This window comes from Mus caroli, unplaced genomic scaffold, assembly GCF_978045245.1.
Source record: "Mus caroli unplaced genomic scaffold, Mus_caroli_1 scaffold_11, whole genome shotgun sequence".
Lineage (NCBI taxonomy): Eukaryota > Metazoa > Chordata > Mammalia > Rodentia > Muridae > Mus > Mus caroli.
This window is the reverse complement of record NW_028227266.1, coordinates 37,101,603-37,173,691: the sequence shown is the minus strand read 5'-3', so window position 1 is coordinate 37,173,691 and position 72,089 is coordinate 37,101,603. Positions and strand designations below refer to the sequence as shown.

Sequence of the window (72,089 nt, the reverse complement as noted above, 5' to 3'; positions counted from 1 at the left end):
CCCTATCAGATTTAGGATTGCTAAAGATCTTTTCCCAATCTGTTGGTTGCCGTTTTGGCTTATTGACAGTGTCCTTTGCCTTGCAGAAGCTTTGCAGCTTTATGAGGTTCCATTTGTCAATTTTTGATTTTATAGCACCAGCCATTGTTGTTCTGTTAAGGAATCTTTCCCCTGTGCCCATATCTTCAAGGCTCTTCCCCATTATAAGTTTCCCTCTATAAGTTTCAGTGTCTCTGGTTTTATGTGGAGTTACTTTATCTACTCAGACCTGAGCTTTGTACAAGGAGATAAGAATGGATCAATTTGCATTCTTCTACATGCTAAGTGCCAGTTGAGCCAGCACTATTTGTTGAAGATGCTGTCTTCTTTCCACTGGATGGTTTTAGCTCCTTTGTCAAAGATCAAGTAACCATAGGTGTTTGGGTTCATTTCTGGGTCTTCAATTCTATCCCATTGATCTGCCATTGTAACAGTACCAAGAAGTTTTTATCACAATTTCTCCATAATACAGGTTGAGATAAGGGATGGTGATTCCACCAGTGGTTCTTTTATTGTTGAGAATAGTTTTTGCTATTGTAGGTTTTTTGTTATTCCAGTTAAATTTGTAAATTGCCCTTTATAACTTTGTGAAGAATATAGTTGAAATTATGATGGGTATTGCATTGAATCTGTAGATTGCTTTTTGGCAATATTAATTCTGCCAATCCATGAGCATGGGAGGTCTTTCTATCTTCTGAGCTCTTCCTTGATTTCTTTCTTCAGAAACTTGAAGTTCTTATCATACAGATCTTTCACTTCCTTAGTTAGAGTCACACCAAGGTATTTTATATTATTTATGACTATTATGAAGGGTGTTATTTCCCTAATTTTTTTCTCAGCCTGTTTATCCTTTGTGCAGAGAAAGGCCACTGATTTGTTTGAGTTAATTTTATATCCAGCTACTTCACTGAATTTGTTTGTCAAGTTTAGGAGATCTCTGGAGTAATTTTTTGGGTCACTTATGTATACTATCATATCATCTGAAAATAGTGATATTTTGACTTTTTCCTTTCCAATTTGTATCACTTTGATTTCCTTTTGTTGCCTAATTGATCTGGCTAGGACTTCAAGTACTATATATTGAATAGGTGGGTAGAGAGTGGGCAGCCTTCTCTAGTCCCTAAATTTAGTGGGATTGCTTCAAGTTTCTCCCCATTTAGTTTGATGTTGGCTACTGATTTACGGTATATTGCTTTCATTATGTTTAGGTATGGTCTTCTAATTCCTGATCTTTCCAAGGCTTTTATCATGAATGGGTGTTGGGTTTTGTCAAATGCTTTCTCAGCATCTAATGAGAAGATCATGTGGTTTTGTCTTTGGTTTGTTTATATGGTGGATTACGTTGATGGATTTCTGTAAATCTAACAAGTTCTGCATCCCTGGAATGAAGCCTACTTGATCAGGATGGATGATTCTTTTGATGTGTTCTTGGAATTGAATTGCAAGAATTTTATTGAGTATTTTTGCATTGATATTCGTAAAGGAAATTGTTCCAAATTTCTCTTTCGTTGTTGGGTCTTTGTGTGGTCTAGGTAACAGTGTAATTGTGGCTTCATAGAACGAATTGGGTAGAGTACCTTCTGTTTCTATTTTGTGAAATAGTTTGAGGAGTATTGGAGTTAGGTCTTCTTTGAAGGTCTGATAGAACTCTGCACTAAACCTATCTTGTCCTGGGCTTTTTTGTTTTGTTTTGTTCTTTTTTGTCAGAAGACTATTAATGACTGGATAATCGTAATTCTTATTACAAGATTACTTATAATTTTACAACCTTTCTTTTACTCATCCTGTGTATAATTTTGTGTTTTTTAATTATAAAATATCCTCTTATAAATAAATATAAAATAGCTCCCTTTGTTTGCCCTATTTCAGAATTTAATTTTTTATAACATAATCTTTTATTTTTTTATGAAATAGGGTTTCACTGTATAACCTTTACAGCCTGAAACTTATTAGACCAGTCTGATCTTGAAATCTGCCTTGTTCAGCCTTTTGGAGTGCTATGATTAAAAATTTGTGCGACCAAACCAACCTTTATCCCATATTCTTGTCTTCATGGCAATATGGTAATTTGATGACATTTAACATGAATCTATTCTTGTCACAACACATAACAGAATATTACTTTAGCTTATGTGTCCATACTAGATATGGTTCTTATATTTTATTTTAAGATCCCATATCATAAACTAACTAACTCAAAAAACAACAAAGCATTTGTCTCCAAGGAGCCAGAGCTTTATCATGTCTTCTGATAAAATGTCATTTTAAGAAATTTACATTTAGTTAATGCTCTTTCTTCATAATTAAATTATCTTAGTATCACTCTGCTTAGTTTTGAGAAAACACAGGTAACTATAGAAGGTGATAGTATTTTCAAGGAAAATATATACTGTATCTATTTTCTAATTCTAGCATTGTTTAATCACTTGAACCTTGCAGGAAACTTGTTCAGATCTCTACAGTGAACTTCTTAAATACATGAAAAACTCAGCACTCTCACAGGGACAGCTGCTTTCTGCCTGGAGTCATTTTAGTAATCAGCGATGATGTAATGGAAAGTGAGCTAAGCCCAGGAATGACTGGGATCTCCTACTGTCTATCTTTAGGAACACCATAACTGTCTAGAGTTCCAGTGCCCTTCTTTTTTAAATGAGGTTAATATTATCCACATTACACATTTCTTGAAAATTAATTTAACAATGTAAAAGTGTATTAAGAACCTCCAGAAATGGCATTCGACAGGTGATATCACTTATGAGTGAGGATTTGAACATTATAATTAAGAATAAATTTAATGCTTTATTTTATAGCTCCAAGAGACTATAAATACCATTCCAGGTATGGAACAAAACTATATGGTTAACTCACTTTCATCACCTTGGGTAATTTGCTTAAGTTTCTTGAAAATAATGTTCTACTATAAAAGTAAGAGAGATTAAGTCTGGAGAGATGACTGAACAGATTAAAAACTCTCTTCTCTTCCAGAGGATTTGTGCTCAATTCTGAGCACGCACATGGGAGCTCTCAGCCATATGTAACACCAGTTTGCAGGGGATATGATATCCTCTTCAGACCTTCTCAGGTATTGAATGTGTATAGTGCACAGACATACACAAAGGCAAAACACCCATACATGCAAAATAAAATGGAAAAATGAGTGAAAATATTTGAATGATACCTTTATGGTAAACTTTGAATCATAATATGAGTGCCCAACATACAGATCCAATACTAAGGTATGCTGATAGAGCTAGCTATGATATCGCAGACTACTATCTTAGACTTATCTTCTCAGTAGTGATGGCATACTACTTTAATCCCAGCACTTGGAGGCAGAGGCAGATGGATTTCTGTGTTCAAAGTCTAGTCTATAGAGTTTCAGGACAGCCAGAGCTGTTATAGAGAATCCCTGTCTTAAAAAAAAAAGCAAACAAACCAATCAAACAAGCAAACAAACAAACAAGATTTTCACAACTTCAGTGACAGAAGTTAACACTGTCAGAGGATACTTGAAAATTATATATTCATACCCCAATGGTTATTTTTGTAGTTACAATGATTGTGTTTTTAGTTTTGTTTGTCCTAGAGGCTAAGATTAATTATAATTGTTAATCCAAAGCCTTTTTCTTTTTCTACTGTATTTGGCTGGTGTCATTGAGTAGCTTTACAGTGTAAATAAAATCAAATTATTTCAAAATAAGAAAGAATTTGGTGTGAATTGCCCTCAAATTATAAATGCTTTCAGTAATATATACTTCTGTTTGAATAAGAATATTTGTTAAAGATGAACATCTAGTTATATAGATATGCATGTTTTTTAAAGTGATATGGTAAATGATGTCACAGGCAAAAGTTAAAGGTACAAAAGGTAAGAAAATAAAGATATACCACTGCAGCCTATTTTTCTAGGCATAAACATATTTCCCAGTTCAGATCATCTCTTTGCAATGATGTCATCACTGTTATTTGATGACTGAATGATGAATGAGGTTGGCAAATTAATTATTTCTGTACAGCTATCCCTAGGTACCAAGAGGCCTTAAGAGGCTCTGCCAGGCACTTCCCAGAAAACAATCTATGGAAAATGTTCTGATGCTGGTTATGCAAGCCCCGTGAGATTTTCTGTTTCATAAGCAGGGCAAGGGGAACTTTTTGGTCTGTAGTTCATTTGCCTCTGACAAGAAATATAAATGTCAGGGTCTGCTAATCATGAACTGCATTCCTGGAATGATGATGTGAGTACTCCTGTGCCTGTCCAGATATGCTCTCCAGCTCCCTCTCATGCTTGTTGGGCCTTACATGAGTCCTCCCTTGTCTTTAGGACAGCTCTTTCTTTTAGTGGACCTAAAAAGGTTAGAATATTGACTCAGAATATCCTGGTGTCTGAGCATAAGCAAGTAGAAAGCTTTGAGAGCCTTTGCTAATCAAGAAGAGAAGAGGGCAAGCGCACAGGAACGTGACTTGCTTAGAGAGATTGTTTAGGTGTGGCTAGAATTGTTATCAAGGAGAAATCATCCACTCCCAACCATGTAACTTCACTGCTTCACATCTGATTGTCCTCATTGTATCCAGTGGAGTGTGAGATTAGGGAACACAGGATAGCTCAGCCATTGTTTTTAGAAAGGGTGTTTAGGGGCATTTACCACAGATTTGAATCTGAACCCCCATCCTGAATATCATGACTTGGAAAAGATTCAAAGTCACTAGTCTGAACACCAGTGTCAGATTATAAATCTTTAGATGATGAAAGCTTTGAGTGTGCTTTTAATGTGGGGCAACTTTCTTTCTTACTATAGGCAGGGGTCTGATCTACGAACACAAATCAAATGCTACTGTTGCCTATTTCAGGGTAAGTCTACTTATTCTCAGAAGGAATAATATCTGTAGGAAATTATTATCTTCTTTGCCTAAGGCAAAAGATCTTATTTTAGAGATAATACTAATTTTAGTCTTTAAGGATATAAAAAATATTCTTGTATAGTTTCTTAAACAAGAAGAGATTTTTAAAAAGAACAATTAACCTGGAAGAAGTTAGGCATGGGTACTTTCCCAACAGTCAAGAAAAGTTGCTGTGAGAATCCATTGGCAAGGGGCTTGTCTAGTAGCAGAGGAAGTTCCTTGAGCAGAAAAACAAAAAAACAAAAAAACAAACAAAAAAAAAACCCCAAAACAAACAAACAAAAAAAAAACAAAACCACCACCACCACCACCACCAACAACAAAACAAACAAACAAACAAACAACCCCCCCCAAAAAAACAGAAGAGTGACTTCTCAAAAGATAAAGAGCAGAAAGAAAACAGGTCTGTCATATATTAGCTTTGAAACTGAGATAAGTTCCTCAATGTAAGTAGACTTCAATTGCTAACCTATAGGTCTGATTAGTAATAGTAATTGCCCCTTTCATAGATATGTTGTTAAAAATAATCATGCTTTTAAAAGATGTGTCTATCTTTAAAACAGAGTAAGTATTCATTAGTTTGGATGTAAAGAAAGATAAAAGGAAGGGAGGGAGAAAGGAAGGAAGAAAGGAAAGAAGGAAGGAAAAAAGAAGAAAGGAAGGAAAAAGGAAGGAAGACAAGAAAGAAGGAAGGAAAGAAGGAAGGAAAACGGGCATATTGCTGATATTGTTGTTTAATGTCATTAATTCTAGGAGAATCAAGGAATGAAGCCACTTCATCTCTAGGCATCATCATTCCACTTAGACAAGTTACCTCAGAGATAGTATTTCTTAACTTTATTCTACTTCTATGTGGGTCATTTTTCTGTCACTTTATTGTAGTGACTTGAATCTGATACCATAAATTGCTGTTTCTTTTGGCTAATATTTCTGAGCAGTCTGCCTTCTTAGGATAAAAGGTTCAAACTATACAGGGACACAGCTGTGACAGACCTGGGCATTTGGCAATCTGAGTTAATAAATGTTCATATGCAAATAATTTCAAAACACTAGTATCAAATGAAGGCGCTTCCAAAGTAGGTGTCAGATATGTAAAATAATGAAAGGTTTTCATTAGAATTTACAGTCCTGCTAAGAATACTTCTGAGTATCACATTACTGTATCATAGAGTACAGCTTATGCTTGCTGCTCTTGATTCCGTTAAAATCATCGTGAATTTCATTTTACAGACGTCCATGAGGTATTGTACAAATTATTATAACCAGAAAAACTAATATGAAGTAAAGTCAGATTGATATTAATTGTTATGATTTATAATACAAACCTTTTCCTGTTATTTTGCAGAAGGAAATGCATAGTGGGAGTGTATTAATTAAAGATATCACAGAAGTTCAAAATATAAAAAAAGTGCTCCAAGAAAATGCCATAGGGAAATATTTCTAACATGAAAATGATTTTAATATATCTCTAAACTGTTGTTCCTAGCAAAGAAGGTGATCATTTCCCCACAGATAGTATTCTGAAAACTAAGTGATGTATCCTCAAGGAGGCAATGATAACATTTGATATGAGTACATAGATCAGACCCCTGCCTATCATAAGAAAGAAATTTGCCCCACAGTAATCGCACTCAAAGCTTTCAGAAAAAGTTTTAAAATCTGATGCTGGTGTTCAGACTGGTGAGTTTGAATCCCATTGAAGTCAGATAGTCTCAAAGCTATGAGGAATCGTTCCGTAGTGACTCAGTTTATCCTGCTCGGCATCCCAAACACAGAGGGTCTGGAAACTATGCTCTTTGTCCTGTTTTTGTCTTTCTACATCTTCACTCTGATGGGAAACTTATTAATCTTACTGGCAATTATCTCCTCCAGTCGGCTTCACACCCCCATGTACTTCTTCCTATGTAAATTGTCTATTTTTGACATATTTTTCCCTTCTGTGAGTTCTCCCAAGATGCTGTTCTACCTCTCAGGAAACAGCAGAGCCATCTCCTATGCAGGCTGTGTGAGCCAGCTCTTCTTCTACCACTTCCTTGGTTGTACCGAGTGTTTCCTGTACACAGTGATGGCATATGACCGTTTTGTGGCCATATGCTACCCATTACGCTACTCAATAATTATGAGTCACAGAGTATGTGCGATCCTGGCCACGGGGACATCCTTTTTTGGCTGCATTCAGGCTACTTTTCTGACCACTCTCACCTTCCAGTTGCCCTACTGTGGTCCCAATGAGGTGGACTACTACTTCTGTGATATCCCTGTGATGCTAAAATTGGCTTGTGCAGACACATCAGCCCTGGAGATGGTGGGGTTCATCAGTGTGGGCCTGATGCCGCTCAGTTGTTTCCTCCTCATCCTCACCTCCTACAGCTGCATCGTCTGCTCTATTCTGCAGATCCGCTCTGCTGAGGGCCGTCGTAGAGCCTTCTCCACCTGCAGTGCCCACCTCACTGCCATCTTGCTTTTCTACATGCCTGTTGTCCTCATATACTTAAGACCAACTCCAAGCCCTTGGCTGGATGCAACTGTGCAGGTCTTAAATAATCTGGTCACTCCTATGCTAAACCCATTAATTTACAGTCTCAGGAATAAAGAGGTGAAATCATCACTGTGGAAGGTCTTACGTAAACCTGCCTTTGCTCCTGAGCAGTTGTAATGAATGACCAGTCATGAACACTTCATGTGTACATCAGGGGAGGTATGACACTTTTACTTGGCTTTCATAAATATATTTGAAATTATACTAATTTTACTATGTAAAGGACTTGAGGCAAACGGCTGAAATGAGACTTTGAAAAGAATGACCAAGGATTAAATGGTAGAAGGGAGACTCCAGGTTTTGTGACTCTTGAAACTAGAAACACTCGTGAATATTATAATATACATAAAGGATATTATACAGGTGATGCTCTACCTGGTAAGCAGAGCACCCTATGTATTCTGTTTGACAATATTTTTGATGTTGTTGTTGCTTATTTTTGAGATTATATTTCAATGAAAAAATGTTTCCCTTCCTTTCAACCCTCCTATTTCCCTCTCCCCACCAATGTTCCTTGTTTGACCATCTTAATTTTTCATATATATTTTGACCCTTCATCCTTTTCTTTGCTCTTTTTGTGTAGTGATTTTTCTTTTTGGATGCAGTTAAATTTTCCTCAAATGTCTGATTTAGAGAAGCCATCTTACAATCTGCCTAGTTATTGAAAAGAGTTACATTCTTGTGGCTCCAAATAGCATCTTATTATTTATGAGTCACAAAAAGTTCTATATAGAGAAAAGCTTTTGTTCAGGTCCTGAAGACGGGTTTGGCCAAATCAGAGGTACCAGCATGCTAGCCTACTTAGCAAATGATGCTGATTGGGTTGAGGCTGGATGCTGGTATTGCATATGAACATTTGTCTTATGAATGAGAAGAGAGAAAAGCTAGCGGGACTTTTGGAGATGAGACTAGATTGTTAGAAAACTGGAACCTTCCTTAGCTTGCTCAGTGCAATGAAGGGCAATGATGGATCTATGCTATTGCTGTATTGTCATCGACTTCTCTGTTTACTGAGAGTGTTAAGCTTTGTATTGCTTTCATGTATTACTTGATTTTTTTTCTTAATATGCTTTCCAAGACAAATGTACTATTTCAATCCACCAAGTTTACATTTTTGATTTAATAAGAAGGCTACTTTGCTTGGAGAATATAGTTGCTATTAAGCTTGTAGAATGAATTGTACAGTAATATAATAATAATAATGATGATGATGAAGAAGAAGGAGAAGAAGAAGAAGAAGAAGAAGAAGAAGAAGAAGAAGAAGAAGAAGAAGAAGAAGAAGAAGAAGAATCGGCACAGGGAAGAACACAATAGAAGGGAAGGCAGAAAGCAGCATGGAGATCAGTCTTCCTTACACTTTACTTGATAAATGACTGTATTCAAGGAAATCTTTGGCCTCTCTTTCCTCAGCCACTGGAATGAACTGTAAGGTTGCTGAAAGGTATCAAACCTTTACCCCAGCCAATACTCTTGAGATTCTCTCTGTTATTTTTCCTTTGTCAGTTTAAATAAAAGAAAGAGACCCTAAAGCTGAATCTGGAGGAGTTAGTGAGATGGCTCAGCAGCTAAAGCAAATTGCCCTGGCATAGGACTCGCTCGGGATCCATTCAGTTTCCAATATCTACATCAGGTGGATCCTAACCTCCTGTACTTCCAGCTCCAGGAAGATTCAGTGACTTTGGCCGCTAAGTGAACCAGGCACACATACCCTGGCATAGACACACATTCACACACATGATTTAAAAAAAAATACACGTTTTAAAGAGGAATCCAGAAATATATGTCAAATTATTTCATGTTTTCTACATATCTATCCTCTCTTTCCTCATTTCCTGGTTATAGTTTCTTAGGTGTGACAATCTTACAAGAATTTTAAAAAATTGGATTGAGTCCTGCTCACTTTGTTTCTACTTATTTGGATTTTATTTCACAAGAGATTCTATTAAGACACAGGTATGCAGACATAAAGATTCTAAAACTTTCTGCTGGTAGTGAAAATCTGTAGGTTAAAACAAACAAACAAATAAATAAAACAGACCTGCAACTAATGTGAATCTGAGAGTAATATTGTGACCTGGGTAGAAAATGAAGGCAAAAGAAATGTCCACCCCCTGCACTACCCTCTGGTGGGGAAGGAATAGGAAGTAATTTCACTTAAAGGAAGTTGATTGAACACTTTGTTTACTTGCATGTTGCATCTGAATAATGGCTAAGATATTCTATTCATGAAGAACCAACATGTTCCTTTGGAGTGTCCATGAGAGTTAATTCCTTAAGTTGGTATATCTTAATTGTTTGCTATTTAAAGGGGAATATCTTTTGCAGGAGGATAAAATCCATATGACCTCTGTTTGCTATACCTATATACAATTCAGACTCTTGTTCTTAGATTGGAGGAAAAACTTTTCTAAAATGACTGCCTCCTTAAGCAACCTAATCTCTCTTAAACTTAGCTGCTCTGAAACTTGCTGGGAGCTCTCATGTCTCCATGTCGAATCTGAGCTGTCTCTTCATGTAAACAGGCCACTCTAGAAAGATCATTCAAAACAATATTTATTTTTTAGATACTAAAAAACAGGAGATAATGTCAGTAAATCTCCATTAAGTATAAAGAACTATGATGACATATGTAATCCTTTTCCTACAAAGGGAAAACATAACTAGTGAATTTCCCTCCAGAATTACTATCTCCTATCTTTAATTCTGCCTGAAAATCAACATTCTTACTCTTTCTCTATTTTTATTTAGTTTTTTAGTTTTACCATATGTTTGTTTCCCTAAATACTATATCACGAGACTTTTATGTTATTCTATTGAATTTTTCTTTGATTTACTATTCTTTGATTTAGTGTTCCTTTTGGACTTCTATATGGTTATATATGTCTGGAATTATTTTCTATTATCAAAGTATAGTACCCCAAGATAAAGGTATGTCAACTTGTCTCTGTGTAGTATCCTGCTAAATGTCTATGTCAGTATTTATTCATTTTACTCAAAGAAGTTCCTAAAATCCAAAGAGTCCTTTTTTTTTTAAATTGCCATACTTTGATGAGTTATTTATGCTTTTCCTGCGTGCACATAAAACATGGGGAGACAACCTCCAACCCCTTCATATTCATTTACTTCCACGATGGAAGAAGTAAAGTTGGTCATTTGACTTCATTTTGATTTTCCAATAACCTACACTGACATGGGATTTAGGTATAGGCAATTCATTTGGAAGATTCTCTCAGGAAGCAGAGAAATAGAGTGGTAATGTAAGATATGATAGGATAGTTAAGCAGATGTCTGTGGCTTAACACTGTGGGGAACTGGGTCTAGAGTCCATTGGGAATCTGCTGAGAGATGGTCTAGAAAGATCAGCAAGCTGATATACTAGCCCAAATTTTCTAGTGAGTGTTACTTGGAGTGATAATTATGTGACATTTTAAACTGTTCTTTGCATATATGAACTGAAAAGAACTTCCTTTGTCAGAAACTATTCTCAAGTAAATGGTGTAAATGTCCCTCAGTAGATACAGACACTTTATAATTGAGCTCTGCTTCAGCTATACTATTTTCTAAGTAGGTGCGCACTGATGTATAAATGGCAAGATTACTATGGGCTAATGGTATCAGTTACTTTTGTTGCTGTGGTAAAGTGCCATGACCGAAATTGACTTCTGAAAGTGTTTATATCGACTTATGATTGCAGAAGGGGAGGATTCCTTTATGGCAGAAATGCCCAGCAGCATGTGGCAATCATGGCAGCAGGAACAAGAAGCTGAAAAATCATATTTTCAGCTATACTTAGTAAACAAAGAGAGTGAAATGGAAGTAAAGCAAGAAGCCTGTGCCTAGTGATATATGTCTTCTAGCAAATATGCACATTCTAAAGGGTTCAGAGCTCTCCAGTTAGCACCACTAAGAGAAAATCAATTGTTCAAATATGTGAACCTATGGGGGACACTTCTTGTTCATGTCACTGCATTCCATGCCCTGTCTTTGAAAAGCTCATGATCATAAAAAAAGTCCATCTTTAAAGATTCCCCTAGACTTTCACAATCTCAATGCTATTTCAAAATTCAAAGTTCCTTTTAAGGTACAGGGCAATCTCTTAGCTCTGAGAGCCTCTTTTAAAATAACCACAAATCAAATCATATACTTCCAACACAAATAACACAGACTATACATATCTATTCCCAAAGGGAGAAATAGGGCCATAGTGAGGAAATATTGGAGCAAAATAGAACTGAAACCAACAAGGTAAATGTTAAAGCTCCATGTCTCTTGTCTAAGACTTTGATTTCAAAAGGCTTAGATTGTTTTACCTCCTCAGTTCTGTGGCCTGCAACATACATTTACCATTTAGTTGATCCAACTCCCTGTTTCTAACTCTAGTTGGTGAATGACTCATGGCTTTTGGGGTCTCCTCCACAACCCAGGGTTTGTTCTTAAAGCTTCACATAATTTCATCTCAGGGACTTCTTATTGACATTCCTGCAACATTGTTATGTAGTGTCTGTCTTCAGCATCTGTCTAATTCCAGAGGAAGAAATCAAGACTACCTAACTCTTCCCTCTACTCACTATTGCATTTTCATGCTTTTAATGTAATTACTAGGAAGACAACATGCTAAATTCACCTGTGATCTTAAGATGGACCCCCATCCCTTCAACAACATTAGCAGAAACTTTCATACTTTACAGAAATTTCTTCCTAAGCCCAAATAGCTTCTTAGACTTTCTTATTGTACAAGCTGGTCTTACCTTCTAATGGTTCTATTTAATGGGTACCTTCCAGTCCTTCCTGTGAATAGTGGGGCGGGGGGGTGGGGTGGCGGGGGGCGGTAATGGTACTAATCTCCTTAATGAAAACAGGCAACCTCAGGAGGTAGGAGGTGGGTGAACCCTCTGTAATGCATCAGAGATCTGGGAGGCAGGAGACTCTCGGGACTCAAGGCAGGGACCTTGGATGAAGTGCTCTACAGTAGGGAAGGGGAACTTGTAGAGTCCACCTCCAGTGGAGTGACAGGACCTCAAGGAGAGGGATGGGGTTGTCATCCCACAGTCAAATGCTCTGACCCAGAATTGTTCCTGTCTAAAGGAACTGCAGGGACAAAAATGGAGAGGAGCCTGAGGGAAAGGAAAGGTCCTGTGACAGGCTCAAATTAGGATCCAGCTCAAGGGGAGGCCTGGGGCCCTGACACTGTTACTAATGCTGTGGTGTGTTTATAAACAGGGTCCTAGCATGGCTGCCCTCTGTAAGACCTAACAAATAGCTGAAAGGGTCAGATGCAATGGATGGAAGCTGGGGATCCCTGTGGTTAAATTAGGGAAAGGGTAGAAGCTGAGGAGGAGGGCAACCCCATAGGAAGACCAGCAGTCTCAACTGACCTGGACTCCTGAGATCTCTCAGACAATGAACTACCCATCAGCCAGCATACACCAGCTGATATGAGGCTCCTGACACACATATGGCAGAGGACTGCCCGGTCTGTCCTCCTTGAGAGAGACTTGAGGTCTCAGGGAGTGGGGAAGCCTGCTGGGGTAGGTGTGGGAGGGGTGGGAACATCATCTTGGAGTTGGGGGAGGGGTGAGGAGAAGTGGGATGGGGAGCAATTGGGGGTCAGACCCGGAGGGGGATGAATTCAGAACTGCAAAAAAGGATTAAAGAATAAAAATAAATAAATTTAATGAAAAACAACAAACCAAACCAAACCGATTATAGCTTTTCTTTCAACATTGTCTTGCTTCCAGCATTACATTTTTTAGTGATCTTTTTGTCTCTAATCTTTACAACTTATATTTTATTTTGTTTCCCTTATATTTTTCTCATTGTAGACCTAAATAAAAATTATAAGTAGTAACTATTCCATAGATTCAATCTTATGTTGTCTTCAACTTTCCTCTACAACACACAGAGAGAGAGAGAGAGAGAGAGAGAGAGAGAGAGAGAGAGAGAGAGAGAGAGAGAGAGAGAGAGAGAAAGAGAGAGAGAGAGAGAGAAAGAGAGAGAGAACAAAGAAAAACAAAAAAGAATCAGTTACATTTTCATTTTGCTTTAAGAAAGTTCTTAAGACATGTACAGAAGGTAGCCTGATTCATTGCCAAAATAGCCTACAAATTGTCTTTCTGTCAGTTGCTAATAGCTTGTCCCACCCTTTGCCAGCCTTATGAACTAGCCCTCTATTCTTTCCACTATTCTCAGCATTACTGTCATCCAGGCTCTTACTACAATAGCCTGATACATTCTTTTTGTATTATTCCATCACGTTTCTTGTCCAAAGTTTCATGGTGTTGCACTTTCCTCTAAAAAAGAAGCATGGATAGGTTATTCACAGCAATACCCCATTCATCTGGTACCACCTTCTCTATTAGTTACTTTTTGTTCTCTGATAAAACAGCATGCCTGAAAACAACTTAAAGGAAAAGATATTTATTTTGGCTTGTGGTTCCAGAGTGATTAATCTGTTATGGGAGAGAGGCATGCAAGTAACTAACAGACATGGCAGAAGGAGCAAGAAGTTGAGCAATCACATCTCCAATAATACCCAAAAGACAGAGAGAGTGAACTGGAAATGAGACAAGACTATATATAAACTCTCAAAAACCTATTCCTAGTGATATACTTCCTCAAGTAAGACTCCATAACCCAAAGGTTCTCTAACTTCAAACAAAGCCAACAATATGTAACCATTGTTCATATACATACAAGATGGGGGGCAGTTCTCATTCAAACCACTACAGTAACTGACCTCTCTCTGATTGGATTAGAGGCCTGCTCCAGTGGAAGAAAATTCTTATCTGGACTGTAATACTGGCCAAAAGTCCCTGGCTTGGGAAACAATAGGTTGTTAAACAGAATCTGCTATTGTCTTCTTGAATGGTCACATTGCCAAACTGTCTTCTCAATAATTATGTTTATATCCATTTATGTTGGCTACTCTCCACATGGGTTAGAGATGCTTCTTTTTTGTCAGGGACCAGAAGTCAGAGAAATAAATTGTCAAAGGACTGAGAATAAAAGACTGAGTCTTCCTAATAAGGCAGAATTTTCTAGCCTACCCTATGACCAACAATAATTAGGAAACATCACAAACGATGAGGGAGAAAGAATGTAAGGGCTGGAAGAGCTGGAAGAGTAGTATGAAATTCAGTCTTCTGGATATGACAAGGCTACCACACTCATCACATTACAACTGTGTGTTCACTTGCACAAGATGACAGCCAAAACTTAGCATAAACTGAAGGTTCTTCAGCGCTCACCCGTTACTGAAGAGCTATTGGTAGTTGATAGGTCATGGAGGAGAGGGAGAATCATTTTATTTTAAATATGTGACCACTGATAGATTTTCCATGCTTTGGGGGGGGGGCATATCTCTTTGCATTTGGACATCACTAATTAAGTTCAATGTATCATAAGGGAAAAAACACTAGGAAAAGTAGAGTGGGAGAAAATATTTGCCAGCTATACATCACCATTTAAAATATATAAAGAACTAAAAAAGTATAACTACTAAGAAAGCAAATGCTATAATAAAGTATTGATATCAGCTGTGATGCACAAATTAGACCTGGTTAGAAAGAAAGGACACACAATTTGTTATGCAGAGATAGAGATGTGTGCTGGGAAAAATTGGAAGAGGATGATGAGCAGGATCAAAACAAACATTCTCAAAGAATTACTACTTTTTAAAAAAAGGAAGGCAGCCTCATTCATTAAAGAAACTTTAGTAAATCTCAAAGCACACATTGCACCTCATACAATAATAGTGGGAGACTTCAACACACCACTTTCACCAATGGACAGATCATGGAAACAGAAACTAAACAGGGACACAGTGAAACTAACAGAAGTTATGGATCAAATGGATCTGGCAGATATCTACAGAACATTTTACCCTAAAACAAAAGGATACACCTTCTTCTCAGCACCTCATGGTACCTTCTCCAAAATTGACCACGTAATTGGGCACAAAACAGGACTCAACAGATACAAAAACATTGAAATTGTCCCATGCATCCTATCAGATCACCATGGACTAAGGCTGATCTTCAATAACAAAATAAATAATAGAAAGCCAACCTTCACGTGGAAACTGAACAACACTCTTCTCAATGATACCTTGGTCAAGGAAGGAATAAAGAAAGAAATTAAGGATTTTTAGAGTTCAATGAAAATGAAGCCACAACATACCCAAACTTATGGGACGCAATGAAAGCATTTCTAAGAGGAAAACTCATAGCTCTGAGTGCCTCCAAAAGGAAACTGGAAAGAGCACACATTAGCAGCTTGACAACACACCTAAAAGCACTAGAACAAAAGGAAGCAAATTCACCCAAGAGGAGTAGACGGCAGGAAATAATCAAACTCAGGGGTGAAATCAACCAAGTGGAAACAAGAAAAACTATTCAAAGAATCAACCAATCAAGGAGCTGGTTCTTTGAGAAAATCAACAAGATAGATAAACCCTTAGCCAGACTCACTAGAGGTCACAGGGAAAGCATCCTAATTAACAAAATCAGAAATGAAAAAGGAGACATAACAACAGATCCTGAAGACATCCAAAACACCATCAGATCCTTCTACCAAAGGCTATACTCAACAAAACTGGAGAACCTGGATGAAATGGAGAAGTTCCTAGACAGATACCAGGTACCAAAGTTGAATCAAGATCAGGTTAATGATCTAAACAGCCCTATATCCCCCAAAGAAATAGAAGCAGTCATTAATAGTCTCCCAACCAAAAAAAGCCCAGGACCAGATGGGTTTAGTGCAGAGTTCTATCAGACCTTCAAAGAAGATCTAATCCCAGTTCTTCACAAACTATTCCACAAAATAGAAACAGAAGGTACTCTACCCAACTCATTCTATGAAGCCACAATTACTCTGATACCTAAACCACAAAAAGACCCAACAAAGATAGAAAACTTCAGACCAATATCCCTTATGAATATTGATGCAAAAATCCTCAATAAAATTCTTGCTAACCGAATCCAAGAACACATCAAAACAATCATCCATCCTGACCAAGTAGGTTTCATCCCAGGGATGCAGGGATGGTTCAATATACGGAAATCCATCAACGTAATCCAGTATATAAACAAACTCAAAGACAAAAACCACATGGTCATCTCGTTAGATGCGGAAAAAGCATTTGACAAGATCCAACACCCATTCATGATAAAAGTCTTGGAAAGATCAGGAATTCAAGGCCCATACCTAAACATGATAAAAGCAATCTACAGCAAACCAGTAGCCAACATCAAAGTAAATGGTGAGAAGCTTGAAGCAATCCCTCTAAAATCAGGGACTAGACAAGGCTGTCCACTTTCTCCATACCTATTCAACATTGTACTTGAAGTCCTAGCCAGAGCAATTCGACAACAAAAGGAGATCAAAGGGATACAAATTGGAAAAGATGAAGTCAAAATATCACTTTTTGCAGATGATATGATAGTATATATAAGTGACCCTAAAAATTCCACCAGAGAACTCCTAAACCTGATAAACAGCTTCGGTGAAGTAGCTGGATATAAAATTAACTCAAACAAATCAATGGCCTTTCTCTACACAAAGAATAAACAGGCTGAGAAAGAAATTAGGGAAACAACACCCTTCTCAATAGTCACAAATAATATAAAATATCTTGGCGTGACTCTAACTAAGGAAGTGAAAGATCTGTATAATAAAAACTTCAAGTCTCTGAAGAAAGAAATTATAGAAGATCTCAGAAGATGGAAAGATCTCCCATGCTCATGGATTGGCAGGATCAACATTGTAAAAATGGCTATCTTGCCAAAAGCAATCTACAGATTCAATGCAATCCCCATCAAAATTCCAAATGAATTCTTCAACGAATTAGAAAGTGCAATCTGCAAATTCATCTGGAATAACAAAAAACCTAGGATAGCAAAAACTCTTCTCAAGGATAAAAGAACCTCTGGTGGAATCACCATGCCGGACCTAAAGCTCTACTACAGAGCAATTGTGATAAAAACTGCATGGTACTGGTATAGTGACAGACAAATAGACCAATGGAATAGAATTGAAGACCCAGAAATGAACCCACACACCTACGGTCACTTGATCTTCGACAAGGGAGCTAAAAACATCCAGTGGAAGAAAGACAGCATTTTCAACAAATGGTGCTGGCACAACTGGTTGTTAACATGTAGAAGAATGCGAATCGATCCATTCCTATCTCCTTGTACTAAGGTCAAGTCTAAGTGGATCAAGGAACTTCACATAAAACCAGAGACACTGAAACTTATAGAGGAGAAAGTGGGGAAAAGCCTTGAAGATATGGGCACAGGGGAAAAATTCCTGAATAGAACAGTAATGGCTTGTGCTGTAAGATCGAGAATTGACAAGTGGGACCTCATGAAACTACAAAGCTTCTGCAAGGCTAAAGACACCATCAATAAGACAAAAAAACCACCAACAGATTGGGAAAGGATCTTCACCTATCCTAAATCAGATAAGGGACTAATATCCAACATATATAAAGAACTCAAGAAGGTGGACTCCAGAAAGTCAAATAACCCCATTAAAAAATGGGGCTCAGAACTGAACAAAGAATTCTTGCCTGAGGAATACCGAATGGCAGAGAAACACCTGAAAAAATGTTCAACATCCTTAATCATCAGGGAAATGCAAATCAAAACAACCCTGAGATTCCACCTCACACCAGTCAGAATGGCTAAGATCAAAAATTCAGGTGACAGCAGTTGCTGGCGAGGATGTGGAGAAAGAGGAACACTCCTCCATTGTTGGTGGGATTGCAAGCTTGTACAACCACTCTGGAAATCAGTCTGGCGGTTCCTCAGAAAATTGGACATAGTACTACTGGAGGATCCAGCAATACCTCTCCTGGGCATATATCCAGAAGATGTCCCAACCGGTAAATAGGACACATGTTCCACTATGTTCATAGCAGCCCTATTTATAATAGCCAGAAGCTGGAAAGAACCCAGATGTCCCTCAACAGAGGAATGGATACAGAAATTATGGTACATTTACACAATGGAGTACTACTCAGCTATTAAAAAGAATGAATTTATGAAATTCCTAGCCAAATGGATGGACCTGGAGGGCATCATCTTGAGTGAAGTAACACAATCACAAAAGAACTCACACAATATGTATTCACTGATAAGTGGATATTAGCCCAAAACTTAGGATACCCAAGATTTAAGATACAATTTGCTAAACGCATGAAACTCAAGAAGAATGAAGACCAAAGTGTGGACACTGTGCACCTTCTCAGAATTGGGAACAAAACACCCAGGGAAGGAGTTACAGAGACAAAGTTCGTAGCGGTGATGAAAGGATGGACCATTTAGAGACTGCCGTATCCAGGGATCCATCCCATAATCAACTTCTAAACGCTGACACCATTGCATACACTAGCAAGATTTTGCTGAAAGGACCCAAATATAGCTGTCTCTTGTGAGACGATGCTGGGGCCTAGCAAACACAGGAGTGGATGTTCACAGTCAGCTATTGGATGTATCACAGGGCTCCCAATGGAGAAGCTAGAGTAAGTACCCAAGGAGCTAAAGGGATCTGCAACCCTATTGTTGGAACAACATGATGTACTAACTAGAACCCCGGAGCTCTTGTCTCTAGCTGCATATGTATCGAAAGATGGCCTAGTCAGCCATCAATGGAAAGAGAGGCCCATTGGACTTGCAAACTTTATATGCCCCAATATAGGGGAATGCCAGGGCCAAAAGAATGGGAATGGGTGGATAGGGAAGTGGGGGGGCGCTATGGGGGACTTTTGGGATAGCATTGGAAACGTAATTGAGGAAAATATGTAATAAAAATATTAAAAAAAAAAAAAGAACCAGGGGAATGCCACGACCAAGAAGTGGGAGTGGGTGGGTAGGGGAGTGGGAGGGGGGTCTGGGGGACTTTGGGGATAGCATTTGAAATGTAAATGAAGAAAATACCTAATTAAAAAAAATAAATTGGAAAAAAAAAAAAGGAACCATACGTATAAAAATGATGATGGAATTGAACATGTGGCCAATAAACACTTTAAAACATGTTTAACATTGCTAGCCATTAAAGAAATGCAAACCAAGACTACTTTGTGATTCCGTCTTACAATTATTATGATTTTATAAAATAAATGATAATTAATGCTGGTGAGAATTTGGCCAAAACGAACCCTCATATATAGTTGATTGGAGCATAAATTTATTCACTCACTATGGAAACCAGTGTGGAGGTGCCACAAATGGTGAAAAATATATGTGCCACTTGATCCAGCTCTAGTACTCTTGGGCATATACCCAAAGGAGTTTATACTTTATGTTGAATATACAACATAGCTATAGTCACTTTGTTCCATTTACAATATCTAAGAAATTGAGTCAGTCTGTATGGTCATCAACAAATAAGTGGATAACAAAAATGTGGTAAATTCATATAGTAGAATTATATCAGGCACTAAAGAGAAATCAAAATATGAAAATTTCATATACATTATGGAACTGGAAACAATTATACTGAGTGAAGTAATATAGGTCCAGAAAAAAGTGCTGCATGTTTGTGTCCAAATAAGAAGCACTGCTTCAAATCATAGAACTCTGATTTGATTTATGTTGAGCCTAGGATGTTAGATATGATCAGGAAGATAGCAAGAGAGTTAGAAGATGCTATGAGAGTGGAGGGGCTGAAAGTGTGATGAACTGAAAATAGAAGGAGAACTATTTGGTTGTAACATTTAACAGGGAAAGGGTTAAAGGGATTGAATAGAGGGGGATGTGTTAGCAAGAATCAAGGATGTGAGAATAAAATATTGACACATTACTATAAAATTCACTTAAAAATACATATTTAAAATATGTATTTAAATTTAAAAGAATTTGTATAGAAGATATCTACATCAGCAGATAATATCAATTCTTGAAGTCATGGCTAAGCAAATGAAATCCCACTGCAGATATACAATAACTTCCTATAAGTGAGGTCCTGGAGTGTGTAAGAAAAACACAGGCTCTTGGCATTGTTCTTGGCTACCCAGAAGAACTAAAAGGTAAGACTGTGTTGATGAAGACATTAAATATCTTGGTTATGGACAAAGAAAAATAGACCTGGAATTGGACTGGAAGATTCTTCCTTGTTAGTCAGTATATACTGCTAGAGGGTACCACAAAGGCTGTTAAGGAAGGGAATTCATCAGTGATTTCACCCAAATATAAATGATTTATGCTATAATTGAAGCCTGTCAGGCACAATGTGTCTATTGGTACTTAATGTTGTGACTGTTACAGTGGGAACCAACTATTATTTGTTTAGATTTCAGGCCCACTTCACACAAAGAAAATCATGTCTGCTACTGTAAACCTGAAGGGATAATTGTAAATCACATTTGAGTGTGAGAACAGGAAATATAGATTCCATTTTTAGAATTTCAAAGAATAAAGAATTTTAAGAATATGAAATCCAATTGAGAACAGGAGAGCTATGGGTAACCTTAGCCTATCAGACCCTTAAGATTCTCTTCCACTTAGTCCTTATGCTCTACTTAGGCCTCAGCTAAGTAGAAGGGGGCTCCCCACTTCTTATTATATATTAATATTTATATATATAAATTATTAGAATGAAGCAGAATTGGGTGAGCTTTTTTCATTATATTTCTAGTGATTTTGCTTCATGTAAGGATACTGAAATGCCAAACTCAGGAGCATCTAACCCAATAAAAGTAAAAGAAATTAATTTTGGAATTACATATTTTATGTCACCAGGACATATATTGACCACAGAGCTAAAATTAACATATTATAAGCAGTATATAAAAATTCTTAACCAAAAACCAACCAACCAACCAACAACAAAACAGAATAAAAAACCTTGTCATTTGCCTGAATTTCTCATTAAATATTAGAAAAAGCAGTGTTTTCACTTGTAACTGCTATTAGAGATTAAGAACCTGTCAAAGTGACCTATTATAGAAAAACTGTAAGCACAATATTTAAACTAAGATCAATGGGCTTTTAAAACATGTGAGTAAGCCTTGTTGAAGTAAGCCTATTTAAAATTGTAACTGTATATAAAAGAGAATAAGGTAAAGCCACCATCAAGAAACATTAAAATAACACAAAAATGGTATTTTGTTGTGATTTGGCTAAGAATACAATGAAGTAAGTACTGCAGTGACCCTCTTATATGCATATTTTATTTATTGTAACACTAAGCCTGTGAGAAAAGAGGCTACTATATCCCTGTTTCTCAGTGTTTGACTGACAGGCTGGGCAGCTTACTCAACATTACTCATATGGTCCTGTTCTCAGTGACAATGAATTAGTCCTCCCTGTATAGTGGAGGACATGTGTGCCCTGCAATAATGTTGATTGTCATCATTTGTTGACATCCAGATAATGGGACTTCGTTTTAATTAGGTAAGCAAAGTTCATAGCAGAAAATGCATTTACAGAAATCTTTCTTACCACTTACATCAACTTATAATGTATCTCAAAGGGAATCACAGAAGATAACTTTTTAAAAATAATTAATCTCCAGAGTGTCATACCTGAGATGCATCTAGTGCTCATTATGAGTTTGACTTTTTCCCCACTAGTTTTGATTCTCATGTGTGAGAGAGTCATGAGGCAGGGAAGATTAATCAGTTTGGGGGTTGGCATTAAGTAAGGCAAATGCTTGTTAAAGTGTTTATGCCTTAGTTCCTTTCTGGATTGTGTCTCCAAGGGAAAAAAATTTGAATGTAACATGCTTATCCTAACACACAGCTTCCTCCCCACACATTTTAATTAGTGGAATTTTAATTGGAAATTAGTAGAATTATAATGGGAAATGCTCATTCAATTTTGCTTCAATCTATTATATATAATCACGAATGTAGCTTTATAAATAACGTATTTGATGATTCATTAAATTTAAATGCCTTATTATATACATCATTAAAACAGAGAAGTAGCATTTTGATTATCCTGTAAAGCAGTTGTTTTATATGTGATAAATCAATGGGATAGTGACATGTCAAATAATGTATATAACACAGAAAACATGAGAGAAAAATGAGGAACGTCTGTGTCTCTCAGGAGGCTGGGTATTCAAACAAGTTCATTGATTCCTATTTTTTCTGCATTTCTATAATGAGGCTGGATGTTTCTAAGCTACTACATTAAAAAGGATTACTAATATTTTCCCTTAAACGAACTAATGATAAAAATTTCCCTTGCCACTTACTATACCACTGAATAGTTTTTATCTGCAATTAAAAATATTTAGTGATTACTCAGAATTTTTAGCACACCTCCAACTATTTGAGTAGTCTCTGTGTTAGGCTCCTCTCACCTCTAAGAAGCATCAGCAGCATTTGTCAATCATGTTTCAGTAGACAGAATTGACTTTAGCAAGCACATGTTAGAAAGAAAAATTTAGACTAGGCAGTTTAAATATGCAACAGGACCAGGGTAAGCAATTTGAGACTTGAGAAGGCCCAACTTGAAAACCATGGCAGTATACATGGTTTGAATTAAGTAGCAAGTTGCTGATTATTTATAGTAGTGCATGCTTTTAAAGTATATTATATCACTACCCACTTCTGAAAATACAAGGTTAGGTCTAGTTCATATTCTTAGATGTATTTTATGTACACAAACAACACACACATAAGTTTTCAAAAATACAATCAATGCAAATAAAAATCATATTCCTAAAACCTAATACAAGAGAAAGTACTTTTCTATTTTTCACAGATTCTTATTAAAATATAAGTAAAGGCTCACTAAATTAATGTACTAGATCATTAAGATGAGTAGGAATAGTCTGAGGATTTAGACCCCTAAGTGGAACACACAACTCCTTCACTGGTACATAAGATTATGCAGTCATTTCAAGGTGTAGTGATTCCCCTCATCTTTAGAAAGTGCTTTTAGAATTAGCCATAATGGAGTTTCTGTCTAGTCGAAATTTCTGTTCATGAGTCAAGGATTTAAAAAATGACAATTACAGTGCAATAAGAGAAAGATTTTTAATAACACCTTAAAATCATTCAGAACCCATAATAAACAAAAATCTGTCTTGTGATAGACTGATAAACAGTATGTTCTTTCTGAAGTGGTTAGAGACATTTTAATATTATCTGAAGCAATTGTTTTGTGTGTAATAAATCATCAGGACACTGAAAGATCAAACTATATCTATATCTATCTATAATCTATCTATCTATCTATCTATCTATCTATCTATCTATCTACCTGTTATTTCAGGGATGGTTTGGTTTTAAATTCAGGATTTAAATATAGTACTGTAGATGACTGTAGATTCTATGGCAGATACTGTTTGTTATGGAATAAGATTTTATATTGTCTTGTTGCTTGTCTTATCATTGCATCTGTTGAAATTTCCAATGGACAAGGACTGCATGCCTCTATGCATCTAAGGCTACCAATTTCTTCTTCAGTATTTTCACACCCCGCCCCCCACAGTGGCTCAGTGGCAGAGGGTGAGCACAGCTGAGAATTTTTAGCTATTTGTAATATGGGGCTGGATATCTCTTTGTAAATGATATCCTTGTGTACTTGCCTCACAGCCTATGCTAATTGTACTATTTTAAAGCAACAACTAAGCTCTTGGAACTCAATGGCAATCAGAGCTAAACAGAAACATTTAGACCAGACCCACACAGATGCACTGTCATTGTCTTATTTTTTTAATTCTTGACTCTTAAAAAGGAATTTTAAGTAGATAGGAACTCCATTATGGCTAACAAGTAAACTTATGTACCAGTGAAGGAGTTCTGTGTTCCAGTTAGGGGCCTCAGAACTCAGAATATCCCTACTCATTTTAACGAACTAAGGCATTCATTTAGCCAACCTTAACTTATGATTTAATAAGTGTGTGTGAAGAAAACTACAGAGAATAAATACTATGAATCGAGCAAATTTTCACTGAAACTGTGAAACAAATTGCATACAAGTGATCATAAGACCAATTTATTTAAAATATGAAGTGGATCCAGAGGAGAGAAGTTAATTTGACCTAGAAATGTCAGAAGCTTGAAGAACAAAATGACACATAATCATGTTTATTAGCTGAGAGGATTTGAAGTTTTGGAAAAATTAGACATAGTGAAGATTTGAGCATTAGGGAAAAATGTAGGAGGGGCAAAGGCAGAGGAATAACAAAATGAGAAAAAAATTAAAAAAACAATACTTTGACTTTTCTTCTCCTTTAGATTAAAAACAGAAAACAAACAAAAACTAAAACAAAACAAAGAAAACATAACAAAAACCAAAACCAAAACCAAAACCAAAAAGCATAAAACAGAGCCAGCAAGATGGTTCAGTGTATAAGGGTCCCTGCCACTTAGCCTGACAGCTTGAGTTCAATCCCCAGGATCCCATACAGTGGAAGGAAAGAACGAATTCCTGTAAGTAATCCTCTGAAGTTTATATAGTTTTCATTGGCATACATATCCATGCATAAAAGTAAATAAAATATAAGAAAAAGTAAAAGATCTGTAAAGCAGACTATTAATATGTGTGGCTCATTGTTATTATTATTATTATTATTAAACATTAAATACCACTTATGATCATTCTCAGTCAATGATAGACCGCACATGGGATACTGGCCTTATAAGATAATAATGAGGCACTGGAGAGATGACGACTTAGGGATTAGAAGCACTTGCTGTTCTTGCAGAGGACCCAGGTTCTATTCCCAGCACCAACATGGTGGCTCACAAACATCTATAATTCTACTTGTAGGTGATCTGACATCTTCATATGGCCTCTGCAGGCACCAGGCATATACATGGTACACACACATACTTGAGTATAAACACTCATATACATAAATTATAAATAAATCCTAAAACTAAAACCTAATTTATAAGCTATATTAAAAGATAATAAAACTGGAAAAATTCATAGCACTTAGTAACATTTATATGCAACATCATTTTTTGTTACATTTGTGGTAGGACAGGTGTCCAGAAGCATACTGTACTGCCCCTTCATGTAAATGTACAGCAGAAACAATATTACTTGGTTAAAAAAAATCCTTGGTAGTGATAATGAACAGTTGTGTGCTGGTTTATATATCTACAGCACTGCCCAGTTCATGGATATATGAGAGTGCACTTCTACTTCTGAAATCTCTGGCTTTCTATAAAACAGAATGCCCTATTCTGCTGATGATAACCAGGTTCACCTTGTGTTTATGGGTTCTTTGAATTACATCTAGGTTTGTACAAATTCACCCTGTGATTTTCCATGCTAACATAATTGTCTCATTATGTTTTTTGGGCTATGTTCTCTTTGTTGAGTGACACATGACTATGAGTTTCTTTTGCTTTATGATATTGTTACGGGATAGTATTTCTAGCATTTACCTTAATGACAGCACATAAGAGATTTGTAAGTTTTTGGCATTAGCTGTGCTAGAAACATTTGTAAAGGTCCAAAGAAAGGCTACAGTAGATTTAAAATCGATGTTAATCTGTTTCTGTGTGCCTCCCTTTGTCTCTGCATTTGGTTTCCATGGATACCTTTCTGAGAAGAGCCTGTGAATCAGCAGCAGAGGAAAGCTGGTTCACAGAGTCCTGGGAAAGCAGTGTGAGGGGGTTGATGAGGTCAGAGAAATTGTAGCCAGTGAAAATTGCAATGGCCAGATGATTGTTAAAGTTCATTAAAGCTAATGAAGAACATTATGTGCCAGGCATAATTCTCCTCTTGTATAGCACCCAATCAGGTTCATGGTTCACAGAGGTGTGTGTGAGTGAAGCTGATAGACCTGATATAACTCCCAGGGAGCCATATTTAATGTGTAGCATCCATATCCATCTCTGTGGCTTATGAGGCTAATCTATCTCTGCTGCAGTCTTCACATCTCCCATGGAACATTGTCATCATTGCTTCATTTTGAATTGACAGCTTTTCTTCAAATTAAAAAATATTTACTTCAAAATTTAATTGTCCAGTAAAATCCATTTTTTAAATTTAAAAATAATTTTAAAAATTAAAACATAAGGCTCACAAATACCTTATTAAATCATTCAACCTTGCATTACCTTTATTATCAAGTATAATTTGATTTGTTCAAATTAGTCCTTTTTGTTAGAATCCTGTTTGTTCTATAGTTGTTTCATTTTTTTCATTAGTCCATTTTGTTTTACTGTGGGAGAGATGTTATGAACAAGGCTTACTTATTTGCAGGTTTGTTTGAGAAAAATAACACGTAAGAAAATCCATATTTTTCTCTTTGAAAATTCGGTAGTTACCTTGTTGGTTTATCTTAGGGCTACTATTGCTGCTATGAAACACCGTGGTTAAAAGCAACTTGTGAAGGAGTGGGATTATTTGGTTTACAGACCCTGAACCGCGATTTTATGAGAAAAGTCAAGGCAGGAAATCAAACTAGGCATGAAGCTTGAGGCAGGGGGCTGATGCAGAGATGATGGAGGAGGGCTGCTTCAGCACTGCTCCGGATGGCTTCCTCAGCTTGCTTTCTCACAGCATCTAGAACAATCAGCCTCTTGGTTATACCGCCTGCAATAGCTCAGGAATACAGTGCTTGCTGAGCATGCTGAGGGTTCTGAGACTGCTACTTACACCAAAACAGAGGAACAAGCTCTGGTGGCTAGTGTTATGTGAACTTGATACACTAGAGTCATCTCATATAAGGAAACCTCAGCTGGGAAAATGCTTACATAAGATTGGGCTACAGTCAAGACTGTAGGATGCTTTCTTTGTTTTGTTTTTGTTTTTTGTCTTTTGTTTGTTTGTTTGTTTGTTTGTTTTTTCGAGTCAGGGTTTCTCTGTGTAGCCCTGGCTGTCCTAGAACTCACTCTGTAGACCAGACTGGCCTACAATTCAGAAATCCACCTGCCTCTGCCTCCCAAGTGCTGGGAATGAAGCCACTGCCTGGCTTGTAGGATACTTTCTTAGTGTTGATATGGGAGAGCCCAGCCCATTGTGATTCAGGATTTGTAAACCAACATTAACTTCCTCTATAAGGACCTCCATCACCTTTATATAATTGTTTTTAAAGCGTTTTCCCTCAGCTATGTTGGAATGGTCAGGGCCTGCTGAGGTAGGATAGCTGATCTCTGGGGAAAATGGATTTTCCTGGCTGTTATGTATTGTATTGTTACACCAGCACCTAGGCATTTGAGTTTGGGATGTCTATAGGTCTAGGCACTGCTTCCTAAGTTTGTCTTTGTTGGGTGGGTGTTTGATTACTACTTCCTCTCCAAATTTTAATATACTGTTATGTGTGAGTTGCCTGTTTTGTTGAACTGGTTGGCTGGTGTTTTCACAGGGAATCCTGCTGTGTTGGAGTCTGGGGTACGGTGACACGATAGGGAGGGGTGTTAGGAGGGAATGGTCCTGATCTCTGGGATCCACTGGAGACATGGGCCGTGGGGGAATGGAGGCCTCACTTAGTGTTCTTTTGAAGCTCTAGAGACTTGTCTGAGGAACTGGTTCTGGGGGTTAGCAGGGAGAGTAGAGAAGGTCTTTGTAAAACCTACCCTGTCTTCTGGTAGGTATGGCCTGTGGTTGAGTAAGGGTTGGCTGCCTGAGTTGGGCTCTGGGACACTTTGAAAAGTTGGGCAAGGGAGGCCAGGAGGGATAGTTTGTAGATCCATTGGAGATGTGGACAGGGAGGAAAAGAGGCTGCAATTGGTGCTCTGTTTCAGTGCTAGGGAAAGCCTGACAAATTGGGGCCAGGTAGTACGTGACAGAGAGTAGAGAAGGTCTGTGGGAAGACTACCTGGTATTCTCAATTTTTTTTCCATATGGAGCTGGCACTTGGGGTAGGAGTGCTAGCATGGAAAAAAATCAACACTAATTCAAGTAATTCACACAATGAGGAAAATTCATTCATTTGCTCATTTATTAATTAGTTTATTCAGTCACTTTCTCACTCATTCATTCATTCACAGATATCTGAGAACATTTTCATGTCCCAGGTTGATCCTAGTCCTCATTACACATGGGACATTAGTTTCAAGACTAAGAATACCTTTTCAGAAACAAACACCTTTAAATGTTAAATGACTCGGAATCCAAAGAAATGTAACCTATGAAGAAGAAGGGAAATATTTTTTAGAAAGATATCTGATGAGAACACGTTTGATTTGGACAGTACAAAACACAAAAGTAGAAACATTTTCATGGAAAATGGGGACGCAAGCATTAACGCAAAGAGCTGGTTGTGAATGGAATGGCCTGTGTTACAAGGGTGGCTTCACTTCTGAATGCTACATAAGGGACTCTAAATGTGGGCAATAGCAGTGTCAAACTGGTGCTTTGAAAGAACCTAAAGGAGTTTCCAAAACTATCGGAACACCCAGTATATCGTCCAAAGGAGCAACAATGGTCTTTTATTTTTCTGATAAGATTTGACATACTTGTGAAAATGTCTTCCCATACTACAAATGTCTGATAGTTGTAAAATGTCTGTACATGGTAGATAGAATAAACAATTGCATTTGAGGACCTGGGGGAAAACAGCTTATATTTTAGTCATTGATTTGGTAGCAGTGTAAAACAACATGACCTCTTAGGTTAACTGAGACAGTTATTACATATGCTTTATGAATATATTGACTAGTGCTTAAACTAGGAATCATAAAATGTTAGCAAGATTAATATTAACAGACAATAAATAGACATTCGTAATAGTCCATGTTGATTTACATTGATTTAGGAAAGTGTTTTCATCTCATCACATGTTGGTATTTCTAAATGTTGTCAAATATATTATGATAATTACATGTTTGTAAGAATGATACTACAAATGAAAGTCCAAAATTTTAGTTTTATAATATAACTCTTAGGTCTAAATTTTTTATTCATGTTATATTTGGATGTATTTATAATTTAACATTTTATCTTTAATTGGTCCTAAATTCTTATGACTTTATTTCTCAGTTTTAAATCTTTAATCTATGTCAAATTGCATTCTGTTTGTGACAGGGTAAGAAATTATTTCCACTTTGATTTTGAAAAATACAAATATCTGGTTGTCCCAAGGTAGTCAGTTATTACTAGATCACTGTCTCCTCTGCTGCTCTGCAAAGCCCTTTCTGCTTGGATTTAGCATATTGGTTCTAGCAATGGAAGGTGGCAGGAATGGTTGAATGATGTTTAGATTGTAAACAGCTGTGCCTTCCATCCATCTAGACGGTATTCTCCACGTTGTAGTATTTTGGTTTGATTGCTTTGGAGAAGGCAGTTTACACTTTACGAAGCCATACTGTCACAGGTCTCAGTTGGATAGTAGCCCAGAGTTCTTCCCTAGTGGGCACTTCAGGGATGATTGAAGTCCCAGTTCCCAACTGGCAGCTCTACAGCAACCTCATAAGATTTCCTGGCAGAACTCCTGATATGCAATTAGGTAATGCCTTGATTTCCAACCCATAAAACTGGAAGATAACAGATGCCTTTCACCCACTAAGATTTTAATTAACTAATTGCACAGTTGGAATAGAAAGTATTTCATGTGAATATTCATACTTTATGTTTATTAGTTTTTATAAATATTTGTTGCCTTTTTAATAACTTATTTTTATTGAGTGCTTCATATTTAGCTACTCCATATATATAATTCTGTTTATTTTCCTGCACATTATTTGGGTAAGTTTCCTTTTTTCAGAAATCATCATCAGAAAGCAGTATTTTTCAGTTTTTTTCAAATAGCTAAATATTGGCAGTCAATCTTTGGTTTTCTTTTTTTCAGTATCTTATGTTTATTTATTTTCAGTTGTTTGAGAATATGAAGTTTGTGTGTTTTGGAAAAGAAAAATCAGGTTATAAATATATGAAATTCATGCAAAAGCGGGTTAGGTTTACAGCAATTTTTCTTATTTATTGTTGATCTTAATATATTTTGACTAGTATGTATACATATTTAATTCTGGAAAAGTCACGTGTAGATATATTTATGCTTTTGGAAGTCAGTTTTTCAGTTGAAAAGCATATTTATTAGGAAGTCAGTAATTGGACCTATAGCTCCAAATCAAACTAATAGAAAATTAGAAGTATTTTAGTCAATTGCAATTATCATGAAGGCCTGCCACAAACACTTAGCATAGACAACCATCCAAAATGAAGTGAAGTCTTGCATCAGGACTGGTTTTGGGAGATAGCACAGTCATGTTATCACTGTGTTCTCATGTGGAGAAACACGGGGGGTGAGAAACAGGAGAGAAAGCAATCTGGTGATCCTTCCTTGTATATGAGAACATTGCTTCTTTTGGATCAATCACCCTTATAACCTTACTTAACCTTAATCAAGTTCCCTCTCAACAATATAATCTAATAGTTTTGGGTATTTTATGCTTATATTTTTGAAAGACCCAATTGAGTCCAGAGCAAGAAGTATGAAAATTTTATTTGGAAGTGGGCATTTAAAAAAAAGATCGAGGTATACTGCTGACACTTGACAACTTAATAGCATGTATTTATGCTGAGGGATGATATCTATGTGGATCCCAGACTGAATTATAGTCATTATATTTTTCTCTTTCCCCAGGTCAGTCATGGAAATGGCATGACTGTATATGGCTCTACATTTTTAACTTTCATTTTATTATTTAAAATAATTTCAAAGTGATGTCACTAGATGAGGCATTATCCGAACAACCTTAGTTGGATTTGTTACTAGTATCTGATTATTCTTTTTGTTCAGAAACCTGTTGGAATACCATACATTCACTGACTCCTAAGGGCTCCAAAGTCCATTTAAATTTCCATATATGAGAAAATAATGAGGTTGCCTGGAAGACAGCTTTGTGGAAGACAGAGGCACATTCAGTTTTTTTGTAATTGTCCCTGTTTCTTGGCTAAGAAGAGCTTTAGTGAGCATGAGAGAAGATCCCTCAGTGGTTTCTCCAGAAATCTCCAATTCCAATATGAATTAACAGCCATATTAAGACCAATGGACAGAAGCTTAAAGAGCACACTTTCTTCTTGTAAGTCATGTAAGTGTCATGTTCACATCTGCTCATAGTTCATGATATCAATAGAAGAGAATTTGAAATGCTTGTTTACAAATGATCTCAGAATCCAGGATTTATAAAATCATTCATTGATAAAAAAATAAAATATAACAATTTCTTTCTTTTTTTGATCTTGCTTGAGAATCAGCTCACAAATACCTTTCTTAATATTTCCTTTTACAAAGAATTTGTACTTGATTCAAAATGCCTAATAAAATAGAAATTCTCAGTAAGCCTGTATTTAAATAGGTTTATTTGCATTTCTATTAAATGGATGACAGACATTTGGAATGGGTATTATAAATACATGTATAGCTCTTATTTATAACCTACTTATTTTCTTTCTTTCTTTCCTTCCTTCTTTCTCTCCCTCCCCCTCCCTCCCTTTTTCTTTCTTTCTTTCTTTCTTTCTTTCTTTCTTTCTTTCTTTCTTTCTTTCTTTCTTTCTTTCTTTCTTTCTTTTTTTGTTTCTTTCTCTCTTCCTTTCTCTCTTTCTTTCTTCTGTAGAACAATAGCAAGTGTTCTCCAGTTACCAGAGCCAAGTAAGTAAATATTTAGTGGATTGTAGCAAAAGCATAGTATCAACTACTTTACAAGGTTGCTTAGGCAGATAGCTATCTGATCTTTCACATAAGTATGTGAAAAGAAAATCAATTTATCCAGTTCTTTCTAGGTACTGAACAATTTTATCTTGAGAGCTTTAATTTCTCAGCATTTAATAATGCCAAGTATTATACTTTCCACCATGGGTATAGTTATATGTGACACAATGTACTCTAGACTTCACAATTATTTGTATAAGCATGTGTGCTAGTGTGCACAGTCAGAAAGACACATTAATCTTCCATTGCTTGCTAAGAGGGCAAGAACACAACTAATGTTTGTGCCTGGTCCAATAGGTGCAGCAATATGAAAATGACATCACAGATATCATAAAGTGAAAAGACTGATATCTACAAAAATATTTTAGATCCTAATTTCTCCCATTAACCTGGATTTAGCTGAGTGGCTTATCCTAGCCAATACATTAGTATTTACTTTATTCCAGACCTAAAGCATAGACATTCTGTGAGAATTAAGTGAACTGAGATTAAATAAACATGTTTTAAGCTGTTAAGTAGTGATCAGTTAATCTTACTTCATGAACAAAGGGGTAAAATGTAAGGCTACTATTAATAGTGGATTGCAAATACAATGGTGTTCCTGACTCCAGTGATGTGAAGAATTCTAAATTATTTTGAGAGTTGATATCTCTCTGCCATGGTGAAGGAGCAGCATATATTTATGTGGAGATTGTCCTTACTTTCTCAAACATGATCTTTACTCTGTTAACTTAACAAGAAACGTCTGCATTTGGAATCAATACAGCAAAACTATTTTATGGACAAAACATTCAGTTGGCGATGGCAAGAATTTTTGTAATAACATTTTTTAAATTGGATCATGAGCAATCTTTCTGTGGCATAAAGCCAACACACTAACACTTGCATTTCATTTTTTGATCATGTGCATTCTTTAGCCAAGACTTTCTCCACCACCAATGCTTCTTCTTCCTCTTCTGGAGCTGCCTTTCATGGAGATAAAAAACTGCTCAGTGGTGACTGAGTTCATCCTCCTGGGAATCCCACACACAGAGGGCTTTGAGACTCTGCTTTTTGTGTTATTCCTGCCCTTCTATGCCTGTACTCTAGTGGGAAATGTCTCTATCCTTGTGGCTGTTATTTCCTCAACTCGCCTTCATACACCCATGTATTTTTTCCTGGGGAACTTGTCTGTATTTGATATGGGTTTCTCTTCTGTGACCTGTCCAAAAATGCTCCTTTACCTTATGGGACTTAGCAGACTTATCTCCTACCAAGACTGTGTCTCCCAGCTCTTCTTCTTTCATTTTCTTGGGAGCATTGAGTGCTTTCTGTATACAGTGATGGCCTATGACCGCTTTGCTGCCATTTGTCACCCTCTTCGGTACTCGGTCATCATGAACTCTAGGATCTGTGTGGCTCTAGCTGTGGGCACATGGCTATTAGGATGCTTCCACTCCAGCGTCTTAACTTCCCTTACCTTCACTTTGCCTTACTGTGGTCCCAATGAAGTAGATCACTTCTTCTGTGACATACCAGCCATCTTGCCATTGGCGTCTGCTGATACCTCCTTAGCACAGAGAGTGAGCTTCACTAATGTTGGTCTAGTGTCCCTTGTCTGCTTTCTCCTGATCCTTCTGTCCTATACACGAATCACAATCTCCATCTTGAGTATTCAGTCAACTGAGGGGCGTCAGCGTGCCTTCTCCACCTGCAGTGCCCATCTCATTGCTATCCTCTGTGCCTATGGACCTATAATCACTGTATACCTACAGCCTACACCAAACCCCATGCTGGGAACTGTCGTGCAAATTCTGATGAACTTGGTAGGACCAATGCTGAACCCTTTGATCTATACTTTGAGGAATAAGGAAGTAAAGATAGCCCTGAAAAAGATACTGCATGGGAAAGGGCCAGTTTCTGAGGGTTAGGAAGATGAAATCATCATCAATCATCATCATCAAAATCACTTGTGTGATATAGCATCGATCTTGCCATTATCAATCTTACTGATATATCCTTAGCACAGAGAGTGAGCTTCACTAGTGTTAGTCTTTTATTAGCTTAGTCTTAGTTGTCGTTATTTGCCTTTTTTGGAAGTAATATCTACTCAGAAAAGAAGGTCTCTCTCACAGAAGCTTCATCCACTATATGTGAGACAATCTTATGCAGAAAGACAAAAAGAAAAAAAATATAGTAATTGAGCAAGAGTATTGGCATACCTCTAAAGAGTATTGGCACTTTCACACACACACACACACACACACACACACACACACACACACACACACACACACACACATGTTTTTCTTGGGTAATAGTTTTAAATATGATAACAACAGTTGACAAATTTAGTTACGATTTTTAAAATTAATTTTTCCTCTTTAAAATTTTAAATCATAATATAATTACATTTCTCCCTTGCCTTTCTTCATTCCAAACCTTCCTACATATCCTTTCCCACTCTCCTTCAGATTCATGACCTCTTGTTACTCTAATTGTTATTGGATGCACAAATGTATCTGTATATACACATTTATTCCTAATCATAACTTCATCTATATAACATTACTTGTGTATTACTGATCATTTGGCACTGGAAAACGAATTGGCATGCCATTCCTTGGGGCAAGAACCTCTCTTCTGCTTCCAGCTTTCCTCAGTTGCCTACAGTTCTTCACTTTCTGCAACTCCTCCTACACAAAGAACTAGGATCTGCTTTGTTAACAAAAACGTGTTTTGGCATATGTGGGACCGTGAAAGGCAGCCTGTTTTCTGGTTGAGCTAGGTTTAAACCCCAGAGAACCAGCAGATTAATCTGCAAGGGACAGAAGGCCTGTTTGCTATGCTCCCAAACACTGGGTTCCTGATAGGAGGCCCCAGCTCCATAATTCTGCAGCAATCAGTCATGTAGGCTATCTGGACTCCACCCCCACAGTTACATGGCAATAGCCAGGTATGCTCCTCCTCATAGTTACCTGGCAACAGGAAAATAGCCAAGCCCACTATAAAAGGAGCTGCTTACCCCCTCCTCCTTCTCCTGCTCCCTCTCTTACCCTCTTGCTCTTACTCTCCCCTCCCTCCCTCTCTCTTTCTCTCCAAGTGGCCATGGTCGGCTTCTATTTCTCTACTTTCTCCCTCTGTCTTTCTACAATAAACCAATAAATGTCTTAAAACCATGTACTATCTCTGCTCATTGGAACCCACCGTGCTGGAGCAATGGTATAGGTCTTCCTCTAATGAGCAGCAAGCATCTAACCTCCTGCCAGGAAGCCTCCCTGTGCTCCAGCCATGGCTACCAGTATAACCAAGCAGCCTGCCGAGCTAGCTGCCTGAGCTAGCCAGACTATCACCTCTGAGCTAGCTCAGAGCACTCCTCCTACCCTTTTCTATTCGGCCCCAGGGCCAGAGTCTGCCTGAGGCTCCCCACTTTGTTCTCAGCTCTTCTGTAACACACAGTGGCTTCTGGGATGCCCAAGATGAGAAACTGACGCCCCTGGTCTCCGTGCAGCCCAGGGACCCAAGAACAGGCTTTTCCAGGCTGCCCAGTGGTGTCTGCGGTGCCCGACAGTTGGAGTCAGACTCCAGTAGGTCAGCCAGGGATCTCAGACTGCGTCTCCCTTACCCCCAGAGTGGGATCCACTGCTTCTCACAGTCCAATGCTGGCCCAGCGGTTCTGCTGTGCAGTCAAACTCTCCGAGTCCGCCTCGCCCTGCAGGCCTAGCCTTGAGCAGATGTGGAACCCCATATTTGACCCACAGACATACATGCATATTATGGACTCATTAAATCCAGCTAATTTACACATAGATTATGTTGCTCATATTTTATGATGAAAACACTGAAACTCTATTATTAGTACTCTTCAAACATACAGTATATCATCACTAACTATAGTCACCATGCTATGCAATAAATCTCTTGAAATCATTTCTCCATCTTAACTGAATTTTTATTCCTTAAATAACATTTCCCCAAATATAAATGCCTTATTCCAGTTCCTACACCTTCCCTTGTGGCTTTGAGAACTGGAGCCTTTTAGATTCCCTAATTGGTGTTATATATTGAACATTTGTTTTCCAGCCCAGCAGTGTTTTCTTTATGACACTACAGATGGATTCCTATGCTTCCCAGTTATCTGACATCCTGCATTGTAAGGTTGAATATACTTCATTGTCCTCATGAGACATATTTTCATTGACAATTAATCTACTGAAGGACACTTAAGTCAATCCCAGAATCTGTTACAAATAGTGATAAAATGAACATAATAGTGCACAGATTTTTTTAGCATACCTTTTATATAATCTTACTAATCCGATCATGGGATTTAATGGGGATTTTGGGGGCATATGGTAATTTTACTTTGGGTTTTTGGAAGAAACTTAACAGTGTTTTCAGAAATGGATGTGTTTTTTAATTTGCATTCCTACTGTGTAGTTCTTGCATTTCCTTACTCACATGTGCTCGCTACCTTTCACTTTTTGACCTAATGCTTTCATCATAACTGTTCTAGGTAGGGCATGATGACACATTATGATTTTGTTTTGCATTTCTTACTATTATTAGACTTACAATTTAGTACTAGAAAAAAAGCAGTTGCCCTTTCCCCCCAACTTAGCATATGCTGAGTATTTTTCGAATGTACAATGTGTGCAAGAACTCCTTTGAGTGTGTGAAGTAATTGCATTGGTGCTATCTCCTTCTATACAGTGGAAGATTAAAAAGTAAATAAGAGAGTAAATAAGCAATTTCTTTTGATAATAAGCTGCACAGCTAGAATGAAATAGACTGTAGATGGACTCTAGTGCTCTTGTTATTAGCATCGTCTTCATATAGGCATCATTAATACAGAGAACCCCAAGAAAGAGAAGTAACTGATTGTGCTTGGGGTGGATCATTGATGAGGGCTTTGGGGGGACAAAGTACTCTTTGAGCTAAGCTGTGAGGAATAAATAAATCTGACAGATTCGTAAAAGTCACAACGAATGGGACAGTGAGCAGAACCAGAAAACAATAGACATCTATGGGAGCTCTGAGGTATAATGTGCACATTGATTTAAAAGAAAACTATACAGTTAGTGTACAAAGTGAGTAGTTGGGAAGGATGTCATGAAGAAGGAGTGTAGGGGGTGACAAACTGGAGAGTAACCACATTAGTTGGTTTCATACCATGAAGAACCCCATATCAAGGTGAGTTATATATCCAGTTTTACCAAATAAAATACTACATAATGCTTAAAAGCACACAGTCCCCAAAGTATTCTTCACTATAAAAGATGTTGCATGTACATTTAATTTTCTATGAACTTAAAGAGAACTTATTCATAGCAATAATATTACTGGAAAGTGTTGTAAGGGTTTGAGAATTACTGAAAGAAAACCCCAGACTCAAGTTATAAAAAGTACTCATTTTGTAGAAAACAACCAGTATACAGTTGTCAGCCAATCACACAAAATGGCAATGACCAGATGTGCTCACAGGATCCAATGTGAATTTTAGGGATGGTTAGGTCATTTTTAATATGATTGGTTATGTCAGGCCAGTTTCTTTCTTTCTTTCTTTCTTTCTTTCTTTCTTTCTTTCTTTCTTTCTTTCTTTCTTTCTTTCTTTCTTTCTTTCTTTCTTTGACTTGCCTGTTTCTTTGGGAAACTGAAGCTTAAAGCATAACATGGCTGCTTGTTCTAAAATGGAATGAGTTAGGTCCTCTCAGAGTGAGTGACTAAATCAATTAAGTATGCATTCATTCCCACCAATGCCACAATTACAGTGGGACAAATACTTCATTAATAAAACCAAGTATGCTCTTCTGTCTTGTACTCCCATGAAATATTCTTACTACCCAAAGCACATCAATCTTTGTACTATAAGATGTAGAGTGTCCCAACCTAGCTACTTGTTTCCAAGAACCCCTTGTTCTCCATTATCTTAGGTAATTCAGGAACCTCATGGTGGGGTAAGAGTGAGATCCTACAGCAGATCCTGAGACTAGTTTCTCTGACCTGATTTGTATTAAGTAAACAGTGTTCCGTTTTGTTCCATAATATAGCATAAAGCAGTCAATATCATGGGTTTCTAATTTTTCAAGCTTAGACTAATCATGATTAAGTATGATGGAGATGCTAAATTCTGTAATATGATAGGGATGCTGGATTTGTGATACTCACTAAAGATTGAGGGATAAGCCAGGTAAAGTCAGTGCCTATCTAAAACATATTCTAAGTAAACATATACCCCATCACTCAGGATCATATAAAAAGATGTTCTCATTTGGGGACTGAATTTCACACAATGAGTACGATGTGTTTGATGCTCAGAATTCTAAGATCGGTAAACCAAGAAGATGCTGGAAATGTGGGTCACAGATCTGGGTGATTATTGTCACTGAGTTTAATATACTAACAATCCATCTCTAGTCAGTGCTCTGAATCCTCATGGTACTTGTTCTTTCCTGCATTGTGATGGTTAGCTGATGTTAACAACCCGGGAAGGGATAATGGTGTAGAGTAGTTTGGTCTAAGGCAATGCCTATGAGAAACTTTCTTAATTGGGTCGACTGAATTGGGGAAACACACCATGAAAGTGGGTGGCACGTTGGCAGGGCCCTAGAATTAACAACAAACAAACAAACAAACAAAAACTAGAATGGCAGAAAACTGGCATGCTTGCTTTATTTAATTGCTCTCTGCTCTTGACAAAGTATAATGTGACTAGCTTCTTAATTTGCCTGCCAAGATCAATAGTGATTTTGAATTGTAAGCCAAACCTTTTCTTCCTTACATTGCTTTTGTTGAGAATATATTATAACAGCTGTGGAAATGAAATCAAGATGGTCATCCTTCAAAGAAATTAAAACAAGTCTCCTTCTACTTCTGCTAATTACTCAGGTACTGTGCTCATTGATCGACTGATAATATAGCTTAACATTTAAGAAATATAGTATAAATGATATTTATTTGTTTTCAGAAAATTGAATAAAAAAGGCCAAGGTTAAATTGTATTAATCTAATGTTCTACATTATTTTTCATAGCCATCATGGGTTTTAAATATTTTCTGTATTTTCTGTTAATCTCATCCATGTAAATAGTGAAATCTGATCATATTTATCCTACATGCATTTTGATTCTCAAACTCCTTAAGTATTTCTCATCACATAACCTCCAAACTTCAGGTCTTATTTCAACTTAAAAAACAAAACCAAAAATAAACACACAAAATCCCAATAGGCCAGGCAGTGCTTCTCAGGGTCATGTACTAAAACATGGAAAATCTACCAGTGGCTACATCTTTAACAAAAAATGATCACACAAACACACACACACACACACACACACACACACACACACGCATGCACACACACACACCAAAATTGAAGCAAAATAAAACAAACAAATAAATAACCACAAAAACAAAAACAAAAAACCTAACTACTGACTGTGAGGCCAATTGCTCTCTGCTGGGATTTATATGACGTGACCTTTGCAAGTTTTATGCACACAACCACAGAATTTCATAGCACTTTCTATATCCTTATGCTTTAATAGTCTTTCTATCTATTCTTTCTGCAAAATTTTCTGAGCCTTGGTGGTTGTTGGTTGGATATAGATATCTCATTGGGACTGAGCTCTGAGTCTCTTTCTCTGAGCCCTGACTGCTATTAACTGCATAAGATGCTCTGCTGAACATTGTTGAGAGTAGCTCAGGTCTATGGGTATAAACATAAATGTTTAGAAGGCAATGTAACAGGACTGATAATAATAATAGCATGAGCTCTTCAAACTTTTGGTTAGGCTTAGAGTACTGTAATATCCAAAATGAATTCAAGACCACCTAGTACCTTCCCCCTTCAAAATTAACTTTCCAGACTGTATTAGCAGGCAAAGTGCAGAGGCAGGTAAGGAAGCTGGCTGACTAAACAAATGTAAAAACATAGTTTTAGTGCACAAAATGACTAAGCTTGCAACTGCCAAAATAATATTAGTTGTTCTCAGAGAAATAACCATAACAAGATAGCAGCTCCCAGAGAAATCCCCATACCCCATCCCACACTAAATTCTGAGAAAGACTGCAGACTGCCCTGACCTTGTTAGGATTCCCTGTGATGTTAATAGCTGTGACTGACCCAGAAGTTCCAAATGTACTATTACTTTGCTGACCAAATTTATAATGGGGCCAAGCAAAGTGAGTCACTAGTCCAAAGTCACTATACAAACCAACCAATGCCTGAAAGGGTTACTTGCTACACCAATGAGAACCCTGTTGCTCAAATCTGCCCCTTACAAAGGTATCAAAAGTGTGTTCTTTCTTTGTTCTGGGTCTCTCCTCTGGCCTGTGTGCTGAGAGGGGAGTCCCCAACATGTTGGATCAATAAAAATACTCATGCGTTTTGCAGTGATGGCTGTCTCTGTGGTCTTTGTGAGTAAGGGTCTTTTGACAAACTCCAACAGTACCAGGTATAAAATTCTATCCTTGAAGCATGTATTAAATTTAACTGAAACATAGTTGATTATTCTACAGCAATTGTGCCACTATTGCACTAGTAGGTTTACCTTACCTAGCAGGTCAGTATTGTAGTATTCAAAGTCCAATGCTGAGTAAGACAATGGATATCTTTCTTCCCCAAATAGCCTCCATAGCACTTTCCAATAATATAATAGCCAACCAATAGGAAGATTCCTGGTTTTTAAAAATTGACTTCTCTGGAAAACGGGTAGTGGTGGCACACACCTTTAATCCCGGCATTTGGAAGGCAGAGGCAGGCAGATTTCTAAGTTCGAGACCAGCCTGTTTCTACAGAGTGAGTTCCAGGACAACCAGGGCTACACAGAGCACCCCTGTCTCAAAACAAACAAACAAACAAACAAACAAACAAACAACAACAACAAAACAACCCCCCTCCCCTCAATTGACTTCTCTGTTTCCTTCAGCAAAATTTTGTCTTGTCTTCAGAAATAGGTCCTTACCATATGGTCATGATGGGTAGCCAATGCAAATGGAAATGCCCTGTGCTGTTTTAGACACGTCTGGGGATACCTTGAGTAGTAACTCTTAAGACCGTGCCCTGTATCTTGTACTTGTATTTTCATCTAATAACTCAAGTTTTCTTTGCACAACATTGTCTATTCCTGTGGAGTAGTTATCCCTGATTCTCTCTCTCTTTTTAGAATTGTACTTTGAAAATGGCTTACTAATTAGAAGGATTCCATTAGGATTATATATATATATATATATATATATATATATAGTTAGTTAGTTTTGGTTAACTCATCCACCATCCCTTACTGTCCTCTATTCTTCATTAATCCTTTAATTCTCAGTGTTCCCACCCATTTTTTCTCTTCACATGTGTTCTACTACCTTTGAGCTTTTTTTTTTTTAAATTGGACTATAAGCTAATAAGCTTCCATACCTCTTTTCTTTGAATTCTCCCCTCTCCTCTACTCCTTAATTTTCTGTTTGCTCCCATATCCCTCGCTGATTATGAATTTCTGTCATGACTATTCAACTTTGGTACTTTTGTTCTATTAATAGCCTTTCATTCTCCCTTTAATGTAGCCTCTAAGCCTGATTTCTAGTCTTTGACATCTTCCTTTGCTCTGAGTTAAATACACAGACAAAAATTTGAAGGTAGTATCTACATCTGAGAGAGAATGTGTGGTTTTTGTCTTTCTGAACCTGTGTTCCCTCCTCATCCAGTAGAATTTTTCTAGTTCCACCCCTTTAACTTCAAATTTCATTTTTCTTTGAAGTAGTGAAATATTTCCTTGTTCACTCATCTGTTCTTAGATATCCATTTCAGACCTGTCAATTGAACAGCAGTGAGCATGACTGTGTAATTCTCTCTGTAGGAGTAATCTATTTACCTTACTGGTGTGTTGAAAATGCCGAGTCAAAAAAGGTCTAATAAGACACTCACCAGAGTCCCTGATACATATTAAAACCTTAAGAAATACTATATGAGTTCTTATTAGTTTTGGTAGACTCTAATAATCTTCAACTACATCTGATAACTACCCTTCCCTTCTAAATGTAGAATTAAATACTAGAGGAAATGGTTTAGAAATTCAAATATTTGTCATATAAAATGTATATATTAAATTTATTTTGAGCTACTCTTATATTTTACAAAGTGTAATTTTAATTTATAAATCAAAGAGTCATTCTAAGTTGTAAATTAAAAGTTTAGTGATCTAGCTGTCTTTTCTAATATGAATTCTTTTTTTGAATCATCAGAAACATTTGTTTGTAAATTAAGATATAGCAATTAATGAAAAAAGAGACCACGGATTTGAAAGAGTGAAGATGGGGAAGGCCAAGGCGGGAGGGCTTGGAGATAAGAAAGGAAGGGAGAAATGATGGAATTATGCATCAAAAGTAAGACATTTTAAATAAGATATATTTTTGATAAATGTCATCTATGTAAACTTAAATTTTCATGTCTACAACTTCAACAGCTCATGTCTGCTGCTTTCATTTCCGGCATTGAATGCACACTCCTCCTCACACTCCTCTTCACACTCCTCCTCACACTCCTCCTCACACTCCTCCTCACACTCCTCCTCACACTCCTCCTCACACTCCTCCTCACACCTTCCTGTGTTAGTTTTCTGTTACCTTCAGCTTAGCTTTTTCTCTTAGCAAATGAGACTGGTTTACAGGATCTATGGATTGATCCTGGTGACAACATTAGCATTTTCCCTCCTCTTTTTTCCCTTTACTTTTAATTTAATGATGCGAGAACTTGTACTCTGAGAATTTTCCCTCTCATTTTTTATTGATTATTTTATTTATTTACATTTCAAATGTTATCCCCCTCATAGAAGCAGGGGTTACAGGGATAGGATAGGGGGATTGCAGTGGGGAAACTGGGAAGAGGGATAACATTTGAAATGTAAATAAATAAAATAACCAATGTATTCATAATTTAAGCATATATCAAAACGAATTAAACATTTATAGAAAATTCTAAGTCCAGGTATAGAGGCTTATAATCTCGGATCTCAGAAAGCCATAGTATTATCATGGTGAGTTCAGAGTTCATCTTGAGGTATTTAGTAAGTTCCAAAACAACATAGCCTGGATACAACAGGAAACCCTGACTGAGTGAGTGAGTGTGAGAGCGAGAGAGAGAACACACGAACGAGTTCAATATCTATAACATATAAAGTACACAAAACGGAGACTAATATGTGTGAAATAGAAGACCCTAGGCTCAAGAATGGTTATGCATTGTTTTGTTTAGGATATTTTAACATTGTGACACATAGAATTATCCAACCTTTGGCTTTTTTCTTAGATTATCAGTTAATAAAGTTTAAAGAATCTTATATAATTTTAATGCAGATATTACAGCAAGATGCTTCCAAATTACTTGGAGAAATACATAAAATTGCTCTGAGAATGATGTTTTATATGACCAATTCCCTGTGTACTTGAAATACAGACTCCCATGTTAAGGAACCCAATAGATTCTGATCCTGCAAGGGTTGGCAGTAATTACAGGAAATGTGTGCATTTGTCCAAACTGTAACCTGTAAATCAGAAAGTTTGTAGAGGGTATGCACATAGAGAACCATATAAACAGTGAAAACCTGGAAGTATTTATGGTCAAGTATACAATATGCAATAAGAAAATGAAACGAATTGATAAATGAAACCATTTAATTCTCAAAATAAATCTTATCCAGATGCAGAGAGAAATAATGGCTGTAGAAATTACTCTGTATGTTTTTGGAACATGTGAATTAACTTATGTTCAGATATAAGTAAATAAATGTCGCCACAATTTAAAGCACTGTGTGAAATGAGTTCCTGACTTTGGTCTAGGGGATAGAGTGAATGTGACAAAATTTTCACTGATGAGAAACCTAGTGCTTCTGTAAATGGGTTATAGTCAGTTGTCTCTGGATTTTATGTCTCTAGTTCTATCTATATATTATAGTCCTAGTGTTAACTGCATTATTACATTTGGTTATCAAAACAAGTAATGTTTAACGATATATCCCATCCTAATTAGTGTTCTTTCTTAGTTCATAAATAGAAGGCAAAACCATAAAGAACCAGGATTCTATTGAATTTAACCCAATTAATTACGATTATTATTATTATTAATTTGGCATCCTTGGCCTCTCTGCAGAGAACTGACATCTGAAAATATTTTCCACTTTGTGTGATAAATTGGACTTTTGATCTTCAGATATCCTATATATACCAGAGTATTTCTCAAGCAGTTGTATATATCCTGGATTAACATTAAATTAATAAAGTGAGACTTTTATATACCTAATAGTAGCATGCTTGATTATTGTTAAATCTGTTTTTTTCAGAGGTGGATTTTCTGTGTGCTGAGAAAATTAAGTTTCCAAGACAACAGAACTGAAGGTCAGATGTCTAGACAGACTTATTCACTGGTTTCATTAGCATCATCCTGTCATCTTTTGGAACTGGTGCTGGGTTTCTGCAGGCCCTGCATCAATATCGTGGGATGAAGGATGTTACATTATTGTGCTGATACTACTGGTGAAAAAAATATAAACCAAGTATATTAAACCTGAAAGGAGCTGGGTCAATTTTTAAAAGGCAAATCCAAGGCAAGGTTCCTTATCTCAAGTGTAGCTCGTTAGCAACTAAAGGAGCTTTGCAGGAAGAGAAAATGCTGAGGAATGGTATAGGTATCTTCCCTAGAGGGAGGATAATTAATTATAAACAAACTGCAGAAGCAACCTTGTATTAAAGATTAAATAAAATAATGTATCTTTTGTTTTAAATTCCATAACAAGTCCATTTTCTTGTTTTAAAATATTTAGTATCTAATAATTTTGAGTTACTTCAGAAAGATAAACTATATTAGTTCTGCTACATCGACAATCTCATAAATACCTCAGGCTAACTACCACCTAATATTTTGGAAAGTGTAACTATACACTCGTTGTTTCCTCTTAAGTTAGCGCACCAAGAATTTCGGCACCACTGAAAATTATGAAAATATTTAATTTAGTTTTAACCAGACAATAAAAAAGATAATACTTTTCAGTAAAGCAAGAAAAGGGCAATCACTTAAAAGGCTTAATCAAGATTGTTAAGTATGAGAATGATTAGGATTTAGACACACATCACTTTTGATTAAATTAGAACTGAAAATTGTAAGTAGTGAGAAATAGATACAGTGCATTTTCTAACATTAATATTAAGAATTAACAAGCATTTCTGCTCTTAGAGACATTGCAGGCTGCTGTGCCACATGCAAACCAGTAAGTTACAGTGAGGAGAGAGGCTCTGTCTATGCTCAGTGTTCTGACCTATGATCATCTGAATGATTAGTAGCCTAATACTCCCTGAAAAAAAAAAGCCTAAGACTGACTTCTAGTCCAGCCCCAGGGTGCCTAGACAGAGATCTAGCCTGAGATAACCATTAATCCAGTGATAGGAAGGCTTGGATGGGCTTCCAGAATGAGCAGCAAGCCAGAGACTAGACATACCCCACCTGGCACCAGGTCCCTGGGCAGAAATAAGTCAGAGACAGATAACCCTCACAAGGGGTCACTCAGGCAGTCCAGGCCAGGAGGGAGCCCAAGACAACCACAAGATAGGCACTATGGGGCCTGGAAAGGAAGCTAGCCTGAGATAACCACCAGTCCAGCATAGTGTAGGACTTGGAGGACAGACCATGCTTGAAATTACCCCTGCACTGTGCATTCTTGAGACTCATGAAATGACCCAGACACTCAGAGACTCTTTGTGCCACTAAGGCGAGCCAGTAAGTGGTGACGTGGAAGACAAAGAGAATCAGAAGTATGTGGGCACAATGGAGAGAGACCAAAAGGGACACTCAAGGGTAGTGGGGAATAGCCTGATGTGAGTAGCTGGTTATGCTATCTGGGAAGTTCTGGCCTGTGCTGCCACCAAGGGCAATATATGTCTTGCACCCTGCAATAATAGGGGTTTGTTACCAACAAAGAACAGCTGTATGTCCCTGATTTGGGATGCTACCTAGGGAACATATTGATATCTGAGGGCTAAGTAGAATTGCCTCTATCCCTTATCTGAGCATTGTGGGAGAGCTGACCCCAGAGGCATGAGAGTAGGAGAGCTGACCCTGTCCCTAGCCAGCTCCAGTATTTGAGAGAGTGGACCACACATTGTGGGACTTGCTGATGAGCCAGCCTAAGGATATTAGAGTGGGAGAGCTATCCCTACTATTCCTCTCACAAGGGGTAGTGTGGATAAGGAAGAGACACCCTCCTCCTCCCCCGACCCTCCTTAGGTGCTGCAGGCAGGAGACCTGCCCCTGGGGTCATGGGAGCAGGAGAGCTTGTGTTTTCCTGAACCAACTGCATTCTTGGGAGTTGCCTTTGCAGCAAAGTAGGGCTAACCCTGGGGACAGGGGTACTAGTGAGCTGGCTCCAAGGGTGTGAGCATGGGATAACAGGAACATCATATGTTTTCTGTGCCATCCTGTCCACTATGGCAGGTAGGGAAGCTGATCCTGCCTATCCCCTGCTGCTATACTCTGCCCTCTGGGGAGCAGGACCTGTACCTCATCTGGGCACCAGATCAGAGCTGGCCCTGAATGTGGGGCTGGTGGGCAAGCCAGCCCCTAGTGTGTGAATGTGTGGTATGTGTTTTGGGCTCCAACTGTGGTTCTACATCCTCTGCTTCCTTCCTCTCAGGGTTTCCAGATACCACTGCAACTGGGCTGGAATCATGAAGAGAAATGTAGAACAGGTGCTGTTCTGCAGGATCTCTTTTGTGCTGGGAGTGAGCTCTAGGGTGAGGAGGGGGCAAGAGGAGAGAGGCCTTCTCTGAGGATCTTCAATGGAAGAGCTCTTTGAGTTAATCACAGCTTATATACATGCTTTTATTTGGGGTAGACATGTACAAATACACTTTATTAGTAGTGAACCAGGCCTATATATACACTTTGGAGAGAAGGAAGTCATTTTCAGAGTAAGTGGAAAGCATTGGCTAGAGTTTTAAAGTTCTGTGAATGCCTCATTTGAATGGACAGGCATTCCAAGAATCTGAGTCCTTGCTGGGCTGATTCTTATGGGGCCTAGAGGCAGGGATCTGTAGGACTACCAAATACTACTCAACCTTCCCCAGGAAGAGGTTGTGGGGAGTTAGGATCCCAAGACGAGGTCAGAGAAGGACAAGCCCAGCTTGTAAAGGGAGTCCTCCATTTTGCACTGAGCTCAGATGAGCTATCCAGCCATGGTAAACTTTGACCTTAATTAGCAGGTGAATGTGAGAGAGTCATCCCTGCCTCATTTTCTGGCAGTGGCATAGATGAAAGATGGGGGAGAAATGGTGGACAAAAGACCTGGCCCTGGGTTCATAAAAATGGGAGAACTGGCTATGTCCCTCATCAGCTGCAACACTGGGGAGAGGAGACCCTGGACATTGCCTAAAGCAGAGTAGAGCTCACCAGGCTGTAGGGATTTCTGGCAATCCAGTCCCAAGAGCAGAGGAGCAGAAGAGACAGCAGGCTGATCAGTTTAGATCCAGTGCTTTGAATTGACCAACATCTAACCCATCAGTGAACCACTGGTGTTCATGAAGGGGCAGGTCCTACAGATCCAAAACTATAGGATCTCCATGACACAGGACAACAACAGGATATCTGAGAGGATTCCCACTGAGATTCCAGTATTGATAGAGTAGCAGAAGCCAGAGATCACATATCAGACCAAAGAGTCACTGCAATAAACATTTGCAAATAAAGAAGTGTGGACAAAAATGTATACCGTAGGGCACAATATGGCACACTGTAGCTTCCAAAATGATAATTTTTTCTCTGTTGTGGGGGAGGTTGCAAGAGTGGAGGACAGATACTAGAGGAGGAGGAGATGAGTGGGGCTAGGGTGTATGATGTGAAATTCACAAAGAACCAATATTGTTTTAAAAAATTAAGAAAATTAAAAAAAACGAATTAGCACACCATTGTAATAGAGAACAAAAACAACAAAACAAAACAAAACAAAACAAAACAAAACAAAACAAAACAAAACACAGTACAATTCTCTATGCTTAGAATCCATCAGGGCTCTTGCTAAGAACATCTAGAAAATTTATAGACAAAATTTAAAATTTTGTTGCCACCAGAGATTTAGGAGACAAAAATTCTCTACATAAATTAGTTTGCTGTTTCAGAAGTTGTCCTCCTATGCATAATTCTACAATAGGCATAATTCCTGTGTTCCCAAAAAAGAAGCAAAAGGACCATAAAAATCAGAATGGAGTTTTAAAGCAACTATGCCCAAAGAGGTAAAATAAGTGTTTACAATCCATGAAGAATAAAGAACTCAAGAAAATTCAGAAGAGATCTTTGGAGGGATAGAGCATGGAAATATGTATAAGGTCAGGACAGAGACCCAGCTTCAGCAAGAGTGAGTCGCTCATGTCAGCCCAGGCACTGACAGGGTCTGGGTCTATAGCCCTAATATAACTGCTGGTAAAGCATAAGGTGACCAATGTTAGATAATAATAATGTCATAAAACGGATGTTGGATTTTTATGACATTATCCAACATGTATACTACTACTGGAATAAAAATCAGCACAAGAAAGGTAGAGACAATAAAAAACTATATATTCCTCCATCTTAATCAAGACACTTGTATCATACACCTCTCCTCAAGGCTCGGGGTTCCTCATAGAAGAGAGGATTGAAACATTATAAGGGCAAAAGTTTGTAAAGGGTTGATGTGAATTGTTTTCAGGACATTACAAGGCTGATGCACACATAATCTTACAGAGGCTTTGACTGCATACACAAGACATGAAGAAAGCCAAGTAAGTCAAAAATCCAAATTACATCAGGGAATATCCCCCGCCCCCAAGCTGTCATTCCACTGTAGGAACTGTTGTCATTTATGGATCCTGGTACAGGGACAGTCAGTTAAATTTATGGATGCAGCGGGTTCTCCTAGGTTGCCCATGTGTCAGTTGATGATTGTACACACATAAACACACAGGCAGTACTAGGTATATTCCATTAGGCTAATAATAAAATACATAAAGTTGAGAGGAAAAAATAGAGAGGGCAGTATGGGAGTAGTTGGAGGGGAGGAAGTAAGGGTTGTTTTAATCTAAATGTATTATATCCATGCATAAAAATTTCATACAGAAAGTTATCCATCCAAAATAAAAAGGCCAAGTAGAAAAAAGAAACAACACTAATAGATGCAAACATAAATCAAATAATAGATATACTGAGATGGATTTTATATAAAATAAATTAATATCAAATTGAATGGCAAAAATAAGACATGACTGCTCCCAGGTATGGGTGGAGAAGGAGGTTCTCAGGTATGATTTGAATAGGTTTCTTGTACATATGAGAGAGAAAACATCCAGAGGAATATGGAATGGTCCAGATTCAAGTGAGCCATTCAAGGAGAGGAGTCAGGGGGAGGTGAGAGAGAAAAAGAAGAAGAAGAAGAAGAAGAAGAAGAAGAAGAAGAAGAAGAAGAAGAAGAAGAAGAAGAAGAAGAAGAAGAAGAAGAAGAAGAAGAAGAAGAAGAAGAAGAAGAAGAAAGAAGAGAAGAAGAAGAAAGAAGAAGAGAAGAAGAAGAAGAAGAAGAAGAAGAAGAAGAAGAAGAAGAAGAAGAAGAAGAGAGAGAGAGAGAGAGAGAGAGAGAGCACAAAGATTCTGGGTACCCAGAAAACAAGAGCCAAAACAGCTGAGGTTATATAGGGATCATAGGCTGGGGACAGGCAAGCCTAGTATCTGTGCTGGTTTAGGGAGAGGCAGAGGTGAGAGCTGAGAAATGCTCACAGGAAGCAAAGGTACTGAGTGACACTTGTCCAGGATTTTTTTTTTTTGATGTCTAAAATAAACCATAGAGGGCAAAACAGAGAATTTTATTGGAGAACTAAAGTTTATACACACACACACACACACACACACACACACACACACACACACACACGTGTGTGTGTGTGTACATATACATATACATATACATATACATATACATATACATATACATATACATATACATATACATATACATATACATATACATATACATATACTTATATATGAGATGATTCCATAATTTTCAAGACACCCATGACTAAAATTAATACCAAAACAGATTATATTTAAGAATTTTGAGAGCAACTGAAGATAATATAGAACTGAAAGATTGTTTCCAATGAAATAAGCAGAATGAAATGCTGAGATATAAAGCAGAAGTAGAATATATCTGAATCTAAATAGCTCATGGGCTCCAGGAGAAAGCATTACTATTATTCTGCTTAAGGAATATAGGAATAAGATGATTGGTAATGATGTTTCATTATACCCATAAACATATGTACACCATCCTCATCAGAGATGTGTCTTCCTATACTACATGGTAATTAAGAGACTTAACTGAACAACTTATGGAGAGAAGGATTTGAAATGTGCAACCCTAAATCACATATCACATTACTACTTCAAGGCTCAGATATCTGTGCAGAAGACAGAGGGAGCAGAAAGTTTATAAGAATTAGAGCTATTAGTCAGGCACTGGCAGAGTCTCTCAGGAGACAGCTATATCAGGCTTATAGTCATCCATAAGATGGAGCACAGGGTCCCCAATGAAAGAGCTAGAGAAAGTACTCAAGGAGCTGAAGGGGTTTGCAGCCCCCTAGGAGGAACAACAATTTGAACTAACCAGTATCTCCAGAGCTCCCTGGGACTAAACCACCAATCAAAGAAAACACATGGAGGGACTTGTGGCTCTAACTACATATGTAGCAGAGGGTGGCCTAGTTGGTCATTAATGGGATGGCCCTTGGTCCTGTGAAGGTCCTATGCCCCAGTATAGGGGGATGCCTGGGCCAGGAAGCAGGAATGGGTGGGTTGGAGAGCAGGCAGAAGGGGGAGAGGATAGGGGATTTTCAGAGGGGAAACTAGGAAAGGGGATAACATTTGAAATGTAAATAAAGAAAATATCTAATAATAATAAAAAAGAATCAGAAGTGGCAAATGGCTTCCATTTAATAGCATTTTCCAGATCCTATTGGACATGTGCCCACATGAACTGACAGCCACTGGTAGCATGCTCTAGACAAGTGCAGGTTCCCAGCAGACAAACTAGGATGGAGTTGGGGAAAGAGTACAGCTATGCCAAGCCTAGAAGCTATTTGCAGCCAATAGCTGCCAGCAGAGGAAGAATCAGTTTTCCTGAGTGGATAGACACTAGGTATATGAAAACACACTGTAGGGCAGGCCTCATGCTCAGAAGTAGCTGGCCAACACAGATAGGAGACCACATCTTTGGTGTTTTCGTTCTCTCTCTCTCTCTTTTTAATAAAGAGAGAGAACAAGAAGTTGGGTGGGTTGGGAGGTAGGAAGGATATGAGGGGAATTGGGAAAGGGAAAGAATATTACATTAAATTTTCAAGCAATAAAGTATTTTTAAAACTTAAAAAAGACGTGATAACTTGGAGAAAAGAAGAATTATATTTTCATCGTACTGAGAATCACAGAATGATGAGAAGACAGAGGAGATAAAGCTTTATGCCATAGAAAGACTGTAAAAAAGCAATTGAAGAAGAAAGTTATTAAAATTTCCAAAATATAATGATCATTAGCCTAAAGGAACAAAATGTGATTTATATTTAAATTATATAAAAAATAAAGACAGCAATACAATCACACTTTTAGAAGTGTTGGATTAAATAATAGACAACTTAAAATTCTATACTCAATGGAAACATTTAAAATGTAGGGACAGCCGGGCGTGGTGGCACATGCCTTTAATCCCAGCACTCGGGAGGCAGAGGCAGGCGGATTTCTGAGTTCGAGGCCAGCCTGGTCTACAAAGAGAGTTCCAGAACAGCCAGGGCTATACAGAGAAACCCTGTCTCGAAAAACCAAAAAAAAAAAAAAAAAATGTAGGGACAAATATCAATAACTGATACTCCTTGTCAGGCCCATTGTGTGTGTGTGTGTGTGTGTGTGTGTGTGTGTGTGTGTGTGTGTGTGTGAGTGTGTGTGTTTGTGTGTGTGTGAATAAATTCTAATTGTTTAGATATTATTCATATTTACATTGCAAAAGGTATAATATTCAAGTTAGAAATGATTGTTATCTGCTACCACCACAAATTCATGTTTCATGCTTCAATTTCTTATATCCATTAAATTTATTCTTAGATAAGTTCACACATGTATGTAGGGCCTACTGACCATTCTTGCCCAACTCTTTCCCATCTCCCTTACCACCTCTCACTATACCCCTCAACATCTTTCTGTCACATTCATGTCTAGTTGCTTGCTGTCTTTCTTTTAAAAAAATATGGGTTATACCTTATAGTTCTTTTTTATTAGATATTTTCTTTATTTACATTTCAAATGTTATCCCCTTTCCTAGTTTCCCCTCTGAAAACCCCCTATGCCTTCCCCCATCCCCCTGCTCACCAACCCACCCACTCCCACTTCCTGGTCCTGACATTCCCCTATACTGGGGCATAGAACCTTCACAGGACCAAGGGCCTCTCCTCTCATTGATGGCCGAAGAGGTCATCCTCTGCTGCATATGCAGCTAGAGCTACGAATCCCTCCATGTGTCTTCTTTGGTTGGTGGTTTAGTCCCAGGAAGCTCTGGAGATACTGGTTAGTTCATATTGTTGTTTCTCCAATGGGGCTGCTTTCATTCCTTAGCTTTAAGTCTGAAAGACTGAGTTTATGACCCAGGGCTCACAAAAGGTGGTGAGAACAGACTCCACAAACATTTCTCATTTACAAATACACACACACACACACACACACACATATATATACACATGTATACATATAATGAATTTTTCACATTCATCCTCCACTCTTCACCATATATATATATATGTATATATATATGTATATATATATGTATATATGTATATATATGTATATATATATGTATATATATGTATATATATATGTATATATATATATGTATATATGTATATGTATAAAATTTGTGTATACACAACTAACCCCAATTAGTGCTGTTTATATTCACTCATGTGTGGGGCTGACTACTGGGGTTTGGGCACTACCAGAGACTATACCTCTAAGAAAAATTTACTATCTCTACCTCAGCAGCTATTAAACATATGGCTCCTCAGCCACAATGGTAGGTCCTCAGGATGCCCTCCACAGCCCGTAATGGAATTTTAAATTGCTTGATCTTGAATAGGTCCTGTGCATTTAGTGTATTTAACCAGAGTTCCATTGGTTCTTATGTGCAACAGCCATGCCATCTCCAAAAGGCAGCACTAAAAAAGAAAATGTAAGATACATTTTGTAGAAAATAGAAAACACTTCATGAATTTGCTTTAATCCAAGACACATTTTCTATACTAGTGTAACTAACCAGCCATCACATTTTCCATCTGTATAGATCCATTCTTTAAGCTTCTTGCTGGACAGTTTGCCTAGAAAGTACATGAATATATTCTCTTGAATAAACATGCCAGACGGTTGTCATTTACACTTAAGTAAATGGGCCTCAACAACCAAGCAGCTGTGTGCTGTTGGCACTTGTCCTGGCTCCATTTCTTCTTGCTGCAGCATAACTTTTTCCATTCTGACTGCCTTGCTTGAGACTTTTAACTTTTACCATCTATTAATAACTGACTTGGGTTGCTTGATCCTTTGCTAATCTCCCAGCTTGGTGACTGTGATTTATACCATCCTCATTGGTTGTTGCTTTAAACTCTCATTAGGTCTTAGACAACAAATGCCAATTTGAAATATACCGATCCCTTGGCTAGTTTCAGAACCATATAGAAGAGGAGAAACTGATAGTTTTTTAAAAGCCATTATTTCCAGTGCTTGGGATAGGATGACTCATGGATTAAGTAATAAAATTAATTTGACTTTTGCTAATTAAATGCAGTTTTGTTTAATTTTGTTTCACAAAATCCCTTTTCTGGAAAGATATGTTTTGCAAAATAAACAGTCCAACAGGACAACACTTTCAGACATAGATTTCCCACAATATCTTATGTAGGAAGGGTCTTATGTATTTCAACCTGTCTCAAACTCAATCACTGTATAATCTTAGATGACATCCCCAGTGCTAAATTCCACCATGCTCAGTTTATACTGTACAAAGTCTTGAATCCAGGGCTATGTGCATGCTAGGCAGGTACTCTGTGGGCTGAGCTAAATCTCCATCTCAATTTCCTGTAGATATAAAGCAGAATCATTGGTTTGAAATTAAGTTAAAAGGGAAGCTGGTATGCCCAGGGCTAACAGTGCCAAGTCACTACTTCATGGCAGGCAACAACTGAAGTGTCAGTTACTAAAAGAAACTGCTTGGGTAGATTGACTGAGAGCCTGCAGATGATCTCTATGGGAATGTTCAACATTTTTGCCCTGGAGAACTCTAGTAATGTTGGAATTAGATAGCACACCAGGCAAGAAGCCCATCAGCTGGTATGCTAGGCAGGGTAGATTCTTTTCAAAGATGCAATGTTCTAATCCTGGAACCAGTGACCATATTAGGCTACCTGACAAGGGAGAATTACTGATGAATATGGAGTTGAAATTGCTAACCAGTTTAACTAATGAGGTTATACCAGGTTATGTTAGGAGCTCACGTTTTCCACAAATATTCTTTTAAACATAGTAGGAATACAGAGGTTATCAAGAAATGAACTGAGATTACAACACTGTCAACATTAATATTTAGTATAATTAGACTCACTAGACTTTTCATCTCCAGCATGCTAAGCTAATAAGTTGTAAGTCTGAAAGCCTTTACATTTATGGTAATTTGTCACAGCAATAAAAATAAACTAGCAAAGTTACCCTGGTGGTCTGAAACTCTCCTGGGGCTCTCCCTTCCTCAGCAGAGGTATTGCTTTATGAATGACAGCTCAGGGCCCGTGTTTCTAAGCCTTAGGAGACAGATTGACATCTATCACTAGAGATTTCAAGAGGGCAGCAGGTGCTCACAGGGACATGGCATGTCCTGTAAAGACATCAGGATTACTGCGCTGTACTCATCTGCTGTATGTGGGTCTCAGGCAGGTGTACCTTCCTCTCACGAAGCAATGAATAACCAAAGCTAGTGCTCATGGCTCTTTGAAACTAAGATATCATATTTTAATCAAGAATTTCATACGTTTAACATGTTCAGAAGATCACAATATTATTCATCAAAAACAGAGATAACAAATGAGTTGCTTAATGAAAATTAGAATGATAAATAACTTAAACAAAGAGCCACAGTAATAGCACATATGTGCACTCAGTATACACACACACACACACACACACACACACACACACTACAATTAGTATTCACAGTGCTTTCCCAATAGTTCTCAACCTGTAAGTTGTGAAAGTTGTAGGGGTCAAATGACCCTTTCACAGTGGTGGCATATCAGAAAGTTACATTATGATTCATTACAGTAGCAAAAGTGCACTTATGAAGTAGCAATGAGATAATTTTATGGTTGGGGATCATTAGCACATGACAAATTCTGTTAAAGGGTGGCAGCATTAAGAAGGTTGAGAATAACTACAGTACAGTAGTTATGCAACATGTCTAGAATGGGTCTAGTTTGCTATTGTATAAACAGTTATAAAACTACACATGTACCTTTTTTATTTTAGAGAAATACAAATAAAACTAAAGGCTGTGGAGAGATTGGAAACCTTTAACACCTGACATAATCTATCCTGTAAATTCAAGACAAACAAATACTGAAAAAGGCCCTTGCTGGGAATTTTAAAAATTAAAAGTATATATCAAAGTAAATGTTTGATAGAGTTCAATTATCATAAATAAAGGATAACACAAACAAAAATATCACTAACGCGGCTGAATAAATTCACTTGTATGCATTTACTAATTAATTTTACAAGAAAAGAATGAGCTGATGATGTAGAAATTCATTCAAATTATCCCAAGTTTCATCATACAAAAATTCTAAATTTTGTCATGTGAGCATCTCTGATAGGGTGATAGGCTCATCTATGTAACTGACAAATCTTAACAAATCTTAACACATAACACAAAACAACATTCTTTTCCACTTTGCTTTAGAAACTAGAAGCATCGTTGTATCTTTACATAGTTTAGGTATTTCCTTTCATAAAGATATTCACAGTGAGATCCAGGGATGATGTTATAATGGTTCCTTTTGATTTCAGCTCTGTCTTAAACCCATGGACAACTATAGCCCAGAGCAGCTGTGCAGCTCTCTAATCTAATCTGGAGCACTTTCCCAACAGAGAACTTGATGCCATATCTAGAATGCATCCAGTTGTAACTTTATAAACATTATAAAGTTGTATTTGCTCTATTTCTGTCCCGAGAAACACAATTAAAGCTGAAGCCTATGGAAATCTTAGAATGCTTCTGTGACCTGATACTCTTCATTCTCAAATTTTGGGTTGGTAAAAAATGTCTCCCAGAGAATATACAATTCAACTGCCATTTTGCTTTACTTAAGAAGATCAATGTTTACAGTAGCAGAAAGGAACTTTGATGCAGTATGAAAAATAAGGAAAAGAAATGGAGATTCAGAGACACTATTTTTAACAAGCTGTACCAGCTGGTGATAGACCCATTCTTTAACTCACATATTGATCTCAAGCTGCCTTTATTTTGCTCTGATTCCATCTTATACTTGATTCCCCACCCCACCCCCACCCAGGTCAAAACATCTACATTGTCCAACAGTTCATTGCTGACTTATAGTCTGGATCTTCTGGTTCAATTCTAATACGATTATTATACATCCCTGTTGACTCGTATTTTACACATGAACCTGATAAATAGAACCTGAATTCTGGGGCATATCTCACATATATCCTGTCTTGGTTTTGTCGTTTCTGCTCTGGAAATTGGTGTCATTAATTTCTGTGGGTCCAAGTCATATTTATAAAATAAGAATACCTTCTATACTTCCTCCCTCCCTCTTTCCCTCTTCCCTCTATCCTTCCTTTCCTTTCTTCCTCTTTCTGCCTATATCATTCTGTCTCTGTTTTTCTCTCTCAATCTCCCATCCTTTCTGTTTGTGTGTGTATATGAGTGTTCATTACATTGTCAGTGTTTCCTACCAAACCAGCCTAGACTTGTCTCACACTCATGGTCTTCCTAACCTCCTATGCTAGCCACTCAAGTGATCAGAGTGAGGTGTACACAGGCACCTACCCTGGGATATCCTTTTTTTTTTGGAAGAGTAGATTGCTCCTAGCAACTACAACTTAGAAGAAGAAAAAAAGTATGAGTTTATAAAAATAGAACAGCAAAGGGTATTATTTATTTGTGTATTTATTTATATTTTATGTGTAAGTGCTTGCGTGAATGAGAGACATGTGAGCAGTTGCCTATAGAGGTCAGAAGAGAGCACTGAATATTATGGAAATTGATATGAAATAAGAAAACCAGAAAAGATATAGTAAAATAGCTACTGTTCAGTTTCAACAAAACTCACGAAGTGTTTGATGTCTGCTCAAAAACTCTCATAGCGAACTATATTTGCAATGCAACAGAAATTAAACACTCTGTTGGTTAATGAATCAAAGTAGCTGTGATAACTATGAAACCAACAGTCTGCACCAGAATGTACTTGTGTTCATTATGGTCTAAATGAGTACTTTACTTTAGAAAACAATAATCCTTTATATTAAGTTCTACTTATATTTCTGCTTAGGATTTTAAAAAACTCACATATATATTATAGACTGCAGAATGTACACAGTGCATTTTAAGCTTGTAATAAAACAAAAATTCATTCATGGTTCCAATTCTTTGTCATAAGATTTTTTTTTAAATGCTTTGTTTCTTAGCAACAAGGAGAGCAGAGGAGCTTGGAATTTCTCTTTGACAGGCATGACAGCATTTAATCCTTTCTACAGTGGAGTTCTGTTCCTGTAACATGAGAAGAGGCATGCTTGCACTGGGCTCTGTCTCCTGCAAGGTTTTCCATAACCCATTTTATCATGATAAAGGAATGCAAAAAGCAAAAGGACATGTCTCCAGTGGCTACAGTAACTTCCACATGTGACCTTCCCATATAAACCAAACCAAGTCAGCGCATTCACCATTCACATGCTTCAGTGACACTTTCCAGGGTTAGGGAAGAGATCTGAGGAAGAACAGACATCTTGGTTTCCCCTTTACTTTTCTTGTCTTGTGTTAAAAAAAAAAATTAGTACCAATAGGCTTCCTGCCTCTTCAAATCACTCCTAGGTCCTCTGACTTGTTGCCTGCTATCTTTCTTTGCAATAAGAGATAAATATGGTGGTCCTCCTTCCTGTGGCTTAGCTTAACAAATTTCCCCTGTGTATGTAAATTATGATGTGGTCTATTATATCAATAACCCACAAAAATCTAAGCTTTTCCCTAGATTCTACTCTAGGATATGTATTCTGTAAATCCTGCTTTATCCTATCCTTCTGGATATAGACACAGCTCCCGTCTTAAAATGTCAAAAGAATAATTTACATATGGATTCACAAATGTTGTTCTGAACTATATTGTTAATAATATTTGGATTTAATAAAAGTTGAATGATTGAAAATAATTGTATTTATTTAGTTAGTGGATGACCACTTTCTCACAAATTTTTAAAAAATATTAAATGAGTGAGTCATATAAAATTAATCAGAGGAAATATGTGGAAATTAGATGATGAAGTGACTGAACAAAATTAAATATATTTAAAAAGTAAATTTTAATTATTTGAAAATATCTGCTCACATTTCTTCCATGCTTTAAAATTTGTGTCTACCAATTAACTGTAGAAAAAAATCAAAATTTACGTGCAGTAGACAATGATTTGGACAAATCTTATGCCTAGTTGCATGGCTGTTCAAATTTCAGATGGAATGATGGTTAATCTTTGATGTCAACTTATATAGGTAGGAAACAGTCAAAAGATGTGTCCCTAGGTGTGTCTGAAGGTGATTCAGAAAGCTTTAACTGAAGGTAAAGACTACCTTGAATGGTCAGACCTACTTCATGAACAGACCAGAGTCTCAGACTGACTAAACAGTGGGATTGAGGAAGCCAGTTTGAACATAGCATTCATCTTTCTCTGCATTCTGAATGCAGACAGATGTGATCAGCTACCTCTAACTTCTGCTGCATTGCTTTTACTTGTCAAAGTGAGTTATATACTCTCAAACAATGAGACAAGTTAACCCTTCCTCCTAAAGTTCTTTCTTGTTAATTGTTTTGTAAAAACAACTAGAAAAACAACGGATGCAGATGGTAAATATGATAATATCACCACCCACAGATCTATATAGTCATAGGCATTTCTATTTCTACATAGTAATAGAAATTAGTTATTGTAGGGAAATTGTTTGCACAGCACAAAATCCCTAAATAATTGGAAGAAGTAAGTAATCTAACAGCACACACATGAAAGACAGTGAAAGAAAGAGGATAAGAAAGCCTAATGACAGGAAATTACTTTCTGAGAATGTTTGATTCTGTCATATTGTGATGATCATGAAATGTAATTTTACAAGCTAAGATGCCTTCCAAATCATTAGTCCATATAATGTTATGAGACCACAATGGAGCATGCTTGTAGGCCTCATGAGTATATGCACTGTTTATGTGATTATAGGATTCTCATTTTCCCAGCAGGGCCTATTTCTAAGCATAGTGTTTTAGTGTGAATGTGTGCTAAGAGGTTGGCCTGTATCCCATGTCATGAGAAAGGTCAGCTTTACAACCAGGATGACCATCTGACTAAGAGAAGTAAAGAGTCCACCTTTCTATTAATAACCGGAAGATAAACAGTATATTGAACAGATTCTGATGAGTGGAACGTTTTTATAGATTGATATGGCAGCATTTGCTCAAACTGCCTAAAAATGAAACAGATTCAAGAACTGTAAAGGAATAAAAATTAAAACAACATTGCTCTGTAATAAATACTAAAGTAAATTAGGCTCAGTATAAATAGACTCCCCAAATTCGATCATACACTCTGGATGATTTAGAGTCTATAATTAATATTTTCCTGATTTTAGTATGTTTATATTTTGAGATAAATGAAATCTAAAGTATTTATTATTAAAAATGATTCAAATTGTTTTCTTTTAACCCCAAACTCATTATCTACTAAGGATTTGGAAGGCACCAAATTCATTTTCCAGTATATGAAAATATAAAACAATAAACATTTTAACAACCAAGCAGTGAAAATGAAAACCAAACACTATTATTCCCTTCTCAAAGAACCTTTATTTATGTTTACCAATAACAATATAAAGCAACAACCCCTGTGGAAGCTGGGTGTGCATGCTGCCACTTAAATGTTGTTTCTTATTCATTTGTTCTGCAGTGTAGGATTGTGAGTATATATTAATCAATATATTTTCAACTACTTGTCTATGATATATAGGCATATACTACCTCTTAAACATTAATATGTGTATAACTTAAAATGTATGTACAGATGGAGGGACATCAGTTTACATGGAGCTTTCTATTTTCATTTAGTGATATAAAATTCAAATTTGATACCTCTCATTGTTTATATGTAATTTTTAATTTCAAGAACCTGGATCTAAACTGGGCAATGGTGGTGCACACCTTTAATCCCAGCACTGAGAGGCAGAGGGAGGCAGATTTCTGAGTTTGAGGCCAGCCTGGTCTACAGAGTGAGCTCCAGGATAGCCAAGGCTACACAGAGAAACCCTGTCTCGAAAGAAAGAAAGAAAGAAAGAAAGAAAGAAAGAAAGAAAGAAAGAAAGAAAGAAAGAAAGAAAGAAAGAAAGAAAGAAAGAAAGAAAGAAAAGGAACCTGGATCTAACTGCCACAATTTAGGGAAAAATCTGAGCACCAATAACATCAACAACTAGATTACAATGTCCACACTGACCACATTGTCCACATTGGTTGTAGATGGAAAGTTGTCATCAGAAAAATATTTAAGAACCATATGTGATAGCCTTAATTGTTAGTCTTTAACATAAGGATTGCTACAGTTTACAACACAGAGAATATTATACACAAGGGAGCTAATGAGTGTCACACAAAGTATAAAACACAACTTTTAATTGCTTCTACTTTCCATCAGCTTGTCCCTGATGAAAATATTTCTTCAGGGAGGCACCTTCTATAAATAGTTATGACATTGCTTGTATATCAACAATTCTGTGTACATAATGCCATTTTGGTGGGTTCTTCGGGTCGAAGCATGAGGAAGCTATTAGATGAATCACAACATTTGGCTCATAATGTATATGTGAGCCACGTAGAAACTAAGATCTTGAATCCGATGCTGAAAACAAAGGCAGCCAGAAGTCTGCTTTGAATCACCAGTATCAGCTTCATCTGAGCTCTGGGCTTTAGAAAGCACTTAGTTTAGCTTACATCTGATCTGGACAGCATATTCCAAGCAGAGAAAGAGTGAGTACTGGAATACCTTTTGTCCCAGTGCCATTATTATTATTATTATTATTGTTATTATTATTATTATTATTATTATATTTTCTCTATTTAGATTTCAAATGGTATCACTACAGTTCCCTATACCCTCCCTCCACCCTGCTCCCCTACCCACCCACTCCCTCTTCTTGGCCCTGGCGTTTTCCTGTACTGGGGCATATAACGTTTGCAAGATCTAGAGGCCTCTGTTCCCAATGATGGCAGACTAGGCCATCTTCTGATACATATGCAGCTAGAGACACGAGCTCTGGAGGTACTGATTAGTTCATAATGTTGTTCCACCTATAAGGTTGCAGACCCCTTCAGCTCCTTGTGTACTTTCTCTAGCTCCTCCATTGGGGGCCCTGTGTTCCAGCCTATAGATGACTGTGAGCATCCACTTCTGTATTTGCCAGGCACTATCAGATCACACCAGCTGTCCCAGTGCCTTTTAACCTCCACATATTGTAAGACCCTCATACAAATTAGGGCCCCAGAACCATGGAAAGTTCCTGACGTTACCTGAAAATCTTCACTTACATTCTGCCACAATATATCATGCTATGTTCTCCAATTATCTGAGTGCTTTTATTTGGAACACCCGTTCTTTTAGGTTTTAATACTCAAGAGTGCTTTGTAATGTGATTATGAATCCTTAATCAAGAATAGTGCACAAAAACATTTTATTCTATTTTGTGTACAGTATGTTTCACTTTCTGGATAATGTTGCTAAATTTCAAGACCTAGATGTACACTGTATTTGTAATATTTTCATTAATTCATAATTCATTAATTTGTTCCATAGTCTATTTGTTGATAGTTTTGACATCTTGTCTAAGATACCATTATGAAAGATCAAAAAGATACAGGTTTTAATAATACTACATTATGTTAGCATTTTCATGGAGGTCTGTTATATGTTTGAATGAAGATTTGTGGTTGGTTTAAGAAAGTGATCTAAGAAATTATTTCCCTTGTAGCTATTTTAATTATTTTAGTACTTTTTGTTTAAAAATCAGTTTTTCATTAAATCTTATTATTCACCTTTGAAGGACAATCATTGAGATAACACGGGGGATTATTGTCAGTTCTATGTTGCCATAATTATGAAAATGGCTTATAATCCTGATATTTATAACTCTGTGTAACTTTTCTGATGGGGAAGAGTAAGATCTCTAACTCTTTTAACCTTCTGCTGATGACTCTAGGTTTAGTATATTCTTATGAATATTTTAGGATCATCTTGTCAATGTATGCAATTATAAGAGCAATATTTGTGTAGGCAACCCTTTGGACTGGAGAAGTTAAGAAGGACAGCCATACACATGAAGTGAATGCATTTGATTCCTCAACACAGAATTCCTTCCTATTTATGTTAAAAAGCCTTTACTCCTGTCAGCAACATCTTACACATTTTTATTGAAAGTAGATTTATTTCATACACTACATTCTGATTAGAGTCATTCCTCTACCTATTCCTCTCAGATCCCCCCCATCCTCCCAAATCTATACTCTTTCTCTCGTCATTAGAACACAGAAACACATCAAAAAACAATAAGATAAAATAAAACAAATCAGATTAGAGCCTAATAAACAAACAGAAAAAAGTGCAAAGAAAACATAAACAGAGAGACATACACATTCACACATATACAGAAAATCTGTAAAAAGAAAATAGGAAATAATAATCTACAAGTAAAAGATGTATACTGGGGAGAAAAAAGTTCATACAAAGCATTGTGAAACAAAAAACAAAACAAAACAAAACAAAACAAAACAAAACAAAACATAACCTCAGAAAGTATCATGGAGTTGATTTTGTGTTGGCCTTCTACTGCTAGCATCTGGCCTGCCCTTAAGTGTAGTTTATATACTCTGTTGAATTTCATATGGGGAAAACAATATTTCCTCTGCAAGTGTTTATCAGTGAGAAGTAGTTAGGGATGGGGATTGTGTCCACATTCCCACATAAGTCTGAGACCTCTTATGGCTTAGACCTGTGCAATCCCTGTGAATGATGACACAGGATCTAGGAACTCCTATGTTCTCAGTCCTAATGTGTATAAAATGTCACGTTTCCTTGGTGTTCTCCATTCCCACTAGTTCTCAAGTTTTTCCTGACTCTTCTTCTGCAGAGTTTTCTGAGCACTGAGGAGAAGGGGGATTTTATGGAGATATCCCATTAAGGGTTGAGGGTTCCAAGGTCTCCCATCTTTGCCTGTTGTCCAGCTATGGGTTTCTGTTTGTGTCTTCATCTACTGTGGGAGGAAGCTTCTGTTATGTTGGTTGAGCAAGAACCTGACCTATGAGTATAGTAGAATTTCATTAGGAATTGTATGTAGTTTCCCCTAAGACCCTGGCCTAGGTGCTCTTGGGTTTTATCCATCCAAGCAGTGTTAGATATGGATTTCATTTCACGGAGCGGGGTAAGAAGATAGTAGTTAGTTACTCTCACAACTTTTGTGCCACTATTGTACCTGGATCTTGCAGGCAGATCACCACTGTAGTTCAGAGGCTTTGCAGCTGGGTGGGTGTTTACACTGCTCATTTGGTAGTTTGCCTTCCTGTATCATTTACATTAGTTAGTAGGGGTGATGGTTCTAGTTCAACATCAGCTTGAGTTCTTTATGTCCAATGAGTTATATAGGTTTTTGTCTTCAGCTATAAAGCCAAGACATTAGTTTGTGGAGAGTATTCAACAGTGTTGGTAATAGTCTGGGTTTATTGAGTATTTACATGGGATGCTTTTGTTTAACCACTTGATTAGCTATAACCCATCCTTAACACTGGAGGTTTCATTTGGTGGCAAGAGATATCTATTTGGGACTTTGTCTTCTCTTTTATTTTGTTATTCTAATTTAGATTTCTTTTATAAATGCATATATTTTAAAAACTTTCTACTGTATTGGATTTCCATAATACCTCACATGAAGATCAAACAGGGAAGGCAAGTAGAGTGGGTAAGGAACAGTTAAAATGTCTTACAATTGTTAAGTGCATAGCCTTTAATTATTTTCTTTATTTTTCCTATGTAGGTTATTAGTTATTTTAATTGGGTTGTTTTGTTCTTTGTTGCAAGTTTGTAGAACTATAACTTACTTTTAGATGGTATTGTGTTTCATGACTTTAGATAACTCTAATTCTAGTAGTAGTTTTTGTTTGTAGATTTGTTGGAATTTAATATATACAAGATTACATAACTTAAAAAGAGAAATTTTTCTTTTTTTTCTTTTGTTTTTAGCCCTATCAGGTGGCTTATCACTACATCTTGTTTCTTTATTGCTGAAACTAGCACCTGAAGCATGGCACTGAGTACACATGAATAGGTTGGAAAGTTGTTGTTTTGCTGTTGTTTTTTCACCCCCCTAAGGAAGTATGATATTAGTCACTGATTTTTTATTGGATATTTTCTTTATTTACATTTCAAGTGTTATCCCTTTATTGATGTTGTCATCATCTCAACATATGGAAAATTATTTTGCTTTTGGGGTCCTAATATAGTCACATTGTGCATATAAACAAAATGTTCATGAAAACCCACTGAAACAAGCAAGTCAAGCTTTCAGAGTAATTACTGAGTCATTATCACTTAGAAAGTACATGTTAGCACTCTTAGAGCCTAGAGTATAAATGAAGACTGTCCTGTATGATATTTGATTTCATGCCTAATATGTTTGGGTCCCAGGGCTATGACTATTGATAAGGAAGTAGAGATATCAGGCAGAAAAAAACTTGAGTTCTGTTTGAAATTTTATAATGTAAAAGCACATTAAGCACCTGTCTTAAAAACTTAATCTCTTTCAGTATAGGAGCTCAGCAGAAAATGGCAGAAGGAAATTTCTCCATTGTGACTGGATTTATCCTCACTGGATTAACAGAGAAGCCAGCGCTACAGCTGCCCCTGTTCTTCCTCTTCCTAGGAATCTATGCGGTCACAGTGCTAGGAAACCTGGGCATGGTCATGCTCATCCTGTTCAGCCCTCACCTGCACACCCCCATGTACTTCTTCCTCAGTAATCTGTCTTTCGTTGACCTCTGCCAATCCAGTGTCATCATGCCCAAAATGCTGGAGAAATTTGTCATGATGAAGAGTGTCATTTCTTATGCAGAATGCATGGCTCAGTTTTACTTATTTGATGTTTTTGCTGTTTCAGAGTGTCACATGCTGGCTGTCATGGCCTATGATCGCTATGTTGCCATCTGTAACCCCTTGCTATATAATGTTACCATGTCTTACAAAGTGTGTTCCTGGATGGTAGTGGGGGTGTATAGTGTAGGCTTGATTTGTGCCACAGGTGAAACAGTCTGCCTGCTTAGACTGCTTTTCTGCAAAGCTGATGACATAAACCACTACTTCTGTGATCTTCTACCACTACTGGAACAATCCTGTTCCAGTACATTTATCAATGAAATACTAGGACTGTCCTTCAGTTCATTTAATATTACTGTCCCAGCTCTGACCATCCTCAGTTCCTACATCTTCATCATAGCCAGCATCCTCCACATTCCTTCCACTGAAGGCAGGTCCAAAGCCTTCAGTACTTGCAGCTCCCACATCTTGGCTGTTGCTGTCTTCTTTGGGTCTTTAGCATTCATGTACCTTCAACCATCATCAGTCAGCTCCATGGACCAAGGGAAAGTGTCCTCTGTGTTTTATACCATTGTTGTGCCCATGCTGAACCCCTTGATCTATAGTCTGAGGAATAAGGATGTCAAAGTTGCCTTCTATAAGGTTGTAGGAAGAAGACAATTCATGTGAAATGAAGGACACGCTTAAGCAAAACTGTACAACTGAAGAGGCCTTTGAAGTGTACAGTGAAGACATACAGCATACCCTCATGAGTCATGAGGTTTTATGAGTGCTTGGTTATTTTGAATAAAATGAAGTCCACTGCCGCTCTGGGTGACCCGCAATCTAACTGTCCAGAAGTATGTATATTACATTTAAATAGGTTTTCGAATAGCAAACACATTCATACAGTTATTTTGCTTTGCAAGTCTGGAACACTGTTCTTTTTAGGTAAAATTTAGTTTTGTTAAATCAGACAGTAATACATTTTCAGTAACATTTGAATTGCTTAATATTTGGGCTTCTTGAACTTTTAAATTAAGTGTACTGGTAGTCACAGTTTTGGAACTATGACTTTTTTTTTTTTAAGATTTATTTATTTATTATATGTAAGTACACTATAGCTGTCTTCAGACACACCAGAAGAGGGCATCAGATCTCATTATGGGTGGTTGTGAGCCACCATGTGGTTGCTGGGATTTGAACTTCTGACCTTCGGAAGAGCAGTCGGGTGCTCTTACCCACTGAGCCATCTCACCAGCCCGGAACTATGACTTTTAAGTGAACAATTGTAACCATTTGAAATATAAATACACAATTTTACTTTTTACTATACTCATAGAAATATGATTGACTAATATGAATAACTAACATGAGATTTTCTACTCGCAATGATAGACTGTACTGAAAGAGACTGAGTTCTTTATGCACATGATGGCAGGCACGGCTGTGGCATTCCTTCTGACACAGTTTCAGGATTACATCACCACCTTTGCTTCCTAAGCCATTTTGCATCTTTCCCAAGCTTCAAGGAAAGTTCATCCATTTAGTTTTTTTCCCTCATGACACTCTTGTGCTGGAGACACAGCTCAGAGACTGAGTGCAAACTGTTTTTAGTGAGACCTCAATGCTGATTCCTAGTCATGGTGAGCAGCTCACAACCTCCTTTAATTCTAGTGGCATCGGATTCTCTAGTGCTGCCCTCAAGTGCACAAAGCCATACTCACTCACACATGTACGTGTTATTAAAAATAAACCAACATAGTTTTTTTTTTTTTTTTTTTTTTTTGAGACAGGGTTTCTCTGTGTAGCCCTGGCTGTCCTGGAACTCACTTTGTAGACCAGGCTGGCCTCGAACTCAGAAATCCGCCTGCCTCTGCCTCCCGAGTGCTGGGATTAAAGGCGTGCGCCACCACGCCCGGCCCAACATAGTTTTAAAATGACATTCTTTTACAGTTACATTCAGCTCAGCCACTTATTCACATAAAAACGGTAAAGTGGGAACATCGTTTTTCTGACTCCTGAACTTACTGCCATTCTGAAATGAAAAATGCATTGATATTTTGAGGAAACTGGAAACAGGCTTCCATTCATGAAATCCCTCCTCTCTCTCAATGAAGCAGTCTGTTCGGTGTCACCAAGACTGTATAATACTTAGGTGGTGCCGGTTACACTAAAGAGGCCCCTCGAAGTAATGTGTCTGGAAGAAACCAACCCTATTACCCCAACCCGCTAGCTGTGATATCATCCACAGGAGGCTCAATTGCTTGAACTCCTCTGGCATAGTAAATACAAGGTGAATTCTTTCGTCTCTCCTAGAAATGCTTCTCGGAGTCTAGCAGACAATACATTTCTGTTTTGTTTCTGGGGCATTCTACATACCCTTTGGTATTTGTGCCCAAAGAATGGAATACACAGGGTGGAGGATTTTCTGCCTGTCCAAATCATCTTTGGATTTTCTGCTTCGTTGTTGTCTGTCCCTGCACTACGATGTCAGCTGTGGCTTTCTGGTCCTTATATGTACAGATGGTAAATATTTAGTTAGTATCTTGGATCTGTGATGTGGATCCCTGAACAAATCCCTGCAGCACAGGGGCTGCTCAGGCATCTGTCTTCTACTTACTGTGCTATATCGCCCTCTGGTGGTTTGTGAAAATTTCCATCTGCACACTAGGGAAACAAAACAAATGAGAACAAAACAAAAACATCAACAACAATCCATCTCTTGGCCAAGGGTCACTATGGTTTTAATAATTTGACAAGAATGAATAAGGAAAGAAGTTTATATGCAGATTTGTTAGAAAATTTAAAAGTATGGATATTCCTTTGTAAATACTTATGAAGAACATTTAAATGCATTTTTTTTCCCAATTTGAAAATTAAAACACAGAGGTAATAGTTTCGTGTTTGAAAGGCTTTACTGGATTTTCAAACTACAAAGTGATTTGTTCCATATCAAAGTCTCCCATATCTTTACCCATGGATTAAAATCTCATTTTTTTTATTTTCTCCCTTATCCTAACCCACACTGCTCCGTGCCATGTGCTGTTCACAATAATCTAATTTCACTTATTTAGAAGAATCATTTTTTTCTAGCAGGTGATATTAAAGTCTTATACATTCCTTTCCTCTCTTCAAAGCATATAATTATGGTTTCAATTATTCTTCACTAGCACATACTTTTCTCGTTTCTGTATAATGTTAATGTGGTACTTTTACCAGCCACCTTGCATCATGACTTTGAAATTAATGTATTTCTTTTATACTATTCTTGTTGTAAATCAGGCATGTACTGCAGGCCTGCCTGTCAGTGATTCAGCCCATGTCACTCCCATCCCTGCCAGGGACAGTGCATTTCTACCAGGGACAGGCAGCTCTTCTAAAAGGCCTTGGCCATCCCAGATTGCTGTTTCTGTCTTGTTTGTTTTCAATATCTCTCTTTCTCTCTCTCTCTCTCTCTCTCTCTCTCTCTCTCTCTCTCTCTCTCTCTCTCTCTCTCTCTCTCCCTCTCTCTGTCTTTGTCTCTCTGTCTGTTTCTCTCTCCCTCTCTCTGCCTCTCTCTCCTCCCCCCCGCCTCTCTCTCTCTCTCTCTCTCTCTCTCTCTCTCTCTTTCCTCTGTCTCTGTCTCTCCCACTCTCCCCCATTTCAATATTGTCTTTTGGTCTCTCTGCTCCCCTAATAAACTCTTGGGTTAGGTTTCTTTCTTCTCTCTCTCTCTCTCTTTCTTTTTTTTTTTATTAGATATTTTCTTTGTTTACATTTCAAATGTTATCCCCTTTCCTAGTTTCCCCTCTGAACAACCCCTATCCCCTCCCCACTCCCGTTGCTCTCCAACCCACTCACTCCCACTTCCTGGCCCTGGCATTCCCCTATACTGGGGCATAGAGCCTTCACAGGACCAATGGCCTCTCCTCCTAATTGATGACCAACAAGGCCATCCTCTGCTACATGTGCAGCTAGAACCATGAGTCACACTATGTGTTTTCTTTGATTGGTGGTTTAGTCCCAGGGAGCTCTGGGATTACGGGTTATTTCATATTGTTGTTCCTTCTTGGGTGCTGCAAACCCCTTCAGCATCTTGGGTATTTTCTCTAGCTCCTTCATTGGGGAACCTGTACTCTGTCCAATGGATGACTGTGAGCATCCACTTCTGTATTTGTCAAGCACTGGCAGAGCCTCTCAGGAGACAGCTATATCAGGCTCTTGTCAGCAAGCTCTAGTTGTCAACCACAATAGTGTCTGGGTTTGGTGGTTGTTTATGGGATGGATCCCCAGGTGGGGCAGTCTCTGGATGGTCATTCCTTCAGTCTTTGCAATGAACTTTGTCTCTGTAACTCCTTCCATGGGTGTTTTGTTCATTCTTAGTCATCAGGGAAATGCAAATCAAAACAACACCGAGATTCCACCTCACACCAGTTAGAATGGCTAAGATCAAAAACTCAGTTGACAGGAGATGCTGGTTAGGATGTGGAGAAAGAGGAACACTCCTCCATTGCTGGTGGGATTGCAAGCGGGTACAACCACTCTGGAAATCAGTCTGGTGGTTCCTCCAAAAATTGGACATAGTGTTACCGGAAGATCCAGCAATACCACTCCTGGGTAATACCACACCCAGAAGATGCTCCAACATGTAATAAGGACACATGCTCCACTATATTCATAGCAGCCTTATTTATAATAGCCAGATGCTGGAGAGAAACCACATGTCCCTTAACAGAGGAATGGATACAAAAAATGTAGTACATTTATACAATGGAGTACTGTGCAGCTATTAAAAACAATGAATTTATGAAATTCTTAGACGAATGGATGAATCTGGAGGATATCATCCTGAGTGAGGTAACCCAATCACAAAAGAAGACACATGACATGCACTCACTGATAAGTGGATATTAGCCCAGAAGCTTGGATTACCCAAGATATAATTCACAAAAAACATGAAACTCAAGAAGAAGGAAGACCAAAGGATGGATACTTGTTCCTTCTAAGAAGGGCGAACAAATTACTTATGCTAAGTCTGTTTCTTGGCCTGATCTCTTTTTTTTCTTTTTAATATTTTTATTAGATATTTTCCTCATTTACATTTCCAATGCTATCCCAAAAGTCCCACATACCCCCCCCCCCCTCTCCTACCCACTCCCTTCCACTTTTTGGCCCTGGCGTTCCCCTGTACTGGGGCATATAGAGTTTGCATGAGCAATGGGCCTCTCTTTCCAGTGATGGCCGACTAGGCCATCTTCTGATACATATGAAGCTAGAGAAAAGAGCTCTGGGGTACTGGTTATTTCATATTGTTGTTCCACCTATAGGGTTGCAGATCCCTTTAGCTCCTTGGGTACTTTCTCTAGCTCCTCCATTGGGGGCCCTGTGACCCATCCAATGGGTCTGTGAGCATCCACTTCTGTGTTTGCTAGGCCCCGGCATAGTTTCACAAGAGACAGCTATATCAGGGTCCTTTCAGCAAAATCTTGCTAGTGTATGCAATGGTGTCAGCATTTGGAGGCTAATTATGGGATGGATCCCTGGATATGGTGGTCTCTAGATGGTCCATCCTTTTGTCTCATCTCCAAACTGTGTCTCTGTAACTCCTTCCATGGGTGTTTTGTTCCCAATTCTAAGAAGGGGCAAAGTGTCCTCACTTTGGTCTTTGTTCTTCTTGAGTTTCATGTGTTTTGCAAATTGTATCTTATATCTTGGGTATTCTAAGTGTCTGGGCTAATATCCACTTATCAGTGAGTACATATCATGCGAGTTCCTTTGTGATTGGGTTACCTCACTTAGGATGATGCCCTCCAGGTCCATCCATTTGCCTAGGAATTTCATGAATTCATTCTTTTTAATAGCTGAGTAGTACTTCATTGTGTAAATGTATCACATTTTTTGTATCCATTCCTCTGTCGAGGGACATCTGGGTTCTTTCCAGCTTCTGGCTATTATAAATAAGGCTGCTATGAACATAGTGGAGCATGTGTCTTTCTTACCAGTTTGGCCTGATCTCTTAGTGGCACATCTTGTCCCTCAATCTGAGAAGGTTCCTTTTCTAAGAAACCTTCTTATCCTAAGAGTTCTCATTTTAGTTGCAGAATATTAATTCTGCAGCTGAATCGTTAGATGATTTTTATGCGGATAAATGTGGAGTGAGCTAACAGTACTAAAAGAACTACTAAGTTGTATGTCAAGAGGCCTTTATATTGTTTGTATGGGAATTTGGTAGTGTCTTTGAGACTTTGGCAGCAGCTTTTGTTGGCTCTTGTTTTTAGCATGAGAGGCAGAATCCTGGAAACAGAATAACCACCCTAGCTATTCCTGATGCATTGCTTTGGGGTTCTTGTCTCCATGGTTTGAATAAAGAAATCCTCTCACCCCTACAACAATATTTAAAGGCAGTTGAACACTGCCAAGAGATGAAGAATTAGTCTTCCCCAACAATGAGCCCCCTGTTTATTTATCCAATACCTAAATCATCTTCCCTAGAAACAAACACTTTCCTGCCACACTGAGCAGACTGTGCATGTTGTGTTTATGTATTGAATTGCTTATATGCATGTGGAACAATTGTTAAAATTCCAGAAGTGGGGAACATCAGACATAGGGGGAGGTTG

The 72,089-nt window shown here is 37.6% G+C and overlaps 3 protein-coding genes and 1 non-coding gene across 4 annotated transcripts; all 4 read left to right on the top strand.

Annotated features, from left to right (window-relative positions):
- Positions 1-6,658: 6,658 nt before the first annotated feature.
- Positions 6,659-7,594, top strand: LOC110302103 (olfactory receptor 10D1B-like). Its single transcript, XM_021172884.2, has one exon. It carries the CDS (start codon positions 6,659-6,661, stop codon positions 7,592-7,594), a length of 936 nt encoding a protein of 311 aa, XP_021028543.1.
- Positions 7,595-33,021: 25,427 nt separating this feature from the next.
- LOC110302155 (olfactory receptor 10D3) lies at positions 33,022-33,960 on the top strand. Its single transcript, XM_021172955.2, has one exon. The coding sequence runs from the start codon at positions 33,022-33,024 to the stop codon at positions 33,958-33,960; it is 939 nt and encodes a 312-aa protein (XP_021028614.1).
- Positions 33,961-45,236: 11,276 nt separating this feature from the next.
- LOC115032054 (small nucleolar RNA SNORA17) lies at positions 45,237-45,363 on the top strand. The gene has a single exon (XR_003837701.1). It is a non-coding gene; the product is annotated as a small nucleolar RNA SNORA17 (small nucleolar RNA).
- A 19,878-nt stretch (positions 45,364-65,241) lies between these two features.
- On the top strand, positions 65,242-66,177 carry LOC110302157 (olfactory receptor 8G50-like). The gene has a single exon (XM_021172957.2). It carries the CDS (start codon positions 65,242-65,244, stop codon positions 66,175-66,177), a length of 936 nt encoding a protein of 311 aa, XP_021028616.1.
- The last annotated feature ends 5,912 nt before the right edge of the window (positions 66,178-72,089 follow it).

Coding starts and splice junctions, on each gene's coding strand:
- LOC110302103 (XM_021172884.2), top strand. CDS start 6,659: ATGAGGAATCGTTCCGTAGTGACTCAGTTTATCCTGCTCGGCATCCCA.
- LOC110302155 (XM_021172955.2), top strand. CDS start 33,022: ATGGAGATAAAAAACTGCTCAGTGGTGACTGAGTTCATCCTCCTGGGA.
- LOC110302157 (XM_021172957.2), top strand. CDS start 65,242: ATGGCAGAAGGAAATTTCTCCATTGTGACTGGATTTATCCTCACTGGA.